The sequence below is a fragment of the Vulpes vulpes genome, chromosome 12 (assembly GCF_048418805.1).
Source record: "Vulpes vulpes isolate BD-2025 chromosome 12, VulVul3, whole genome shotgun sequence".
NCBI lineage: Eukaryota > Metazoa > Chordata > Mammalia > Carnivora > Canidae > Vulpes > Vulpes vulpes.
The window spans coordinates 66,914,104-66,986,192 of NC_132791.1; positions in this window are offsets into that span (position 1 = coordinate 66,914,104).

Sequence of the window (72,089 nt, forward strand, 5' to 3'; positions counted from 1 at the left end):
TTGCCTTTGGCCCAGGGCGTGATCCTGGAGACCCAGGATCAAATCCCACATCAGGCTCCCGGTGCATGGAGCCTGTTTCTCCCTCTGCCTATGTCTCTGCCTCTCTCTCTGTCTCTCTGTGACTATCATAAATAAATAAAAATTAAAAAAAATTAAAAAAAAAAAGAAAAAGGAGAAGTTATTTGCAAGTAACATATCCAATAAGGGATTAACATTAAAAAATATAAATAATTGATACAACTGAAAACCAAAAAACAAAACAAAAGATTTCAAAGATATTAATATTATTCTCATCACATTTTGAACATATTCCTGTGTTACACACCTGAATTCTTGTCAATTTTTGACTATTAAAAACAAGTCTCAAAAATATTTATCATGTCTTTTATAAGATCATATCTTAGCAATGTTAAAGAATATGAATTCTATATTTTTAAAATTTTGAATATTAACAAAGCATTTCCCTTTGAAAAAGTGCTCTCTTCCTATTGTAGGAGAATGTTTTCCACAAGTTTGTCAATGCTTGTTATTATTAATCCTCTTCTAAATTGTGCCATTTTTAAAAAGATTTTATTTATCTATTCATGAGAGACAGACAGAGAGAGAGAGAGAGAGAGAGGCAGAGACATAGGCAAGCAGGCTCCTCACAGGGAGTCTGATGTGGGATCAATCCCAGATTTCAGGATCACACCCTGAGTAGAAGGCAGATGCTCAACTGCTGAGCCGCCCAGGAATCCCTAAATTGTGCCATTTTAATGAGCAAAATAAAACTTCCCTTCGAAGTTTGCCTTCTTGAACTTTAAGGACACTGATATGCTTGAGTGTTTTTTTACTTCTTGAATTACCTGATCCCATTCTTTCACTTTTTCTAATAAGCGAAATATATGTCTTCCCACATTCTTGAAGGTCTTTATGTATTTCTGATACAAATATTTTTATACAATATATGGAGTGAACTTATTGTTTGCTTATTTTCCATTCCACTCCTTATTTACAAACTTTCTAAAGGTGACTTTTGTTCTGATGAAGCATATTCAGTGCATGTGTTAGGGTCAGATTTTATGTGGACAGACCCTAGCTCTGTCCCTTACCACCTAGGTGACCATGTGCAAACTACTTAACTCTGAGTCTTAGTTTTATCCCTTTTCTAAAATGGGTATAGTAGTATTGGCTACCTCAAATTTAATGAGGACAAATAATTAGCTATTATATTGATTTTGTTTTTATCATTCTGAAGGCTTTTTATTTTTATTTATCTCTTGATTATAAGGCCTATCCCACAACAAACTGAAGGAAAAATACGGATTATTGTTGATTTTTATTTACTTTTTTTTTTATCTATAGGGACCCACATAATATCTGCACATTGAAAATAATTAAAGCCCAGACACAGGTTTTTGAAAATAAGAAGAAATCATCTGTGTGCCTGTTTCCACAAACCACAGTCACAGACCACAGTATCTGCCTTTCCCTTGATAAGATAGATCACTACTGGGTCCATGTCAAAATCTATGTACAAGTTTTGAGATTGGATCTTTAGATAAATAATCTATAGATCATTTCATGCACTGACAGGTGGTCCATGGAAGTTTGTCAGCTACTTAAAATCCAAACTATTTCTATTTACTGTGGCACAAAACAGGAATCTAAAAGCCATATGCTGAGGAAAAGAATGGTTGACCACTAAGATGTTCAACACACAGCAAAGTTGATTTGTTTTTTTGTTTTGTTTTGTTTTGTTTTTTAATGGAGGGGCATCTAGTCAGTTAAGTGTCGGACTTTTGATTTTGGCTCTGGTTGGGATCTCAGGGTCATGAGATCAAGTGCTGAGATGTGCTGTATGGTCAGTACAGACTGCTTAAGACTCTCTCTTTCCCTCTGCCCCTCCCTGCTGCACTCACACTTACATACTCTCTCTCTAAAATAAAAATATATTTTTTTTAAAAAAAGCAAAGGAGAGGAAAAGAATCAAAGTAAAAGGACACCAAAAGCAAACAAAAACCTTGTCCCTTTCAATTCAATTTTTTGGAAAGAGTTACTGAACACCTCTTCTATAGTCCCTATAACAATTTTTATCAAACATGTTCTGAGGTTTTCCATCCAAGTCACACTTTTACAGATGTGCTAGACATTGTCAATGGTGCCCTTGACCTAAACAGAATTATCCAGATGTGATAGTGGCCAGAGTATAGTAAAGTGAATGTTTGCCTTGATTTGGACATTAAATTTTTGTAATTGCTGGCCAGATTGTATGAACTCCAAGAAGTTGCGTATTTATCTCTGCCTCATGCTAAGCCTGCAATCACTTTAACTCTACAGCTATAGCCTAAGAAGTAAAATTCAGATAACTTCAGGTATTCCTTACATATACTTATTAAGCCATTTTTTAGATTAATTTTACACATATCAACTTTACAATGTATCTCTGAGTTTTTATTATAACCTATCAAGTTAATTCAGCTCAGGGTAATAATCCTGCATTTCCCATAACTGCTAAATGAGTAAAGCATTTTACTTCTGATGTGTCATTTACTATCTTTAATATAGTGACCTCCATATTTATTTACGTGTTAGAGCTTATATAAGGCTAGGTGATTTAACAGTAACCATGTAGAGAATAAATAGTGATGCTAGTGACAGAACTCGGGTCAATCTCATTCAAATCCTTCCTCTTTCAAAATACTGTACCGGTTCAGAATGTAGTGGAATACTATCTTATCCTCCCAACATTATTCTTTTTTCAGACCATTATAGGAATTATTTATAAACTAGTTGAGCACAGCAGTGCCAAGGTCAGAGCTCTGAAGCATGCCACCAGAGAACTCTTCTTTTTCATGCTGGCAATGACCTATTAGTCAATACTTTGATAAGAGTAATTTCACCAGCCACAAGCTGACCTAAATTTTGCCAAAGCCCAACCCATATATCATCATCATGTTTATAAGAATACCATGAGGGACTTTGTCAAAAAGCTTGCTGGAACAGGAAACAGTATGTCTACCTGCAGCATTTCCAAAATTGTGTTATAGTTGAGAATGTGGGTCACCACTATGTAAGAGAATGTACTTGGTTTTTGTCCTTTAAGGCTGGTCAAAGCCCTTACAATGCCAGCATCCATTGTGACTCCGAAAGATAGCATGTTTGCTGTAATGTCCTTTGCCAGAGAATCTTCCCATTTGTGAAAGCATGTACTAGATCTATTATAAGAAAAATATCCTATGAAATATACTTTGCTAAAAAACTGGCTCACCTATCAGTTTCAGTTTGAAGTCTCTGATCCAATGTAAATTGCAGCTAGTTCGGCCTAACTTCATTTATCACTGATGACCTGAGATAAATATAAACATAGGCAAACACACACACAGATGAGTCTCTCCCTCTCTCTAATGCAGACACAGACACATACACACATTCATCCCATTTATGAATTCCAGGATTCTAGTAGACATTGGCATCAAATTCACTATATTTGTTTCCTTCTGGTTGTCCCACATGTAGATTGCTTTTCTGTGCCCATTCTCATTCTTTTGTGTTGACTACACAGGAAAAGTGGCAAGCATCCTCTACAGCCTCAACGTGAAGTACTGTTGCATAGACAGCACATAATAATCTCTCCAAAGAATCTGCAATCTCTTGAATCAGCCAAGCTACTCAGTAGTGCATCTCTTGCTTACTTGGCTCCAAACCATTCTCACTACTTCAGCAAAATAACTTTGAGAAATTATCTTCTGTGCCTCTTACTTTCTAAAGGTTTTCTCCAGTGTTTTATGTGCGTGTATGACTTATTATTTCTGCCTTCAGATTCATTTTGGTTTTTGTCTTCAATTTTTCTCATAGCCTTCCTTGTAGCTATGTGCTTTCAAGGGATCAGTGTTGTCCATGAAATACTAGTCATGGAATAAAAAAACAGAAGGGTCTCTGAGCTACTCATCTCTTACCTGGGAGAAAGGGGAGGGAGAGAACATCAGTTCACAGCATTGGAAAGAAAGAGTGTAGGACATTTCTTATTCCTCATCTCAGGACCTCTCAGACCATCTTTTATCCTATTGCTACAGTAGGTGCACTCACCAATTTGTATCCTGCCAACACCTCATCACTGAAGCATCCTATACATCTTGCTTCCTTCTCTGAGCTTCTCTGAGTCCCCGCATGACACACCTATGGGAATTCTCATGGCTGTTCCTTATGTTCAGCCTAGAAGAGACAGGAAGTTATGCACAGCTGACCTTTGACTTATGGTGCATGAAAGCTAATGAGTAAATGTTCTTCCTTATGATCCTTAAGCAGGCAATTATGAGGCTCATTCTACATATTAGAAGGTCCCAATAAGATCTAGCTCCAGGCACTCATAGTGGTAGTGACTGTATATCTTCTTAAAATTATGTTTTCCTTCTCTGTTTCACTCTTTTCAGGCTCCTACTTCCACTTCCCAGGGTTGCTTCATCAATTAACAACCTGGAGGCAAGCCCTTGTCTTTAGCTCTGTTGTGGGGAAGCCAGGCCAGGAAGGGAAGCATTATGGCCTTCAGGCTTGAATGTGGCATTCATTTTTAGCTCTTTTTTTCAAGGAGGAAGTTTTCTTGCCAAGATAGGATTAAAATTCATCCTCAAATGCCCCAATATCCAGTGACCTTCCTGTTCTCATACAGAAGATACAGTTGTCAAATAGTACACAAATACACATATAGAGGACACTGTGTCCTCAAAAGAAAAAGATAAAAGTGCAGGATCACAGCTATTATTCAGGTTAGGGTGGGATGTAGCTTGGAATAGCAAATCATTAGGTAGAAATCAATTGATATGGGATGCTGGGTGCCTCAGTTGGCTAAGTGTCTGCCTTCAGCTCAGGTCATGATCCCAGGGTCCTAGGATAAAGGCCCACATTGGGTTCCCTGCTCAGCTGGGAGCCTGCTTCTCCCTCTTCCTCTGTTGCTCCTTTTGCTTGTGCCCTCTCTCTGTGTCAGGTAAATAAATAAAACCTCCAAAAAAAAAAAAAAAAAGGAAGAAGAGAAAAAGAAATCAATTGATAAACCCTAGGCTACAATATCACCTTCATCATTTTTATCAAGGCCTTAAATCCAGAGGTACCTGTGCCAGGGTATTCTGAGGATACAGACCACTGTGGCACCTTTCTAGGGTATGCAGGCTGAGACATATTAATTACCTTAGCCACATGGGCCAGTGGGATGATGAAGTGGTTGCAAATACTTCTTCTACATGTATTACATATAAATGCATAAGATTATCATTTAGAGCTATTTGCAGAAAATCCAGTTAATTTCTCTGTCTCCTTAAAATCTAAAATTTGAATCCCCATACACTAATCACAACCGAGAGTTCATAATATGGGTCCATACAACAGATCTATCTTAATTAGGCTATTTTTGTTTTGAAGTAATAGAAGCATCAGCTTAGGCCGAATTAAGGAGCAATAAAACATTTTATCTCCCATAAAAAACAAAGCAAAAACCAAAAATGTGAGTACAGGAGGTTGCAAGATTAATTGATCCAGTTGCTCAGTGATTTTAACAAGGACTTAGGTTCTTTCTGTCTCCACGCTGTCAGCTATAACCTCACACTGCTTCCCATTGGAAGGGAAGCTCCAAAGCGCCATAGTTTGGTGGTGGCAAGTGAATATATGACATAATATATATGGCAAGTGAATTCTTGGCGCTTTTCTTAGGGAGGGTGGATTCTTTACATTGAAACATGGATTTCTCATTACCAAGGATTTGGTCACATGCCCCAATTAAACTGATTGCTGGCAATGGAAATGAAATCACTGTGGCTAACTTAGACTAATGGTCCAAGCTGGCATCAATGTTGACAAGTCAACTACAGTGTCCAGAACACACACCTCACTTGATATGTTAGAATCAAAGGCTCTCACTTTCAGAGTAAACAAAGCCAGATAAAGAGCCCCCTTAACCAAATGAAGCTTCTTTTACTGCACAGCCAGCAACACAAAATTATTTTTATGCCACAGGAAAACCTGGTTCAGAAAGATTTCCAGCACAATTTCTCAGATCAAAGTCTTTTCTGCAAGACCCAGATCATTATCTGAACACTGAGCATAATGAGGTCACTATAAACAACACTTCTTTTTGTGTTTATTGGCTTCCATGTCACAAAGTTACACACTATAAAAGTTCTTTGAAGTTCAAAAGAGGACAAATCAATAGCTGATGTAACGAATCTGTCTCATACCTTTTAAATTACACCCTTATGTAATTTATATGTCCCATGTGTTTGATTAGCAATTGCAAAATTTCTGTCCAGAAGTCCAGCCGTTGGCTTGAGGTCAAGCCCAACATCAATGAACACTTATTAATGTGCCAGGTGCAACTCATAATGTGATGAAGTTCTGACATTTTACTGGGGGCTTCTCTCCGGCTTGAATCTTCTGTCATTTTGACAATTGAATCTCATTTGCAAGGCAAGGATAAAAAAGACAAATCTGCATCTTGACATCTTCTGACATCTCTCTGGAGGTGATGAATCCCTGTTTTGGTTAAGGCTCAAAATAATTGAGCAATGGAAAGTAAATGAGAGAACAGTTTTCACAGTAGCTTCAGTCTTAACCGTCTGTCAAAGCATCTTGTCAGGTTACAAAACAATGATTTAAATCCCAAATGCAACTCATCTTGCACCCATGTGAGGTAGTTACACATGCGTGCTCAAGACACATGCATGTGTAGAACAGAAATATTCTCCCAGGTTCTGGAACATGCCAGGTTTTGTGCCCATATTGGTAAACAATATGAAAGAAATATCCATTTTCAAATGTCCAAATCACTACAGCATAGTAAATATAAACTTATTACATTTAGATTATTATTTGAAACTAATTTATTTGATTGCCATTCTAGAAAAGAACAAACAAACAAACAAACAAAACATTGACCTAAAGATTAGTTCCTGAGTTCCAACCCTGCTGCAGATCATCCAAGAAGACAGGGCATTTGTCTTCAAGGGTTTCAATTTTTTTTTCAGTTACAATATGTTAAGGATTTATTGTGCATCTATGCCTATGGAATGATCATTTTTCACTTTAATTCACAACTAAGTATGTCAAGAACAAAAAGTCCATTGATCTCCCCTGATTGGTATGATAAATAATAAATAACAATTTTATTTTTGACAAAATTCCCTAGAATATATATGCTCTACTTATATTTCCCCAATGAAAATAAAAGTGTACAATTGATAAAGACTAGTTTGAAAGGAACAACTACTCTAAAGGCTGCCTGTCAATGGCTTCAGTCCTTCACTTAAATTTTATTGACTACTTACTTCTAAATACTGGAACAACAGTAATAAACAAGACAGAAAGTGTATTGGCTCCAGTAGAACCTAACTCTGGTGGCTAAATTCATTCACATGAGTCCTTTGAATGGGGATCGTGATCAGGTGTTGGCTCTCACTCAGAGCAATGAACGCATTCTCCAGAATGAATACAGATAAAGTCCCACTCTAACATTTATAGTGGGAAGGTGCATTTGACCACCACATTTCAGTTCTTAAAAACTCTCTCCCCCATTGTCTCCCTCTGTGAAATATACTCAGCTCTGCATCCTTAAAAACTGGTTCAGTCAATTGCAGCATTTTGCAAAGCTCTACTTAAAGTGATATATCATTACTCAACATTACAGATTTAAATAAACTGTGTCACCAATTGTCTTTTCTTCCTTTATTTAATCAATGAGGAGAGGGCAAACATCCTTCTGAGGCATAAAAGCAGCAAAGGCTGATGGATGGTAAGGAAATGGGTTTCATAGAATGTCATCTCTGCTAATTTTCACTGAAAAGTTTTTATTTAACTAAGAATCTCACATCCTCCTCACTGAAAGAGGACTTTAAATGTATATACTATTATTATTTGCACTATCTAACAGTGACAGATCCAGTGGCAGTGCAATAAGCACTTGTGATACTTATTCAATGAATATTTATTGAGCAATTACTATGTATAGGCACTTTCCTAGGTACTTAGGATATGGTGATGAGCAAAACAAAACTCTTTGCTCTGGAAAAGCTTATGTTCATTTAACATCCTTCTCAAGCTCTTAAAATAGGTGCTATTACTAATCTCATTTCTTAAGAGATAGTATAATGGGATTTAAAGGTTAATTAATTTGCCTGATGTCATATAACCATTAAGATCAAACACAGGCTGTGAATTCAGGCCCATATGAGCCTAGAGTCTGAATCCCTAATTACTTTAAATACAAAACCCAATGTATAGTATCTTCTAGTTGACCACAAAATGGTAGCAATTTCCTTCATCTTAAAGACTATGAAATATCAAGACTAAAAAATTTGGAGCAAATTATGATAAAGAGACTTAGCCCCAGCAAATTAGCGACTTCCTTCCTGAATCCCCATTTCAAAAGTTTACAGCCACATGAACAAACATTAGGTGGTGTGAAATAAACAGTAAGTGGAGAAGGCTACAGAGTCAGGAAGATTTCCCATCTGCTCTTTTCTTGCTGCTTATTACATGCATGATGTTGGATAATTACATAATGCCTCCAAGTTTGGGTGTCCTGTAAAATGGCGTAGGCAATACTACCTACCAGAACAAGCTATTATGCAGCTCAGCAAATGAGGCTGCATGTCCAGAGCTCACTACAGTGCCTGACACACAGTCCACGGACCAAAGAAATTGGACTTGAGTCTTCTTTCTTTAAGATTTTATTTATTCTTGAGAGACAGAGAATGAGAGAGAGAGAGAGGCAGAGACACACGCAGAGGGAGGAGCAGGCTTCATGCAGGGAGCCCGACGTGGGACTCGATCCCGTGTCTCCAGGATCACGCCCTGGGCGGAAGGCAGGCGCTAAACCACTGAGGCACCCAGGCTGCCCGGCCTTGAGTCTTCTTACTCCTATGTCTGTGAGCAATGCATAATGTAGAATAACTGCCCATGTTGCGGATATGAGATACCTGCTACATTTAGGGAGGCTAAAATCAGGGGTTTTCATAACTCTTATTTTTTTTCACAGCTTTAGAATTTTCTCAAGCATATACCCTTGAGAGAAGAGAGTTGAAGTCTTCATCTTAAAGACACCTAATTAGTTGCCTCATGCTTAATTTATAGGCACATTAAAAGCATGCATGTGTGTTATAGGCTAGGTACCAAAATTTGCAGAAAATTACCTTAAACTAAAAACACTTTTAATATCAAACTGATTATGTTTCTGATAAATAATGCACTGAAGAAAATTTCAAGTAATATCTATTGCTTTAAAAAAAAAACCTGATGATCCTGTTTTTTAGCTTTAGCTTTAAAAGGATAATTCCCTGTGTTTGTATGATTTATATATGTGTGTGTGCATATTGTGTGTGTATATATAAATATAAATGCACGCACACATATTATATATATAGTTTCCAGATACATATGCTAATCTTAGAGTGTGGATAATTTAAGTTAGGGCATAAAAGGGGTGCTCAGCTGGCTCAGTCAGAAAAGTAATTCTTGATCTCAGGATCATGAGTTCAAGCCCCACATGAGGTGTAGAGTTCCTTAAATAAACTGAAAAACAAAACTGTAAAGGAAAGCCATAACAGACAAAATTGATACGTTTGACTTCATAGAAAATTGAAATCACATACCAAAAATATGCAAAAGACTGGCTTTAAAACATATTACAAACCAGAAGAATAGTAAACATGTGTGATATACAAAATTATTTCTATTCTGTATAAATAGGTCCCAAATCACTGAGGAAAAATTTCAAATTCCTAGGGAAAAGAATGGGCAGAAGATGTAAAAGACATTTCAAGTGCAGGAAAAATAAAGCCACAAATGGCACTGAAGTACTTGAGAAATGTTCAAATTTAGTCATAATTGAAAAACTGCAAACCAAAACAAAAAGGCTATGTTTTTACCACTATGAACAGCATATATCAAAAAAGCAAATTAATACCCAGCATTGGCAAAGTATGGGGAAACAGGCATTCATTGTTCATAGGAATATAAATTTGTGCATCCTCTCTGGAAAGAAATTCAATAAAATATTAAGCAAACATATACCACAGTACTAAAATACAAGAATTTTATTACTTAGTATTTCTGCTTCTGGATTTTATTTTATAGGCATGCACAGTTTATACAAAAAGATAATTGACTGAAAATTTTATCATTACTTATGGAAGCCCAAAACTAAAATATATGTATGTGATTGTCAAGATTGAATTGAGAAAGCAGATTATATTAGAGACATACAATGGTATAAGAGGTAGATTTATACAGGTTATGATGGAATTATCTCCAAAATACTTTAAGAGGAAAAAAGCCCACAAGACTGAAAAACTTGCTTATCATAGTAAGCTCCCATTTGGGTAAAAATTAAGATGTATCTGATGGCAGACAAAGAGAAAGGAGATTTATTTTTTCAAGTCTGTGTTGTGCATTCATTGTTTTTTTTTTAATTTTTAAGTTCTTAAAACGTATATAAATAGGTACCATTTAAAGAAAAAGAATTCAAAAAAAGAAGAAAATGAAAAAGACAATTCTAAAAAAGAACAGAAATGGTTGGAGAAGGCAAAGGAAAACAAAAATGTAAGAGATACGGAGGAGCAATTTAAGAAGTTCACAGATAGTTATTTATTTTGCATTCCAAATAAAGTTCTAGAAAGATGAACATGAATAAGAAAATAATCACATAATAAATTAAAAATTACCCAAAGCTAAGATAATTTTCACAATGAAAAAAACAATTGAATGACCAAAACTGCACCGCCTAGAATTTGGCATTTCAGAAAACTTAGATTAAAAGAATGGCCTAAAATATTCCAGAGAATGAGCAGGAAAAATGCTTACCCACCAAAAACTAAAAAGGACTTTAGTATTGATCATCCTGCCATTATGGTTTCTAAATATTAAGGATGGAACCCATGAAAGCTCTAGATGGAATTGTATCCACAGGCTAATAATTCTATATCCAGCTAAAATATCATTAAGTCTGTGGGCAAAGTAGTGAAGGACTTTGTCAGACATGAAAGACTCAGCAATAATTCATTTAATGATGTACTTTGGTAGAAAACGATAATAAGATGAGACGCAACCCAAAAAAGAATGGTATTAGTACTGGAAACCAAGTAACTAAAGCCATGAATAATGACTATCTAACTACCAAGATGGGATGCAAGTCATAGATTTCCAAGAAGTATTTCTTTAATAAAATTGATTAGACTGAACAAAAATTATGTTGAAATATTTTGGTGATTGTAGAGTAACAGTTTACTCCTGTTAGAGCTTATTTACTCTTTAAATAAGCTCCTAAATTTATTTAATTCCTAAGATTATCCCTGTAGAATGTTCTGTCTCTAAAATTACTACTTCCTGTAGAATGTTCTGTCTCTAAAATTACTACTTCCTATTCTTAATATTACATGGCTGTGTTTCACCATTTTGAAGTACATTTTAAATTATTTTATTTAATACTGGCAGCGGAGTATTTATTCAATTTACTAAGCACTTAGCTTGTTCCATATATAAGATTAGAACAGTTAAAAGGAAGTTTCATTTTTAAGTGACTTCATGCAGAGCTTACCAAAAAAAAAAAAAACTAACAGTAAAATCTCCATGAGGTAGTATAAATAGCAACAGAAACAAGGAGCTGTGCATTCAATGGCATGTGTCTTGAAAAACCTCATTAATTCCAGAAAACATTTCCCAAGTCTTTATTAATTGGAAAGTGCTTGAAGGCTAGGTGTTTGAAGAAACATGCCACAGTACTGTGTGAATTCAGTTTGCATTAAGAAAAAAACAAAACAAAACAAAACAGAAGTTTTCTTTACAGAGATTTAAAAAGGTATAATCACTGGCAGGCAGTCATAGTCAGCCCAAATGACATACAGAAGCAGATAAAACATCATTTTGTAATCAGCTTCATGACTTCAACTCCAGTGATGTTTACGGAAAGAAAATGTATATAACTACCAGATTATACTCAATGTCTATAACTACCAGATTATATCACCCTGCCATCCAGAAGTTTTAATGTAAGGAAAACAGTTTTAAACTCCTTTCTCTGGACCTATCATTTAATTCTGGCATCTTTCTTCCCACCACCAGAGATCTACACATTTTATTAAACTGAAGTTTAAGGTAAATTGAAAATAAAATTGATTCCTGACATCATGTAAGAGCTATGGATACATATATTAGTTGAGACTAATCACCGAATATTTTACAAACTAATGGGCAGCCACATAAATTGCTTAAAACATAAAAATTTCTTGCCCAGAAAAAAAAATCCAGGTTATTCTTTAGCTATTGATGAGCACTACCACCTGCTACATCGGAGAGTCAGGAAATTGTGTGAAAACACTCGGCTTTGAGAGTGACATCTGTTTAGATGCATTACAGCTCTGCCTATATAGATGGGTATAAAAAGATAGTGGATGGCCCAAATGTAAATCTGATGGAGCATTATAGGGTTTCAAAGGTGTGGTTTTACTTATCTTTTTCATTATCAAATCCCTGGAATAAAGTTTAAATAAGTAACAGAAACAACAGAGCACAGATGAATAAATATTTCTACAGCTGTGATTTATGTCAACATTTTTAAAAAAGCCTTTGGTATAAACGTAATAGTGGATGGGTGATGGTGTTGCAGTCAAAGCTCAGAAAACCCATCTATGTTCAAAACTTGCTTTCTAAAAAAAACAAAAAACAAAACAAAACAAAAAAAAAAAAAACTTTCTTTCTTTCTCACTCTACCCCTCATGGGAAGACTGCTGCTTACTGATTTATCAATACAGCAAACATTTACTGGGATGGATTAGAGAATAGGATTTACCAGGAGCAGAGGCAACTATACTGGGGCAGATACCTCTTCTCTCTTTGTATATATTTTCTTCCATGAGTCTTAAGGAGCAAGACAGTGCAGCCCTCTGAACCAAGGAGCCTCATGAGAGGCCTATGCTCCTCCCTATTCCCTTTCTCTGGCTTCCTGAGATTGACAAGACAAGGTGGGTCAGAGGCCTTTGTCTCAACCTGAGGGGATCAGGCTATCGGTGATCTTCTAGACAGAGAGGAAAACTCTCTTCTTTGTACCTCACTCAAGTAATCTAGGCTGGACATCCTTCACCACCAAAGCCTGCAGACCATAGGAATGTAAAAAGGGTGCTTCAACTAATATGACTAATAATCCAAGCAAATTTGTTTTCTACATATTCCTACCTGCTGCCCAAGGGATTACACTGTGGTTTTAGGTCAAAATTCTTGCTAGTAGTAAGTGTTACAGATCGAGCAGTCCCCACTCACAGTTTGATATCTCTGCTTCTATAATTCAATAAGTATTGGGGCAGCTTTGGAACTTAGAGTGAGTTTTTCTTTTGGTTTTTCCCTGCATCACATTCTCCTTATGAGAATTTTAGAGAATTAAGCCTAAGAAATATAACCATTTAAATACTGTGTCTCTCGGGGCACCTGGGTGGATCAGTCAGTTAAGCATCTGCCTTTTGTTCAGGTCATGATCCCTAGGTCCTGGGACAGAGCCCTGATTCGTTAGAGTCCCTGCTCAGTGGGGAGTCTGCTTCTCCCTCTCCCACTGCCCTGCTCATGCTCTCTCTTATGCACACATCTTCTTTCTCTCTCTCTAAAAAACAAAAACAAAAACTGTGTCTCTCAACATCACATTTTCCTAGAGCTGGATTACTTTGAAAACAAAATTGGTTTCTTCTATTTATAGTATAAAAAGGTCCATAATGTCACACTCAAAATCAAGGGAAATTAATATGCATGTGGACATAAAAATAGAACTTGCTGGAATTTATATGAAACATACAAACAATTGACTTTTGTAGGATACTAGAGGTAGAGAATGGATTCGGATGGGAAAGCAAATGTCTGAGAGCTCTTTGCCAACATCTATTGAAGTGGACACACATACACACCATTTTGTACAAAAGAAAGCCTCATTCTGAGCCGCTGGCCAGACAAAAGAAATAAGAGATGCAATGACAACTAATATGGCTAAAAAAATACTGATTCATTTGTGGGAAAAATCACCTACAAAAAGGAATTTTAAGGATTTTAGTCTTACTCAAAAGCTTACTTTGGGGGCAACTGGCTGGCTCAGTGGGTAGAGTGTGTGACTTCTGGCCTCAGTGTTTTGAGTTCAAGCTCCACATGGGACATGGAGCCTACTTAAAAAATTAAATCTAAAAAATAAAGTGTATTTTCTCTCAAAGAATGAGCTTTAAATCATGTCATTATTACTCATAAAAATCCACAATTGACCTTTCTCATACTGTATTTACTTAGAAATAGCCCCTTTTTAGCCAATTATCTTCTTTAAAAGACCTCTAAGTAGTTTCTAAATAGCATCCAAATTCCCCTGGGTATTAATTTATTCCTAATATAAGGTACACTTTATGGCTTTGGGAATTATGAGGCACTTTCATGGAATGCCTTACTGTAAGAGTTACAGCTGGGAGTTAAGTCTTTGAAATCCCTCTCACGATTGGTCCCCTGATAAGCTCCACCTTGTCACAAAATCCTGCTCTCACAAAAAGACCTGCCGATTCCCTATTAATCTAGCATCTCTCCTCCCACAGACCCAGCCCCAGAATGTCAAAGTACACAAGAAAGAGCACTGGTCAGTTTCAGGTAATCCTTAGTGATTCCCTTTATGTTAAAACAAGGAGAAATGACAATGTGATATGCTCTGGAACCTGGAAATGTTGAATAATAAAAATCATCTTTCATTTTTGCTTCTTCTCGGCTTTCATACATCATAGCCAATGAGACTCACATTGATGTCTGGAGCCGAATCACCTCTAATTAATATCTCATTACTAAAAGACTTGGGATAAACTGGATGAAGGTGAATTATGTCTGGGATGCATTAATATCTGAAATGCACTAAACTATCTTTTATTTTCCAACTGGCTTTTTCTCTCTTTCATTCTCCTTCCCCTGATTGTATAATTGGACAAAGCTCTTTGTGGCAGAGGTACTACTGCACCATGGAAAACATGTATTATGGATAAGAACTGTCATTCTGCCCTCCATTCCCATTTACAGCTGTTCACAAGACATGCAACTTCACCTTGTGAACGGTTCTATTTCTCTGTGCTTGAAGACACAGGCAGACACACTGCAAGCTTGTAAATCCTGCCCAGCTTCACTTAAAGCAAGCTTTCTGCTAATACTAAGGAAATTTAAAAAATCATTACTACATAGTACCATTATTTAATTGAACAAAAGATTCTGCATACAAGAAAAAGCAATTTCCAAGGTATTTAAGTTACTGATTTTTGATATTGCCTTTCACAGCTTTGAAATCATGTTCTTTAAAAAACAGGAAGGAAAAATTTCCATTTAGCAGAGCGATCAACCATATGATTTAACTTATAAGTGGAATCTAAAACAAAACAAAACAAATGAATTAATCAAATAAAAAAGCAGAAAAATATCCCTGTAAATACAGAGAACAAACTGGTGGTTGCCAAAGGGAAGGGGTGAGAACATGGGCAAAATAGGTAAAGGCAATGAAGAGGTACAAACTTCCAGTTATAAAATAAATTAGTCATGGGACTGGAGCATACAGCATTGGAAATATAGCCAATAGTATTGTAACAGCATTGCACAGTGACAGGATGTAGCTACACTGTGGTGAGCACAGAATAACACAGAGGGATGTCAAATCACTATGTTCTACACTTGAAAGTAATGTAACATTGTGTATCATCTGTCCTTCAATAATAAACAAAAAATACATCTTCAGGGAGAAACTGGTGAACTCATGCTCACAGGGGTAGGTTTCAGTTGTTGACAGATTAATTTTTTAAAAAATCATCCAACTATAGCAAAAGGAGGAGGAGGAGGAGAAGGAGAAGGAGATGATGATGATGAAGAAGAAGAAGGAGAAGAAGAAAAAGAAGAAGAAGAGTATAAAGCAAGAAGGGACAAGAGAAGGAGAAGAGAGATCACATAGGGTTGAAAAATTAACTGCTGGGGATCCCTGGGTGGCTCAGCAGTTTAGTGCCTGCCTTCAGCCCGGGGCATGATCCTGGAGTCCTGGGATCGAGTCCCACATCAGTCCCTGTATGGAGCCTGCTTCTCCCTCTGCCTATGTCTCTGCCTCTCTCTCTCTCTATGTCTCTCATGAATAAATAAATAAAATCTTTTAAAAAAAAGAAAAATTAACTGCTAAGGGGTCTCACTTAAAGGTCTACCTTAAATAATGTCATTAAAAATCTAGTTTCTGTTCAATCTTAAATACACTTACATCACTGTTTAAAAGGCAATATCTGCATATTTACACAAAGGCCTCAACACCAGTGTTCATGCAGCTTTATTCACATTAGCCCAAAGCTAGAGTCAACCAAAGTATCTCTCAGCTGGTAAATGGGTAATGAGAATGTGGCATATGTATGCCATGCATACTACTTGAGAGTTGAAGGCAATGAACTATGCCATCACTACAACACAGATGAATCTGAAACCACTCTGCTCGGTGAATAAAATTGGACACAAAAGACTTCAAACTCTCCTTCCATTTATGCTTCCTTCAGGAAAAGGAAAACCAGAATGGTAGGAAAGAAAACTAGAAGGTCAGAGGCCAGGGTTAAGAAAAGTGGTCAATTGTCAAGGGTCAGAAAGCAACTCTTCGTGGTGATGGTAGTTTCATGACTTCATCAAGAAGAACTCACCAAGCTGTACATTTAAATTGGTCCATTTTGTTGTATTAAACTACATATCTATACTGCTGATTTTAAAGATTCAATAATTGAGATGCCTGGGTGGCTCAGTGGTTGAGCACCTCCCTTTGGCCCAGGGCGTGATCCTGGAGTCCTGAGATCGAGTCCGACATTGGGCTCCTGCAGGGAGTCTGCTTCTCCCTCTGTCTGCGTCTCTGCCTCTCTCTGTGTCTCTCATGAATAAATAAAATCTTAAAAAAATAAAAATAAATAAAAAATAAAGATTCAGTAATTATCTATCAATGGGATAAGAGACTAAACTAGATAGCACTGGATAGGAGGTTTAAAAAATGAAAGGGAATAGAGGGGAAGGGAGAAGAAATGAGTAGGAAATATCAGAAAGGGAGACAGAACATGGAAGACTCCTAACTCTGGGAAACGAACTAGGGGTGGTGGAAGGGGAGGAGGGCTGGGGGTGGGGGTGAATGGGTGATGGGCACTGAGGGGGGCACTTGACGGGATGAGCACTGGGTGTTATTCTGTATGTTGGCAAATTTAACACCAATAAAAAATAAATTTATTATTTAAAAAAAATGAGTAACAAACATGAGCATGTCAGCTCCCAACTACAACTTGGGCCAAAATCAAGGGAACAAATTCACATGTCAGTTCCACCACACGTAGGCTGTGCAAAAAGGAGAGCATGTCCTATGTCATGTTTAGAATTTTCGTAAAGCTTCAATGAGTTAAATGTGTAATGTAGAAGAACTGGTACATAGCAAGGACGCAAAAAGTCACTGTCATCACCAAGGGAAATTATTTAAGCAATCATTTGCAGTGTTAATATTCCTTCTCCACTAGGCTCCCTAGGATTTTATGTTAGTCCCAACCTCTGCTTCTTAGCCAAGGTTCCTCATTTATCCAAATGACCCTCCTTTCTAAGTGTGTGCCATTCTTTGTTCATTTATTTATTAGACAGATACTTATTGCTTGCTTTCCATGTGCCAGGCACTTTGCTGAGTGCCAGAGATAAACTGTTAATCACATCACATGTGGTCTTCAACCCTCATGGGAAGGCAGACATGAAACAAACATGTAAGGAAATATTTAAGTTCCAACAATGAAAAGTGCTACCAAGCAAATAACCACGGCATTGAACTAGATAGTACAGAGGGAGCGGATTTAGACTAGCGCCATATCGATGTCTTCCCTAAGAAAGGAATACCTGAGGTCAGATCTAAAACATCGAGGTGAGAAAAAGCATTCTTTGTAGACACAATCCTGGCGCATGGGGTGCCTGGGTGCTCAGTGGTTGAGCATCTGCCTTCGGCTCAGGTCGTGATCCCAGAGCCTGGGATCAAGTCCTGCATCAGGCTCCCTGCATGGAGCTTTTCCCTCTGCCTGTGTCCCTGCTTCTCTCTCCATGTCTCCCCTGAATAAATAAAATCTTAAAAAAGAAAGACCTGGAGCAAAAATAAATAAATAAATATATAAATAAAAAAGACTGATGAACCTGAGGAACTAGATAACAAAACAATGAGTGTGCCTCATTGGTCAAGAAAAGACAAAAACAGAAGGAGATGAGCTAGATGGCAGAGCTAGGTAGGTGGCAGACAGCTGGTGGGCCACATTAATGTCACCCTTAAAGCAGAGTTCTCCTTCACAAAATAGTAGCTAGTGTCTATTAAAGTGGTTTCTGTGTACCCAACAATATTCCAAATACTTCCCATGAGTTATTTCTCTTAATCCTTACAATATCTCTATCCAGGTGGGTATTTATTATCCTGCCCATTTTAGAACACAATCAACTGAACTTCAGTCATTTGCTCAAGATCACAGATAAGATCAAAACAGCCAGAAAGGAATGTCCAGCTTCAGAACCCACCCACTTAACCATTGTGCTATGTGGCTTTTTGTTATGTTCTACTTCTTCTCAGTTTATGACTAAAGCATGTTGTCACAGGATCTATTTTATGAATTGAGACGTTCACCCCATCTGCTGTGGGAAGAATGCATTATAGATGAATAAGAATGAATGCAGGGAGAACAGTTGGAAAGTAACTGTAGAGCCAAGACCAGCTTCATGGCGCCCAAACTGTGCAGGTGCGCCAGACCCCACACTTAGAAGTACGTTGCTCTTGATTTAATTCTGTAATGACGGTCTTGAAAATCGAAATTTATGGGATCCCTGGGTGGCTCAGCAGTTTAGCACCTGCCTTCAGCCCAGGGAGTGATTCTGGAGTCCCAGGATCGAGTTCCACGTCGGCTCCTGCATGGGGCCTGCTTCTCCCTCTGCCTGTATCTGTGCCTCTCTCTCTCTCTCTCTGTGTCTCTCATGAATAAATAAAAGTATAATCTTAAAAAATAAGAAAATCTAAATTTATGAATAAGGGGCTCTGCATTTTCATTTTGCACTAACCCTTGCAAATGACATAGCCAGCTCTAGCAGTATTCTAGTCTGAGAGATTCAAATGGCTTGGATTTTTCAATTAATTTACTCACATTTAATGACTAGGGTGCTGCATTGCCCATACCAATATCCTTCCTTGGGGGCTGCAGAGAATTGCCATTTATTAAGCATTGAGCTAGGCAAGATCCTAGGGCTTTATGTCTATGATTTAATTAATCTGCACAACCACTTTATACAGCAGATTCTATTATCAGCATTTTGTTAAATGAGAAAAGTACGGCTCAGAGAGGTTAAGTAATATGACATAGCTGGGAGATGACAGAGCTAAGGCTCTAATTTCAAACCCATTCTGCTAAACCAAATCTTTTCTCTAGGTTCTTAGTTTGTATTGCCCACACTACAATTCTACTGCCGTGCTCTGCCCACTGGTTGGAGCACCTCACTTCCACTTGCAGCTCTGATGCCAACCCTTTATCCTGACCAGTTAGTGGAGATTGCCTTTCCAGAAAAAAATCCAGTGTAATGCCCATCCTGTACAAGGGCTAGGACTAACTCTTTCCCAGGCCTAATAATCTGGAAACTAATACACATCTCTTACTAAGATTTTTTTTCCAACTATGGTAAAGTTCCACAAAAAGTCCCCTCAAGTTTCCAAATCCTTTTTTCAAATCTTGAAACATGTGCGCTCACTGGATCCAAAGGGTGATGCTATGGTAAGGCTGTTGACAAGCGCACAGCTTTTTTATTTGTTCATGTTATCCTGTTTTCTTAAAAAGTCTGTGAATGTTGCAACCCTGCTTCATTGAATCATAGACTGTCTAATCTCCAGGGATGGGAGAATTTACCCAGAGGCAGAATGATGCTTAATTTCCACTCCAATTCCCCTGAATATCAGATAAAAGTTCATACAGTTTAGCTGTGCTATCCCAGTAGCAAGCGCAGCAGGGGCACAAGAAAACAAATTCAGCCTTGATGGGAATTCTGCAAGTTTTACTATGTAATGTAAACATTTCTGCCAAACATAAAAATAAAATATATCTTATTCACTGTTGCAGTTTTAGAATTCAGTCACCTCTTAAAAAGAAGCAAAAACTGTTACAATCGTATTTCTAAAAGTACATTTTCATTATCATAAAGTAACTAATTAATGTGTTTTCTGAGAATATTTGGTTAACCATACAAAATCGAAATCAGTATTGTAACTCTAATTACATGGAATAATATTGGATATGTGTTTCAATTACTAATGAGAATTTGGTTCTCAAAATCTCCATTTCTACTCTATTACATGCCTCAAAGAAGAAAACACAATTCGATTACACTATTTTGAATACCAGGGAAGAATAAGACAAAAAAAAATCTATCTTTTGCTAAGAGTAACTTAAAGATGCATCATTTCCCTCTTGCAAGATATTTATTTCTTAGGTCAGATATCCACTTAACTGCACAACTATCCATCCTATTCAAGGGTGGAAGTCTCCTTTTAACATAGTACTGATTTGTTCATTACAAGCAAAAAGCAGGTGGCTGTGGGGACACTGTACCTAATAGCATTCAAATTGAGCGTTCACCCTTCTGCACTGCTCAGAATGGAATTCAACTTGACAATTTTTCATTTCCATAAAGTTGACAGTTTGAGCCTATAGTAAAGTTTTCTGAAACTTTGATTTCCATCACAAATATAAATGCCACCTGGAAAACCTCCGAATTGCATTAGGTGGAAATAGGGTTTTCTCTGCAGGTTATGGTTTATTTAGCAATTAACACAGAGTAGAAACTTTCCTTGTGATTACATTAGTCACTGATTGTATTTTTCTTTTCAGACTACAGTAGCCATTCCCTGGGAGAATGGAATGAGTCATGAAGATTCTTACATTCATGCCCTAAGTGATATTAGGGGCTGACTCTTCAACAACAGAAAAAAATAATAAATTGTACTTCTTGAGAGAAATAGGAATCATGATGGGGTCTGGAAATTGTGGATGGTAAAATAGAAAATGTATTGGAAAATACCAGAGCTGGTAATCCACATTATGTGCTCCATACATGACATGTCATCTAAAGATGTGAACTTTAGGTCGTTGATTCAAACTCCATAGTCTTTTAATGGATCAGTCACAAATCCCTAATTAAAAATCTATTTACAGTTTCTTGATTTGCCTTTTTTCCCCTTTGCTCATTTGTTTTATTGTTTAATTTTCATATATGAGTGAAATCATATGGTATCTGTCTTTCTCTGATTGACTTACTTCCCTTAGCATCATACTCTATAGTTCCATCCATGTTGTTGCAAAATGGCAATATTTCATAATTTTTCATGGCTGAATATTATTCCATTGAATGTATATATATATATATATATATATATATATATATATATATATCACATCTTCTTTATCCATTCATCAATTGATGGACAACATTTGGGCTGCTTCCATAATTTGGCTATTGTAAAGAATGCTGCTGTAAAGATAGCATGTATCCTTTTGAATTAGGGTTCTAATATTCTCTGGGTAAATACCTAGTAGTGTGATTGTTAGATGGTGGTAGTTCTTTTTTTAATTTTTTGAGGAACCACCATACTGTGTTCTACAGGCTCTAATTATGGAAAACAGATCATTATCAGAGGAGGGGGATGAGGGGATGGGAGAAATAGGTGATGAGGATTAAGGAGCACACTTGTTGTGATGAGCATGGGGTGATGTATGGAAGTGTTGAATCACTGCCTTGTACACCTGAAATTAATATTATACTATATGTTACCTAACTGGAATTAAAAAAAGTTTTTTTAAAATGTTAAATAAATAAAAATCTGTGTACAGCTTATAACTAGGGTGCCCCATATACTTTATCCTTAAATAGAGATACTTTTAAAAGTAAAAAGAGTGGTTAATAATTACACCAAGACATTAGGAATAAAACAGTAACATCATGGACAAACCAGGAATATATGCTTGAATTATAGATTACTTTTGCCCTCAGTGCATACCCAATTTAAGGCAGACCACTCAAGAACAAGTAAATAGAGTAGACATGCAAACAGGATATTGTAAAGTTTAAATCAAATAATTTAAAACTGCATGTAAGCAACACATATCTTTTACTGTTAGAAGCAGAACTATGAGCCACAGCTCTAGCTATGGAGCAGAAAAAAGGTACTACTAAGTATGTAATCTTTAGCTGGAATGAACAAAATCCAGAAAAACAGGGTAGGATGGAAAGGGATCTAGAAACCATGACATAGGAGAGACATTTGAAAGGCCTAATGAGGTTTAGCCAGAAAAGAGAGTGTTTTAGAAGTGGGTCATTAAAACTATTTGTAGACTATCATGAACAAGAAGGTCATGTTTATCCCCTATACTTCCACAGGTCAAAGCCAGGATTAAAGCTTGAAAGAAAGAGGAAAATAGATCTTTAACTCAATTAAAAAAAGAAAAGATCCTTTTTGAACAAAAGAGAGTGCCCAATGACAGAAAAGGTTATCACATAAGTTAGTGAATTCCTCAACACTAGTAGTACACAAATAGAATACGGACAATCATTTATCATTTTCCTAGAACATGCAATATACACCAGGCAGTGTGATAAACAGCTAACAAGCAGAATCCTATCTAAAAATCATGACAGTCTTATATGGTGGTCACTATTACAATCATCTCTGCTTTATAAAGGAGCAAACCAAAACATGTCCAAAGACATAAACCTAGTATATAAGATACAGAGTTTAATTAAAATGATTTCTAAATGTTCTTCTGTAGTCAAGGTAATTTTCAAAGCCTGGTTTCAATTGTCTTAAACAACATTCAAGTATTTCAGATAAGGACAAGTCCAAAGACAGCATGATAACAGACATGCTGCTTGAGTTTTCTCTCATTATCTTGACTCTGACCTCTCTCTGTGCTGACTTCATCTGCAGGATGCTTCCAAGATACTATAGTAATTCCACCCATCATATCCAGAAATAAGAGCATACAAAAGCAGAGAAGAGATCTTGCATGTCTCCTTCTGAAGTGTGAAAAATATTTTCCCGGAAGATTGTAGCTGATTTCCCCCTCACACCTTATTGGCCAGAACTCTCCTATGATTGTCTCTAACAGATCACTGTCAAGGGAACAAAACTATCATAATCAAATTCCAACAATTAGGATTTATCCTTGATTCAAATAGGGAAAACATGGGCACAAAGAAAATATTTCTGTTAATAGGGAGAAAGTTGTCCAAAGGATATTAGTAGACCCTAAAGTCTTTCTATTTAAATTGTCCTTCAGAGATCATCAGTATCTATGACACCTGGGAACTTGGCTAGATACACAGAATTCCAGGCTCCACCCCAACCCCAATGAATAAAAATCTGTGCTTAGTCATGTGATGTTTAAAGTTTGAAAAGGTCCTCCCTTGCAGGGACTGCCTTAGGCAGCCCTAGATGGTGTAATCTTATCAAAACATCATATAAAGTAGTAAAATTACAATGAAAGAATGAATTTGGGTTCTGGGTGTGAATTGTGAAGTAAAAACTAATTCAGCACAGAACTCAGGCCGGTCATATGGATCCTGAGTGTTCCTTTCATGTTGCCGGATGGTGGTCCCCATCATACCAGTTACCAAGAGTCTTCATGAATAATGTGTATGTGTGTGCGTGTGTGTGTGTGTGTGTGTGTGTATAAACATATATATACATAAAATATACATAAAAATATATACATATAATATATATACATATATACATGCATATTATATACATATAATTTATATACATATACATAAAAATATAATATATATATATTTAAAGCTTCTGTGGTTGTGCAACACCAGAGTATTATTTTTAAAGAGTTATGCAATCACAAATATGTTTGGTAAAATCCACAGCTTTTATCATCTGGAGATTGATCTGCTTTACAGATAATTGGGCTTTGAGGGGAAGGTGGGAGAAAGCAGTGATTTGTAAATTTGTATGCGAGGTTGACTCATTGGAATATTACCATAATTTTGAGACAGCTAATATGCCAAAGACAACATGGCTCTGTGGAGCCTTTTATGGGATGACACAGTAATTAATTGGTTGCATCATGGCCAAAGGTTATTATCTGAGCAGCTGCTTCTTTACAAAGCCTGCATGATCTGTAGCCAAAGGGTTATCATGAAAGGAAAAAATACTTTTTTTTTTAAACTTGTGATAGTATTAGCCCTGTTCTACTAGAAATTAAGTTCATGCCCTGCATGCCTTTCCTGTGCAGGCCTTCTACAACCTTTGCCTAGCAATGGGAACAGCAGTTCAACCAGGTGGTTGAAATGTGAATACCAAGGGCAATAATCTACTTGGTGTTCACCTCTCACCCTGATTACTAGATCTACGTATCCTTCCTTCTGGGGATGCAGAGCACTATAAGAGCCTGTGATTTAATAAATATACCGTATCTTCAAAGATACAGATCCCCATTATTTTAAAATCTTTTCTCTGAGCCAACACTTTAGCTCTAACATTACTAGGAGGCCATTTTAGCATTCTACATAACTGGTTGCTTCTTCCATGCTTATGGCCCACTTTCAATCTCCTTGTTAAGTAGGTCTCTTAGTTGAAGGCTACAGTTTGTTATTCCATGCCTGGAGGGATTAAACATTACAAGCTATCAGATAATGTTGGCCATACTTGAAATAGGCATCTTTTTCTATAAAGATGAACTGCAGGCCATCCTAGGATGGAATGGGCTCAATGTGGTCAATTCTACTAAGAATCCGGTTGGTCTCCTCAAGGAACGGTGCCATATTGGAAGCTCAGTGGATTTTTGTTTGATTTTTTTATATTACTAGACAACTTAAGAAAGTAGTAACAGGAACAGTCTTTATAAGGAGGAGAAAATGCTATGAGATGCAGAGCCTCTGTCTGGGCCACTACAGCCATGTTACTCGTGTTCCCATCATGTCAGTTCCGGGTTAACCAATGGCATACATTAACTGATGCCAACTGGTTGATTCATTTGGTGTGCTGAACAAATGAGTGTTTTCTTGCAATTGATATGGAATGATGCAAAATTCTTCACATTCTATGCCCCCATCTATATGTCCATCCATACTCTACACCTGCTTGTCATTCATCTTCCAATTCTTTATCTGGAAGATAAAGCAAGGTGGCCACTGTCAAGAATAATAAATATTCTCACCCTGAGCCACTTCTCCTTCTACACAAGGTGTATAACCAGCTGCACTGCTCATAATACTATGCCTAGGAATATTTTTTGTCCCCCCCACTGTCTTTTAAGATCACTTTTTCATGTGGCTGTAATGCAGATAAGATCCTTTTTTGGCTGGTACCCAGAAACTTAGCTGACCCACCTATAAACCAACTTCAGATTTTTCTCTCCTTTTCCAATTGATCCATATAAGATTTCCTACATGGCTTTAGGTGAAAGCTAGGTGAGAAGCAGTGTTAGTAGGTGGTGTGCAGTCTGCTCATGACCTCTGATCTAGCTGAGGCTTAGACCTAGAGGTATAATTTCCATCTTACAATGTACCAATTAATATCAGACCCATTCAGATTTGTAGCTTAGTGGGCCCAACATAATCTAGATCAAAAAAAGGTATAAATGTATAGTCACTTTGTGACCATTATTACACATTCCATCTCCACCAGGGCCCAGTAGAGCTGAGAGCTATTCCTCAATGTGCACGGAATTATTTGCTTTGAATGGCAAGGTCCTATTCCAGAATTCCAGGGCCTGCATTTTAAGTGTCCCATGGAGGCTTGCCACCAAGGGCCCAAATGTAACTTTCTTCTCCACTTACACTTTTAAAACCATATAGTGCCTGGTGGATCACATAGGCTAGGTAGCAGGACTGCTTACACCACAGGCTGTGATTATTGCAGTTCTCTCTCCTGTTTCAGGCACCACACAAGACTGGTAGACTTCTGCCTCACCTGCTTTATGGGTCTCTAGAATCCAAAGATGCATGTCAGGCTTTATAAGGTTTTGCTTTCATGTAAGAGATTCAAGATGCAGCAATTTGTCCTTTACTTTGGAGAGCATGTCTAAGTACTCTCTTGAACACTGAACTTCTATCAATTTTATTAATGTGGCCATTCTTTCAGTGTTTATAAAACTGATGTTTCATCCCCTGGAGGATGTGGGCCTTAACAATCAGACTATCTTGGGACAGAGAGCAAGAGACTCAAGATAGCTTCCAAGGTAACATTGTCAGTGAATGCTGGTAATGTTTCACAGGAATACAAACTGTTACTGATCCTTTTCTAATGTAAAAGATTTAATTTCACATGTACCAAATCTATGGTGACAGAGCATGTATCAAAGATATTATTAATCTTCTCAACAAATAAGATCTATACTTTGAAAACTATAAGACATTGATGAAAGAAACTGAAGATTACACAAACAAATGGAAAGATACCCCATGTTCAGGGTTTGAAAGAACATTGTTAAAATGTCTGGACTACTCAAAGTAATCTACAGATTCAATGTACTCCCTATCAAAATACCAATAGTATTTTTCACAGAAGGTATCACAGTCCCAGGTTTCAAGCTATACTACAAAGCTAGGGTAATCAGAATATAATACTGGCACAAAAACAGACATTATACCTCAATGGAGCAGAGTAGAAAGCCCAGAAATAAACCCATTCCTATGTAGTTTATTTTAATCTATGAGTAATCTCTAGATTATTCATTTAATCTATGACAAAGAAGGAAAACATGTACAATGGGGAAAACACAGACTCTTCAATAAATGATGTTGGGAAAACTAGACACCTACATGAGAAAGAAAGAAAGAAAGAAAGAAAGAAAGAAAGAAAGAAAGAAGAAAGAAAGAGAGAGAGAGAGAAAGAAAGAAAGAAAGAAAGAAAGAAAGAAAGAAAGAAAGGAGGGAAGGAAGGAAGGAAGAAAGAAAGAAAGAAAGAAAGAAAGAAAGAAAGAAAGAAAGAAGAAAGAAAGAAACCAGACTGCTTAAACCATACACAAAAAATATACTCAAAGAGATTAAAGTAATGAAGGTAAGACTTGAAACTATAAAACTCCTAAAAGAAAACAGGAAGTAACTCTTAAACATAGGCCTTAGCAATATTCTTCTAGATCTGTCTTCTGAGGTAACCTAAGCATTCATCCACAGATGAGTGGATTAAGAAGATATGGTATATATATATATATATATATATATATATATATATATATATATTCAATGAAATACTACTCAGCCATAAAAAGGGATAAAATCTTCCCATTTGCAACAACATGGATGTTGCAATACCTAGAAGGTATTGGGATAAATGAAATAGGTCATAGAAAGACAAATACCCTATGATTTCACTTACTTCTGGAATCTAAAGAACAAAACAAACAAATACAAACAGACTCATAAATACAGAGAATAAACTGATAGTTTCCAGAGAAGAAAGATGTGGCAGATGAGAGAAATTAAGTGAAGAGGATTAAGAGGTACAAAACTCCAATTACAAAATAAATAAGCCACAGGGATGAAAAGTACAGCATACGTAACACAGTAAAGAATACTGTCCTAACTTTATAGGATGACAGATGGTGTCTACCCTAATCATGGTGAGCATTTCCTAATGCATGTAACTGTTGAATCATGATGTTATACACCTGAAACAAATATATTATTTTGTATCAACTAATTCAAAAAAAAAAAAAAAAGAAGAAGAAGACGAAGAAGAAGAAGAAGAAGAAGAAGAAGAAGAAGAAGAAGAAGAAGACCAGATTCTATTCAGCAGTTGTTTCAAGATCTATTACCTGAGTAACTCTGTGGTCATCTACAATTATTCTACAGAGTACATCAGATTTTAAAGCTATCAGATTACCTAATTAAACAGAGATGTGATACGGACCACTGCCCTATAGTGTTTAAGTCTTCAGTTATGGCATTAATCTCTGCTATCCCCTCTTGGATTCCATGCTGTTTTCTATTTACTACATCATCCAAGGGAGACAAGTTTGGGAGGTTTCTATTTGGCCATCTTCATAACAGCTGCTCTTGTAGAGACTAGAGACAGAACTGTTGATCTGTCAAATACATCAATTTTAATTATGCACTTAGGGATTACAGACATGGCCACTGAAAGCATCTGTACACCCAGGGTGCTCACAGGGAGTCAGATCTCCATGGCTTACCTGGCCACTCTAAACCTCTGCTCTAACAGGAGAGCTGTGATGATGGGTGGGTCTGGAGGTATCAATGCCTACTTAGAATCTGTGTTCAACAGCCCTAGAAATGTCTGGGTTGAGGCCCCTTGTCCCCTCAAGTGGATTCACATGAGTCTTTGTCTGTAGACCTCTTAGAAAAAATTGGGGGACATCATTAGATGTTGCCCCAGCAACCTTACTTGCTGTAATGTTGGCAAAGTTCTTCCTTCTTAGAGTTCTCAGGATAATAACTGTGTCTGATCTACTAACTTAAGCAATGGACTATGAGTTACTCTTGAGGTAATCACTCTATCTTTTGCTCCTACCTTTATACCTCTTTTTAAAATTATATTTGCTAAGCAGAACCTCAGACGCTGTGCTCTTTGAGATAACTATTATCTATTAACCATTTCACAGCTCCTGACTGGTTAACTTCCCTCGACTGCCCCTCATAATCTTACAGCCATTATATTAACTGTGGACTTATGGCTTCAAGAAATTAACCACAATTATCTGGCCATTTTTACTTCACGGCCATATCAATATACGAACAATAATAGGCTTAATTCGCGACCACCTCTTTTACCATCACCCTTGGCAAACAGAGCAGTCGTCCATGCCCATCAAACTTCTTAGTGATGGCAGTACCCTTCACACAACACATTACCAGCAGCCTCAGCAAATCCTGCATTCTTTGGCCCCTGTAATAGAAGGAACATCGTGCTCTGATCTATCCTCTGGCCTTACACAGTATACCCATTCCAGCCAACACACTTTTTTCTGCTTCTTTTTTCCATCCTTTTCCAGGGCAACTCAAGTATTGCCACTTCGTGGACAGTGAGCCATTATTTACTCCAGGCTTCTAAGACCTCAACTATTATTCAGTTTGTCCCCCTCCCCTGGGATTCCTAGAGGGACATTACAAGCTGAGTCCTAGAAGAGTGGCCCAAAATTAAAAGCTCTTGTTCATCCAGAATTACATTCCTGCCCCCTTGACCAAGCATGTTCAAAATATAATCCCAGGAGTATTCTCCTGGCTGTAACAGGTATGTGCAAACTACCCCTTGGATTTTTTTTTTTAGGTATATGAAGTCTCTTTCCTTTCCTGTAAAGCTCAGCAGCTCCCCAACCAAGTTCTGTGAGGATTTAACCCTAATTATCAGCCTCAGAACCAAGTAAGAAGGTGGAGGAAGCTCCTGAGGGGGGTGTTTATTGTTTTATGGGGAAGAGATTGCTGTAAATGTGATTTTTCAAAGGTGTCATCATACCTACCACAGCATTCCTCTCCCTGTGACATTTTCCCAGGTCATGACTGAGAAGTCCTTATTCACTGAGCTACACCATCTACCCATGCCCAATTGAACAAGCAGGTTATCATCTTCTTCATCTGCCACTTGGTAGATGAGCATGTACTACATCCTCCTCCGACAACCAGTTTTCTTAAGCCACATGGTATCACTCTGTTCAACTATGGGAAAGAAAATAGCCAGGAAGATGGGGAGAGCCATCAGATCATCATATGTGACTAAGTCAAAGACAGAGGAGGGAGATTTGAGTGAAAGAGGCCTCACCTGGTGAGCAGTCTAAGCAAAGTTTGGTAAGACTATTCAGCAGTCCTCAAACCAGAATCAGCTGCCAATAGGCTCCCTTGTAACTCATGAATGGGTCTGTTTTTGCAGCGCTGCCACACTCATTCCATGTCTGGGATCATCCCAGGGGAAACTATGTGCTTGATCAGAATGTGGAGGTGGATTTCAGTTTAGTGTCTGAGTTCAGGCCAGTTTCAAGGATGTGCAGACAGACGGTGCTGTCAGACATGGAAATGCACTTGTGTAAACGTTCGGCTGCTGTACTGAAATTCTTAAATATATCTCTGGACTTGTGTTTTGTAAGGACAATGGAGTGTGCTCAATAAGAGACGGAGCATGTGCAACATGCATGCCAGCCATTCCTTGCTGCCTCTTCACACATGGAGCTCATGACACTGCATAAGCACAGGATCCTGGCATGGCCATGATGCATAGGCATGACAAGCCAAACTCAAGACCAGTCCAAGGTAAGTTTGTCTTGTCTACAACTCAGTAAGTAAGGCTACTAACAGAGGCCAAGAGATCATAAACCAGAACTTACCTCAAACCAGAGAAAGGGGAGTACACTCCAAGAAATATGAATGATCATAGAACCACATCATAACTTATATTACTATTCTGTATTACATAATCCCTTATGCTAAAAATGACCTACAGAGAAAAAGGAAGACCCATAGTTTCTTTTCCTTTCCATCTTTCCTTACCCTTCAGATCAAGCTGGAGGTAGAAAACATCAGTAAAATGTGTGTGTATCAAAAAGTGAAATAAAAACATTTGAGTTACTTTGTCAAGTTTTCCTCTTTCTGGTAAGACAAAATACATATGCATGCACAATCTACGAAACAGAATTGTGTAATTCAGGGATCCTACACATAAGTTAAATGCTCATATATTTGCATTTAAAACTGGCATTACACAACATAAAGAAGAATGCTAAAATTCAAGCAAGTCATTTAAAATTTTAAATATTTCTTTACATAGAACAACATTAAATATCAAAATAAAAACCACCATGAAAAGATGAGAAAGATAGCAGAAGAAAGAAAACAAATTCATATTTTAGTATCTTTCTTGATACCTTTTTCTTGCCTTTGGAACAATGGATCTCACATTTTTAGTTTGAAACAGGCCTTGCAAATAATATAACCAGACTGCATTGTAGTAGTGGCCACATGGGTTTTGGTGTACAGAAAACCTAGAATACAAACCTAAGACATCTGAATCACAAATAATTGTTTTGCTCACCAACTCACATTCCTCTGAGTATATAATGCCCTCTTCTCTCTCTTTTTTTTTCCCTGTCAAAACATGTTTAAAAACTCCTAGGGGGATATTCGTCACTAATGTTCTATATCCCAAACCAATGTAAGTGACACGTGATGATTACACATGTCAATCATACTTGGAAAGGGTGCCTGCTTTATCCCTGTATCGGAGTGTGGCTCACTTGTTCAAGGATTTGTTGTATATTTTTCCTTAAAGTAGATACTAATACTTTAGGTTTTGTAGTCAGACTGGCTAGGATGCAATTTAACTACATAGTGTGACCCAAAGCACTATTTAAGCTCTAACAGGCTCATTTTCTTCATCTGAAAAATGGTGCTAATTCAAAGCAATTTGTTGGGTCAAAGAGATGCTCATCATGGTGGCAAACACACACACCTGTCAGTCAGAGTTATCTATTATTACCAAGCCACGCTAGGGCAATTTGAAATTCTTCAGAAACCAAGATCTATTTCATGAAATTTACCCTTATGGTGAAAGACCATACCAGGGCAACTAAGCTAATGATGCATTTGATCTCTCAGACCATTACCTGCCCAACTCAGCCTTTGCTTAACACATTTTTTTTAATAGTTTGCTCCCTATAGGTAAATTCATCAAAGCTATTTTCTCTTTCTGGTTTACCAAAGTTTAAATTAGAAGATGACTTCATTGCCGATCTTTGAGTTACTAAATCTGAACAAAATAAAACAAAACACAGGCCATGTTGCTTCACCGTCCTGGTCTTTGCCATGATCCTGATTTTAAACAAATTATCCAGTGGTCTTCTAGAAATGCACCCATCACTCTTTACCAGTGCTGAGGTTTCACCACAGTCAAAGATCTTTAGAGTAAGGAGAAAGTTACATAGGCTGGTACCTTCAATGGTTCTTCCTCAATTCTATGTTATCCCTAACTATAAAGTGAGTTGAGCCAGAATTCTGCTAAAAAAAACAACAACAAGAACAACAACAGAACAAAACCGTGATCTTGGGCAACTTAGTCAAGACCCAAGGACATTGCTGAAGGTTCTAGCCTGACACAGGATAAATGCAGTATAAATATAATTTTAATGAATGAATGGATGAATAAATTTTAAAAGTAAAGAAAGAAAAGACTCCTAAAAGAAAACACAAGCAATAAATACTTTGATGTTGGCCAAAGAAACATGTTTCTAGATCTGTCTTCCAAGGCAAGGGGGGAAAAAAAGCAAAATTACATTATTTAGACTACACCAAAATAAAAAGCTTTTGCACAGAGAAGGAAACCATTAACAAATGAAAAGGCATCCAACTGAATGGATTGAGATATTTAACAAATGATATAGCCTAGGAGGGGTTAATGTCCAATATATGTAAAAAAACGTCTAGAACTCAATACCAAAAATAAATAATCCAATTAGAAATGGGCAGAGGACCTGAACAAACATTTTTACAAAGCAGACATACAGATGGCCAAAAGACACATAAAAAGATGCTCAACATCAGAAATGAAAACCAAAACATAAAGCATCATCTCTTTGGCTAAAAACAAAACAAGAAATAATAAGTGTGGGTGAAGACGTAGATAAAAACAAAACTCTCATGCACTGTTGGTGGGAATACAAATTTGTGCAGCCATTGTGGAAAACAGTATGAGGGATCCCTGGGTGGCCCAGCGGTTTGGTGCCTGCCTTTGGCCCAGGGCGTGATCCTGGAGACCCGGGATCGAATCCCACATTGGGCTCCCGGTGCATGGAGCCTGCTTCTCTCTCTGCCTGTGTCTCTGCCTCTCTCTCTCTCTCTCTCTCTCTCTCTCTCTCTCTGTGTGTGACTATAATAAATAAATAAAAATTTTAAAAAAAGGAAAACAGTATGAAAGTTCCTCAAAAAGTTAAAAATAGAAATACCAATATGATCCAGGAATTCTATTCCTGGAATGAAAATACTAATTTGAAATGATATGTGTACCCCATATTTATTGCAGTATTATTTACAATGGCCAAGATATGGAAGCAACCCAGAAGATGTGTATATTCACAATGGAATATTACTTCTCTATTTGCAAAACATGAATGGACCCGAATGTATAATGCTGAGAAATAAGTCAGTCGGAGAGAGGCAAATACCATATGACTTCACTGATATACAAATCTTTAAGAAACAAAGCCAACAAAGCCAGGATCCTGAAATTTAGAGAACTGGTGGTTGCCAGAGAGGGCATGGGTGGATGGTTGAAATACAGGAGATTAAGAGGGTAGTTATCATAATGAAGACTGCATGATGTAGTGAACTGTTGATCAATTATATGCCTGAAACTAATACAATACTGTGTATTAATTATATTCAATAAGAAATTTTTAAAAAGAAAAAGGAAAGGATTAATAAATGTGGTAGAAACTACTCCATCTCCTGTATATTCAAACCTCTGTAATAACTGATTTATTCTCTTTTGACTTACCTTTTCCATGTTTCACTCCCCAAATCATGGGCATATACACATGGAAGGACTACTGGAATGTTTGGAACATTCTATCTAGACTATATTCTTCTTACTGAAACTTTTCAAAAACACAGAGGGATAAGGAAAGACAGTTTTCTAGTTTAACTAGTTGTGCTCTTAATGTAAAAATTGTGAATTACAGTTCTTTAATGAAGTAAGGTGAGTGTCTCAGAAATTATTGAACAATGTCTTCCAATGAAAACCACCACAAGAGATTTCCTATTAGCCAATTCCCACACTCCAACCAATTCTACTGAGGGGGAAGACATAAGTGCACATACATCAGAGCAAAGAGTACAGAATACATAAGGCAACTTTAAGTAAGAGTACAGCAAGGTAAGGAGCACTTAGCAAAAATCTGAAATGCCACCTCATGAGTTCACAGTAGTGATGGTCAGACTGGTCATGAGAAATAGTCAGTAGGCAATTTAGAACAAAAAATAACATCTCTTTTTTTATATATCAAAGTGTATAATCATTTTTTAGCATATCATTTTTCTTGAGTGCTAAAACGCTTTAAAAATTGGAGGAAGTAATCAACCAATTAGTTAAATTTTCCTCTTTTGTTGTGACTTTTGAAGATAGGTAAATTGTCTTAAAAGTGATGGATGACAAATCTTAAAAGACCAAATATGGCGATTTGAGCTGATCAAATAAATGTAATAGCAGGGAGAATACATTCAAACACAGGAGCTTCTTTTTAAATTTTCTTCCTTCAAGAGAGCAATAAATAAAGCTGTAATATCACACATTGTTCCTGGGTCTTAATTAATTAATAGAAGTTATTTTTTTTCATTGAGAAGGCTCAATTCTTCCACTTTCCCATAATCTTGTTAATTATCTAGGCTACTTTGAGATGTGTGGGTGTGTGGGTGTGTTTTCCTTTTCATTTGGTCACATAGCTAGACTTATCCAGCTTTTAGAGAAATTATAGTCCTCATAAAACATCTTGTCTTTACTGATTCCTTATTATTTTAATTTGGGTCAGTGGGCCATGGGCAATTAATTAGTTTTGCAATTGACTCAAGATTTCTAAAATTTCATTTGACATTTTATGTCCCTTGAAGTGAAACTAAAATCACATACAAAGCAAAAAAAACAAAGACATGACACACTTAATTATAAGCTTAAAAAAACAGCAATCCAGAAAAAAATAAAAAGCCCAAATATGGTTTCTGCCTGTATCAGCTATGCAAATGTATACTCTGACAGTTTTAACTGGGTCACAAGTAATGTAAATGAAAAAAGAAAAAAAAAGAAAAAGTCAAAGCTTAGACTGGGACTCCAAACATTACCTAAAATACTAATTCCAGAATATAAATAATTTCATCTTAAAAAAAAATCACCATTTTTTCCCAAGTTAAACAAACCTGAACCAAATAAAAATTTATATTCAATACCAACAAAACAATTTGTTCTCGGTTATACACTTTGAATATTTACATCTTGGAGGAGGTTTTTCTGTTTGGCATAACATGAGTATTATCATTTCTGGGCTTCTAAACTCCTTAGATAATGATAAATTAATTTAAAAATCTTTTCTGAACACTAAGCACAAGCATTTGGTACAGATGACAAGATACACTGAAAGAATAATACATGAACCCTCTATTTTCTGCTTTCCAGAATCTGAATCTGAAATGTAGCAATCTAAAAAACAACACTATTTTTTTTGTCCTTTGTTTGTTTTTAACAAATTAATAAAGCAAGATTTCCTACAATATGTGAAAAAGTATAGGTAAATTCTGAAAAGACATATTCCTGTCCCTGCAGGGCTCTGTTAGGGGCTGTACTGTGTTTCTCCAAAATTTACATGTTGAGGTCCTAACCCTTAGTACATCACAAAGTGACCATATGTGGAGAGAGGGTTTTTAAAGAGATAATCAAACTGAAATGAGTTCATCAGAGTGGGTCTTTATCCAATAGGGCTACCGTCTTTGTAAGCACAAGAGATTAGGACACATGTGCCTGGGGCAAATACAATGTTGAAGACACAGGAAGGAAAAAACAACCATCAACAATTGAAGGAGAGAAGCTTCAGAAGAAATCAACCATCTAGTGGAGCCTCCCATCCCAAGGCCTTAGCTCTTTCCCTACCTTGTAATTCTGTGCTGTGGCACTATCGCCAATACTGGGTAAGTCTGTTAAGAGCAGACTAGAGCAAGTTTCTTGTTAAATGTGAATGTGGCTTCCTGAGGGGTATTCAGGAAGATCAACATTTCCCATGGGACAGAATAATGCACTCCTTTTGACCCTGATTATTTTCCTCATATTTAATTTTAAAGCCTCTGAGATAACCTGGTATTTTTGAAGTACAATTTCCCTGAGTAGATGGTTCTAACTCAGAACCTGAATCCTTATAGTAACCTTGAGTATCATTACATTCAGAACTTAGAATGCTATTTGGCTTAGGAGGTTTACATTTTTTTTAAAGATTTTATTATTTATCTGTTTATTTTAGAGAGAGAGAACATGAGTGGAAGGAGGAGCAGAGGGAAAGGGACATGTAGACTCCGAGCTATGTGGAGTCCCATGTGGGGCTCAATCCCACTACCCAGAGATCATGACCCTAGCTAAATCCAAGCATTGGCCACTCAACTGACTTAACCACCCAGGCACTCCAGGGAGTCTTACATTTCATCTGTGTTTCCTGCTTGGTAATTAAGAGAAGATTACAGTTTTTTAAAACTTTGTCATGATACATTTTCAATTATGGCAAAAATTGTTCTGCAGCTCATCAAAAATGATTCAATAGGGGCACCTAGGTGGTACAGTCCATTAAGCATCCAACTTTTGGTTTTGGCTCAGGTCATGATCTCAGGATCATAAGATCAAGCCCTGCATCAGGCTCTGCACTCAGCTGGGAATCTGCTTGAGATTCTCTTTCCCTGTCCTCCTGCTTCTCCTGCTACTGCTTTCTCTCTCTCTAAAATAAATGAATCTTTTTTTAAAAAAATGTATCAATGGAGGAGTGTCCAAGCACTTGAGCAATAATGGACATTGAGTGTCCAGCATGGAAGGGGATATTGGAAAAGAAACATCAACAGGTGCCAGAATATTTTTTAACATACCACAAGACCTGTAGACAGTGAGTTTATATATTCTATCAATATAGTTCTGTGATACTTAATAGAGGCAGGGAAGAAATGAGCTTTAAAAATGCCTTTGCTTGGCTAACAGAAAACCTGGAACCATTTGCCTTGTGTCCACAAGACAGTGCGGTCAGTAGGGCACAGGCAAGACCTGCCACTTGAGAACTAAAAGCAACAAATGGAAAGGCTGAAATTGACAAGGCTGTAACTCACAAGTGTCCAAACCTGCACTCAGATGCTCTTGGGCAGCTCCCGCTGGGGCTCTAGCTGGGATGTCAATTGAATTTCAGTTGCCTGAAAGGAGCTCTTGGTCTACTGGGAGCAACTATTCTCTGCTGAAACATGGACAAAGAGTTTTAGGTAATAATCAGACACTAAAAGTAACCATCTGGATAAAAATACAATTGTTCTCTCTTCCTTATAACTGGCTTTAGACACAGGAACATACATATGGAACTAAACTAAAATGGCATCTTTAGCCTTCATTTCTTATTAATTAGATATCACCTACCCTGCATGGGAGCCTCACTTATTATTCCAGTCAGTGATGAGAATCTTACAAAGACAGCACGCTCACTCTGTGAGAATGTGAGCCCTCTGACCCTTGCCACCCAGGAGAAAGGGAAGTACATATGTAAGAGGCCATGATTACAAAATGAATTATTAAGGAGAGAAGTCAATCCCAAACAACCATCACATTCAAAACAACTTCTATGGCTGTGGCCAGAAGTGGTCCAACAAAATGTCATATGTATGGGAATTCTTAAAAACAAAAGGGTGATGGTGAAATCATCGTTCAGTTAGTCTATCAGATAGTATTTATGATAACCCACCATTTCCACATTTCTACATTATATGTGTCCTGGGAAAATATAACAAAAGCAGAAGAGATGATCTTGGAGTTTAAATCTGAATGAAAAACAAACTAAATTATAAACACAGATTTCCATCCCTATGCATTATAGGAATTCTGCAACAGAGGGAAATAGGTGTGGGAGTGTTAACCTGGACAGGTCTGGAGCAAATAAATTTTAACCAAACATCTCATAATAAAACAAGATCTAAGTCAGAGGAAAGAAAGCAAACTGGCATCCAGAAGAATTTGCATGGAGAAGAAATAGCCTAATGTCATTGATAACCAGTGAATTCTCTCAAAGCAAGGCTCCCTCCAGTGCATGAAAAGAAATAAACACAAGGAGCTGGTCATTGTTCAGGTTGCTCTTTAGTACATAATGGAATGTTTGGGATCAATAAGGAAGGCAACTGAAGTCCACCCATGATTTTCTAATGTCAAGTAACCCGGTGAAAATAAAGCCTATGGAAGTTCTTTTTTTTTTTTTTTTTTTTCAGAATGAACTGTATACATATTGGTATAATATTCCACTTAGCTCACACCTTTTGAATTGTTTTTGTGATAATCTGTACACTGAACCAAGTAAATCATCATTTCTAAATCTTGTTCGGTTAGCACAGTTGAGCCCAAATTATCACAATCTTGAATCAGGATATAGCCACATATTCTTATAATAGTCTGCGTAAGACATGCATTCTGCATACTTTGTTTTTTCCTGGTCTCCAATGTTTGACCCATAATGAGCCAAATATACAGAACATCCTCAGTAATTAGTTGTCATAATAAAACTGTCAACAGTGATACCCAGCTGGTGAATATCCACTTTGGTGAATTATTTGTGGACAAAAATACTATCGACTTACTACAAACACTAAAACTGATTAAACCCTCCCCCCCCTCCAAATGGATCAGACAGTCATACATGCGAATACTTTGCAGCAAGCTAGAGATTGCATTTGGCAGTATCTCTGAATTCAAAATGAATTTAAAATGAAGAAGCATTTGACATCCTTAATGAAATTTTATGTTGCAGCTACCGGTACTTAAACTACAGAAAATTTGTACAGAATTTCATTTTAAGAGAAAAGGAAATGAAGGCAAATGAGGGAAGGAGGGAAGTAGTAACTGAAACTCACAGGAGTTCAAAGAAGATCTCCAAAACAGACAAAATGAGTTTGTTACTGTCCCCACCAACCCAAGAACTATCCCTTGTCAATAACAGTTATGGTTATGGTGAATTTTCTCCCTCATGACCACTTAGTGCACTGGCAAAGGAAAGCCAACAGAATGCCTTAAGCTAAGTTCTGTGAATGAAAGGATGGTTTTTTGTACAACAAAAGATAACAGAGAAAGAAAGATAACCAATATTTGCATCTTATTGAAGGTTACATCCAGTTTGAAATTGACACATAAAACTCTACAATGAAGATTTCATGATAAATAATCATGCAAAGAAAAGTAAATGAGCTAGTGATATACATATAGAAGAAAAAAATCTAGGAAAACCGTTTTTGAAAGAGTTTTACAGAATGTACAATCATTATTTTCTAATTCTATCCTTTTATCCAGGCCCCTGTGTTCCAAATATAAATGATCTCAACTTACTCTGAATAACTGTAGTGATTATAGTAGCCTCTCAGTAATTGCTGTTAGGAGACAGTGATTACATGATACTCTAATGAATTCATTAATTTTAATATCTAAAAATATTTGTGTTTCACATGGCAGTACTAAGAAGTGTTGCAAGAAGATATCAGCCTACATTCAGAAGTAATACCCTCAGAAATGTTGTACAATTTTCAATTTCTATATTCAGGATTTTGTTCAATCCCAAATGCAAGTTCAGATTTCAAAGTCCAGTCTTAGATATAGGTAAGTAACTTCCAGGTTTTCTAACAAAGTGTCCAAGATTAAGGACACTTACTATGACCAGTTTTACAAAGCCAACGGATGCATGAAGAAAAAATGTTTCTGAAATAGACTTTGCTTCTGTTGCGTTATGCATGCATTAACTATTTCACCAGAAACATCTGCCTTGAAAAAGTTAGCAGGAATAAAAAAAATAAACACTTTCAAGAAGTAAGGTTGGCAGCTCTAAGTGCCATTTATTATCCAGAAATATTTCAGATATGGTTTGATGAGAGTTAATTATTTGATCCTATTTAGTACAAAGGGAATGGAAGAAAAAGCATCTAATTGATGCATTAGTAGTCATCCCCACCTCCAAAAGTTGCAGGAGGCACTTTTAACAGCCATCATTTTCTTTATAGGGGATTTGCTCTGAACAAAATGGAATCGTCACTGTTTGTTCTATCTTACATTTATTTAGCAAAGGCATTATCATCCATCCCAAGCTCACACCTTTACAGAGTAAGAGATGTAGAAAGCAATGACGTTTTGAATAAGCAGCTCCTACTTTATTAAGTGCTTTTGGTTTTGCCTTAAGACCTTCTCAACTTGAGTAGGTTCTTTATCTGAGGTGCACAAATGGCCCTTCTACTTTCATTATCATACACTGTTCATCCATAATGATGGTGAAATCAATGGGTTCTTTTTTTTTTCCTTTCCTGAATAATCTTCCTTTGGGGTTTGATCCTAATAATTAGTTTTGGGGAAAAATGAATGAAAAGAATCATAGTACTACTTTCTGTGATTCTGTGGAGTAAAAATATGTCAACTTTTCTACCATAAACATCTACCTCTAAAATTTTATGCAACCAACATAAAAATGATCCCTGGGCTGGAATTTAATGTTTCATCTTGCATTTCTTTCCCTTTTTTCTGCCCTTCCTTTTATGCCTTGGGAAAAAAAATGGGAATGTTTTCTCAAAAATTCCTTTTTTCATTGCTAAGAATGGCAAATGGAAAAAGACAGTCTGTTAAATGAGAAAGAAACTTCTATCAAGGTTAATTGTATTTTTAATAACGTGCAAGAAGCTGCTTGCCCTGAAGGGGTTTTTTTTCTCTAATAGTAATAACAAACAAATGAAATGATGTATATAAAATCTGGCCCTGAAAATAGGACTGCACCCTAATGAAAGTGCTCTGATGCTCCGGGTTCTAGAATGTTCTAAAGTAAAATTTAAGAGTGGAAAGCAAAATAAGAATTCCTTTTTTACATATCACTTACTCCTCCTAATTTTCCTATCCAGAGCTTGCCAAAATTAGCACAGGGTTTCTAGGAAAAAAGTCTCTGTGGTACAGTTCAAACTCTGATCCAGCCAGAAATTAAGGAAGGTGAATAACCTTTCTGAATCTCAGACTCCTCTTCTAAAAAAGCAGTCACCTGGAAGGACCTTGTAAAGACTCTTGTCCTAAATATTAGGATATTTAAATATTAACCTAATAAAAAATAGGAAAATAGGGCACCTGAATGCTTCGGTCAGTTAAGCATCCACCTTTGGCTCAGGTCATGAACCCCAGGTCCTGGGATTGAGTCTGCATTGGGCTCCTTACTCATCAGGGAGCCTGCTTCTCCCTCTCCTCTGCCCCTCCCCACTGCTTGTGCACTGGAGAACTCTCTCTTTCAAATAATAAAATCTTTAGAAAAATAAATAAATTTTACTGCATACATATATCCAGGCATGCTCAATCCTAAGTATTTCTACAAATTACCAAAATAATATTGGCCAACCCCATTCAATGATCCTGTATTAATTTATTCATTCATTCGAGTAATACTGAGTACCCAATATGTATCAGATTACAACACAGCCACAAAAATAAACTAATCCTCATCCTTCCCTGAACTTATAGCTTCACAGAGAAGGTAGATAGTAATAGTTACCACAAAATTGACAGGGAATAGTATTTCCTTGGGGATACACATTGACAATATAATTTTCAAGGAATCTAGTATCTTCCAGTAACAGAATAATAATGGTGAATACTCCCCTATTTTGATAAACTTTTGTGGGAAATTAGGGAAATCCATAGAACAAATAATAGCCCCTACATTTTCCTCCCCACATATACCTAATCTCCCTGACAACTACATGAAAAATATTCAAAATCTCGGTGAAATCTCTTTATTCATGTTTTAGTCAACTCTTAATTTATTCAGCTACACATTAAAAAGAGAGGTTCAACAGTGTGCCCTCTAAAGAAAACAAAATGACATTTGATTAAAAAAGTAAAACCCCAAATTCCAGAATCTTTAATGTTAACCCTTCACCTTAACTCTTAACCTTAATTCTTAACCTTTTTTCCAGAAAGCTTTTCTCATTCAGAGGATTTGTTTTGCTTTTGTTATTTTTTTTTTTTTACCAAGAGTAGTGTTATAATTAGCAAACACAACACACTGAGTTGTCCAATTGTTTTTTTATCCAAACATTTCCTATTTTATCCAAATACAAATTCTACTTGTATCCAATATAAATTTCCCTTTATGCCTCACTCATCCCTGTTGTCTAGATTGTCTCTAAAGATTTATGGCCTCAAACAATTTCAAATCAAAGACCCCTCAAAAAATGTACAGAAAGGACATCATTTATTATACTCTCAAGGGAGCAAAAACTGTGTAACAATCAACTAAGCTTTGCCGCTCAAGATATCTACTTTTGTGTTACACCTAAAAAAAAAAGAGTCCAGTTACATCCAGGCCCATGTGTTTTTACTGTTGTCATTGTTGGTTTTCTTTTTTCTCCATGATCTGTGGAATGTTGTGATGGAGAGTACAGTAAGGTAATGTCAGTAGAAAGAATTGCTAAGAGCCAAAATATTAACTGAAGCAGTCCTTAGTTGTTCAAAATAAGCTGCAAAATAAGTGCCCAGGAAAGGACCCAAAGGTAAATGCACTTGGTCTTGTGTTTTGATTACATGAGTGACTTGCTAGTCAAATCTCTTTCAATTTGGATAAAGGCTCACCTTTAAAAGGCAATTGCAGGAATGCATATATGCTTTAGCATTGTTTTGCACTCTTCCTTGATCCCACAAGCTTTCTGGCACATGAAAGCAAAGGAGAGAAACAAGATGATAGACAACAGATTGTTTCTCTAAAAGCTGCAGTAGCAGGAGGAAAACAAAACAAAACAAAAAAATCTTCCAAGTAAAACGTTAGGGTAAACCTGGGTTCCTTTTAGTCATGTTCTGTGTTTGCTTTTATGTTTACATGTTCACAAATAAATGATCCCAATTTTCAGCCAAGTTTTAAATCTCAAGTTTTCCACTTACTGAGAAAAGAAAAATACATAAAAGTGCAGGAGAATGACGTATCCAACTTTTGATGTGACAAAATGTTACTCTGGAAATGGAGCTGAATTACTGGTGCATTCTCAACTAGGATTACACAAAATATTGAATGGAAAGAGTCCAATTCTTGCCAATATAAAGATGACCTCTGAAATGTATTGTTTTCTCTGCCTACAAAATAGAATTTGTTCCACATTACAAAGAATAAAATAACAAAACACAAATCTTTTATATGCAAATTACTTACCTTTTTAGAACAATATTGAACAATTATCAGTAATTTCAACTCAACCATAATTACCTATCTCCAAAAGGCCCAGCACTGAACTGATCTTTAGAATACAAAGATAAAATGGAGTACCTCAAGGAGTTCTTGGTTTAGTAGGAGAGAGAAACGGATTACCAAACTACCACATTCATGAACAACATACAAATACAAATGTGCATTTTATAATGATCTATTTTAAGGAAGACTTTTTGTTCCTTTGGAAGACACATCCATGAACAACCCTGATGGTGATAATTTCTAAATCTGACTTTCCCTGTGTCCCGGAACAGTGGTGGCTAGGAATTGGCCTCACAAAGCAGAGCTTTTTTTTTTATTATTATTATTTTATTTTTTATTTTTTTTTAGTTGACTGTGGTGGTTAGATTAGGCCGATGGAAGAACCTTGATAGGGAGGCAGCCCCTGGGGAGGCAAGAAGGGCAAAGTATGCAGAATTTTTGAGGCTTCTTCTTGCATGAGTGACCATATACAATTTAAACTGACTTAACATAAATAAATAAATAAATAAATAAATAAATAAATAAATAAACTGACTTAACCAGTTCAGTTAAGTCAGTTAACTGACTGCAAACTTGGAATTTACTGGCTTGCATAAGTGAACACTGCAGGCAAGATGGCACTCATGAGGTTCTCATACACCTAGTTCTCACTTTCCTCCAGGCTCTACACTCCTTTGTGTTGGCTTCTTTTACAGGCAAGTTTAAGTTAGCAGCAACAACGGGCTACTACATCTCTGAATTTATAACCTATTAGTTTAATAATCTAAGCCAAAAGAGAAACTTCTTTCTCTAAATCATCACAATTAAAAATTGATAAGTCAACGCTCTATCTCTGTCAGCTTCCTGCCCCAAAACTAATCTGTGTGTATCCATTAGGAATTATATTCAACTGCTATAATGATAATGATTTAAAGAAGTCTAAGGCTTATTCCTCCCTCACATTAAAGACCAAAGACATGTAGTCTAGCACCAGTATGCCAACTCTCTGTGGATTAGAGAAACAGACTCAAAACTGTCACTGAATTATCTGAACAGAAATCCCGACATACTCTTCAGAGAAATCATTCTTAGAAATATTGGCAAGATTGCTGAATATAAAAGCAATATATAGTCATCAGTCACATTCCTATACAGAACCACATGGAGTGATGAAATCTTACATAAAATATAAAATCTTATTAGATTAAATTTATCATTTTCTCTTGCAAGAAAAGTATAAGGCACTAGACTAAACATAAGTGATTTGACTAGTATTAAAAGAAAAATTACAAAATTTTACCTTAATAAGTTTAAACATTAGGAAGATGTATATGCTCATGGATAAAAAGATTAAATAGCATAAAACTGTCAGTACGTCTTGAATTAACCTAAAGTTAGATGGAGTTCCAATAAAAATCCCCAATGGGGATTTTTTTTTCAAGAAACATGAGAAAAAAAAAACTTATATAAGAAAGCAAAGAGTCTGGAATTTTTTTCAAGGAACTTGTCAAGAAAACTTAAACGGACAAGCTCAAAGGCAAGAGAGCAGGTGAGACACAAACTATGGATCCTATAGACATCAGAAGATCATGAAACTAAAGCGATTAAGAAACATGGTTACTGGCATAGAGATAGGGAAGTTGAGCAATGAAACAGAAAAGACCTACAGGTAAATATATATTTACAATGAAAGTCGTGGGCAAAAGAGACTAACAATAAATTATACTAGGAAAATTGGTTATTCAATTTATTCAATTTAAAAAATATTGCATCCTTATTTTACACAATAAAAACCGAAAATTAATTTTAAAAAAATAACAAGTCTGACTATATGGTTAAAAAAACTTCACCAGTTTTAGAATGTCTTTATGGCATTAATATTGGAAAATATCTCTAAAAGTGACTTAAAGATCATAGATCCAGAGAAAAATATTGATAAATTGGATGCTATTCTAAATTTTAATTCTTTTGTGCATCAAAAAGCATTGCAACAATGTTAAGTCTCAGTCAGTCATTGGAAGATTATTTGCAAGATGAGTTAAATGCCAAGGAATTATGACCTACAAAATATAAAAACCTCCTCAAAATATGTAAGAAAAAGACAATTCACCCAACAGAAAAACTGACAACAGGTATATATGGTCAATCCACAGAATCAGAATATATATGTATCACCAGTTATCAAAGAAACGTATATTCAAAGCATTTTAAAATGCCATCTTGTACCCAAGAAATTGTGAAATCCATTTAAAAACACACATAAGGAAACAAACGATGAGAGACTCCTAACTCTGGGAAAAAAGGGTTGCAGAAGGGGAGGTCGCTGGGGGCATGGGGTAACTGGGTGACAGGCACTGAGGAAGGCACTTTATGGGATGAGCATTGGGTGTTATACTCTATGTTGGCAAATTGAATTTAAATTTTTAAAAATGTAAAAAAAAAAAAAAGCCCACACACATAAATGAGGAAACTTAAAAATACCAGTAGAGTGCAAATTGCTAAGGTCAATTTGGAGGATTATCTAGCAAAATAATGAAAAGTGGAAGATGATTTAGGAATTTAATCCTATATACCTATTCTAGATAAATCCCCACACATGACACATGCAAGTTTTGTACAAGCATGTGCAGAGCAAAAGTTGTAATATCAAAGAAAGAAAAGGAGAAATAAATCCTTATGGATAGATAAATTTATACATATTATGGTATATTCACATATCATACCACAGTGTAAATAAACTCAATCTATATATTTCCACATTAAATATTTGCTATTTAGTTAAAAAGCAAGGACAAGAGGTAGATATGACACATGTAGAATTTTTTTAAAGATTTATTTATTTTAAAGAGAGAGAGAGAGCAGGTGCTGGAGGGGCAGAGGGAGAGGGAGAGAGAATCCCAAGCAGACTCCGTGCCAACTGCAGAGGCCGATAGCAGGCTTGATCTTACATCTCTGAGATCACGACTTCTCAGCTAAAACTAAGAGTCAAATTCTTAACTGACCGAGTCACCCAGGTGCTCCCATACACAATTTTATACTAGACTCTGTTTATTAAAAATATACATTAATTTGGCAAAAGTACAAGGCTAAGGAAATGGCAAACACTGAATGAGAATAGCATTTATGTCTAGGTGGAAGGAGTAGAGTGGAATTAGGAAAAAAATACTTAGGTCACTTCAGCCCATATTTGTAATATCTTTATATTATTTCTTCTGAGTGGTTATTAATATATATCCAATTATTTATTGCAAATACAGTTTTACTTTTGATACATTGTAATAGATTTAAAAAGATACCATGAGCCAGTTACTGCTTTTCTTAAAAAATTTCGATAGGAATGGGGTATGTAAGTAGAAAACAGCAAACAAAGAGGTAGTAATCTAAATCAGAGGTTTTCAAACTCTCAGGCCAAATCTATCCCACCACCTGTTTTATTTTTTAAATAAAGTCTTATCAGAACACAATCATACATATCTGTTTGTACATTGTCTATAGCTGCTTTGATGCTACAAGCAGAGAAGAGTATTTGTAAAAGAGATCATATGACCACCAAAGCCTAACAGGGCCTTTTACAGGGAAAGTGTGGTCCTTTACAAGGGAAGGTTTGCCAATGCTTTAAATGGTTGACATATACTTTGCTTGGCATATATGTTTTAGTTTTCTATATACATACTATTAACTAGGCAGTTTAAATATATCATATTAATGATCAATATTTCAGAGAATAGTAATATTAAGCCCATGTACAGATGAAGAAACTGAGATTTAGAGAATTCAATAGCTCAATCTTTCTGAATAATAAAAGACAAAAAAAAATTTCTCTTTCTCAAAGCCACATACTCATTTAAACCCTTTAGAAAAAGCCAGAAACGGATTCCTGAGCTCTTGATCTTCAGACTCCAGGTAGAGGACGTTGGGTCAATTGTTGGAAGAGGGTCAAAAGATGCAAATTAATGTTATAAAGAACCCTCAATTTTGTCCCAAATAATTAGGGGTATTAATTTCCCTAAGAAATTACACAAACACATCCACACACAATGCATCCTTTTGTTATTTCTTATACCAAAACACGCTGTTAACTTAAAAAGCCAATTACATGGCACTACAGAACACACCTACTCTGCTGAAGATCTGTTTTTCACAAAAGTCACTGATTAAATGCATGAAAATCACTGACGTAAATTGAGCTTTTTACAGTGAAATACAAGAGATTTTTAAAAATCTGCCCCTGAAAGACTATAAATGGCTTAAGGATTGAAAATGTGTATACACTCAATATACATGTCCAGGAAATGAATTAATCATACTTAATCAGATCTGCTCAAGCAGTACTTTGAAAAGTGCTATGCCTAATACAAAGTGTCTTACCCTAAGAGAAAGTGGAAAGCTAGACTAACAAAATCAAGGTGCTCAAGAAAACATACCAACCACTCAGACTATCCAAAGAGCCAGAGAATAAGAAGGTACAAAGGGAAATACAAGAATGATGCAGTCTAGCACTGAGCCTGATGTAACTCTGAGCCTTGAGCGCTGAAAGCATTTGGTTAGGTATACTAAGTTGGAGAGGACCAGAAATGGCAAAGGGAAGAAATCTACAACATATTCAAGAGACAAGATTCAAAGTGCTAACACTGCTCAGGTTGAAGTCGATTTTTCTATGCTTTCAGATTTGTGTTACATTTTCATTTGTCCTGAGTATTTCCAGACACCAATCCTCATCACATGCTAAGAAGATAGAAGACAAATCATCAGTGTCCAAGTGAGTCAGATGCTTGAGACCACCTAAACTCTTGTTGCTGTATACTAAGAGGGATGGGATTTGGGAGAACCACAGATAAAAAAAAAACCCTGAGAGTCTTTGTGTCCTGCAATGTAGACCTTTCTCATGCAAAGCTTCTCTTCACTGACACTGTTAAAGAATATGGAAGCAGGGTCAGTTATCCCTGACATCACTGTCTTTGACACATGGATTCAGGAGAAACACCAAATGATCAAGCATTAAAATTCCTGCTACATGGTTAATAATCTAGTCTCTATTGTGAATGTACAAGAAGACACATATCTAAATTTCATCTCCAAAACAATCCTTTTCGATGGGTCTTTAGTGAAGAATGGGTGGGGAAACAAAATCTAGTTTGGGCAAAATGATTCCTAAAGATGTTGGCTTTGGACCCTCTAGGATGTTCTAAGTCACACCCAGAACTTAGTCAATGAGTACAGTGTGATTTATGCTTCCAGGCCATTAGGATATTGAGCTATTGCAATGTGTTACACAATTTCTTTGGTTTTCAAAAAAAAAAAAAAAAAAAAACTCACAGCAATCACTAGCTATATAACCTTTAAAGAGCCACCTTACTTGATTGAGCATTGTTTTCTTCATCTGGAAAATGAAGGGACTATAGATGATCTACAAATGCAATCTTCTGTGTCAATGCATTGACGGAGCTTCTTAATAATGAAAATATAGCTCATTACAATTACAATAAAGAATAAAACTTCCATAATGTAAAAATCATCTGAGGCTCATCCGTGAGGGAATCTACTGGCTTGTCATTTAATTGCAACGGCACACAAAGTACATATATTTCAAAGCTTAATTCTGAAGGGCTATGGGGCAATGTTCTGCTAATGTGTGAACTTAAAGGCATCAAAATCCTTTAAGAGATTGTTTTAGAGAAACACGAGATTTAAGTAAAATGTAGAAATAACATTACTTGAAGTGGAAAAGGATGGAGATGAGGGGAAAAATACCTTCAGTGGAATTCATTTAACTGTGGGCAAAATCTGCATTGAGAGGATGAGAAGAGGACACAGTATGGGCCATGACAAAGAATTAATTCTCTTGAAAGGTGAAAGAGTTGGCCAAGTACATTTGCATGGACTCTTTCCAAGAGAAAAGGAGTGAAATCAAATTCCAACAAGGATAAGCATTAAATATATATTATATAAAACTACATTTATTCATAAAACCACCATGCTTTGTATTATTAATTTTGAAGTATAGTTTATCTGGACAACGATTATAAATTTAATAGTTAAATTTGCTTTTAAATGTTTTAACTGTATTCTAACAATCTCTAAGAATTGCTTAATTTAAGTTTCAGAAAAAGCAACAACATTTTGTGGGTGGAGAAGTCATCCAATCTTTATGAATTTCCACCCTTGTGAACCAAGAACATAATGCTAAAGATGCCTCATTCTAGGATGTGCAATGAGATTGTAGTTCAAGACCTGCTGAGCTAGCCAGAGAACTGTCTTGCTAACATATACCCTTTAGAATTAAAAGAGTGCACTCCACCAAAAAATAGAAATTTCTTCCCAGCCATAAATGAAACTCTTTCCAAAAGCACTTGCACAAGGAAGTCTTTGAAACCAAAAAACAAAATGAAATTTCTATTAGCCATGTGACCTTACTCAAATTCTACAATTCTTCCTGAATTTCCAATGCATCATTGTCAGATGAATGCTGTTTTGTGCTCCAGATTCACTTTCCACCCTTGTTGCCTGTCCTCCTGGGATGCTGAGGCCTAGAATACATTCACAGGGAGCCACTGCTTTCAGACTTTGGATACTGCAAAAAAGAAGCTGGTGCATGAAGAGGAGAGATGCATGAAGACAGCGATGTCAGGATCTCTAAATCCCTGTCTGTACCCACTCATCAAAGTGGGCTGCACTTACCCAAAATGCTATTCTTGACTCAGTTCTCTCCATATTCTGGTAGCTGCTTGCTTTCCTCATACCCTGAGGTCTAGGGGTGGTCAACGGTTTCTCTGCTCTCTCCAGATCCCAATTCCTGCTCTAAATGTGGTTCCCCATCCCTTCCCCCATAACTGTACAAATGCCTCCTTTGTGAATAAACCTCTTGAAGTTTCCCATCATGTGAATGCAATGGTTTCCTGCTGCTGCACCTCATTTGAAATGTAGATAGTACCAGTAACCATTTCATAAGGTTGTTACAAGGATTGCATAGCAAAGTACTTGTGGGTAGTCTTCAGGTCATGTTCTACGTTCTCTAAAAATCAACTATGAGATGGGAGGACACTGACGTGGTAATGCTTTCTTTAGGGAGAGGTAATCTCAATCAGCAAAGGTGAGGCAGGGGTGGGGGCAGGGGGAAGGGTCTAGAAAGGATGGGAAGTGATTGAGAGGTGATGTGTCACCTCACTGGCCACTTCACGACAAGCTGGAAAAACACACAGGCAATATTTGGCGGGTCACCCCAGGCACAAAAAAAAAATTCTACTCACATGCTGTTTGGAAAAGCTGTATCTTGAGCAATCTGGCAGAGACAAGGAAAGGATGCATTTTCTGGGTGACCCTCTCTTGTTTTCCCTTCATCAAATTTGGTTCCAAATAGCAGTAACTCCCCAGGATTTCAGTTCATGCCATGAGGCATGCCTTTTGCTTCCTGGGAAGCCAAATTTCAAGCCCTCTGGTGAGGGTTTCATCCACACCCAAAAAGAGCAAATAAAGAGTTATCATATCATTTTAGGCAATAGTTACCATGAAAAAAATCTATATATATGTTTATGAAAATGGAAGAAAGATGAGGCATTGAAAATCTGAGAAGGTGCCTAAGCTCTGTCTGGTTCTCGGATAAGGCCAGCATTATCATCATTATTATCACTCTCCATACTTTAGACACTTGTCCTTGCTTTCCTGTCATACTACCTTCTCAAATGGTCCCATGTCACAATCCTTCCTTGAGAGGTGAACCCAGAGAAGACAGCACACCATCTGATCCCACACAAGTAATGGCTAAGCACAGAGAGAATCTGGGAGGAGGCCTGGGCTGGGGCATCTAAGCAGAACTCTTGCTTCTGGCGATTTTGAACTGCAACAGGGGAAGAGTGATATAAAAAGATCATGAGTGATATCTAGAAAATATCAGTGACTACTTGAATAGAAACTCAGAAAGCTAGGAAAGTGAGATAGTGCTTTGAGGAATAGTAGGGATGCTGGTGCTCACTCTAAGTTATCACCTACTGTGATAAAGAAGCAGAGAGATCACAGGTATCCATACAGAGCAGCTTCGCAAATCATGAAAAATGAAGCAAATAAGCAGAGGCAAGAGGCCATCAACTTCACAAGGAAATGGAGAAGGTCAACAGTCTTGATTCCTGCTCTCCTGTGTCACCCAACTGCATTCTGTTCTCTATGCTTGGATTTTTGTAAAATCCTATGGTATCCCATGCAATAATCAATTTTTTTTAAGATTTTTTTTTTTAGTGACAGACTCTACTCAAAACAAACCTAAACAAAAATAACCTATTAACTCAGAGGCCTAGAATGTCTATAGAATGTTTGTCTTCAGTTAGGGCTTGATCCAGGAATTTAGCGATATCATCAGAAAATGGATCTCATTTTCTTTTTCCCCTTGGCTCTCTTCTCTCCTGCTAAACCTCATTCCCTGCTATATTTCTCTCTCTCTCTTTTTTAAATATTTTATTTATTCATGAGAGATACATAGAGAGAAAGAGGGGCAGAGACACAGGCAGAGGGAGAAGCAGGCTCCATGCAAGGAGCCTAATGCGGGACTGGACCCCTGGACTCCAGGATCATGCCCTGGGCTTCAGGCAGGTGCTAAATCACTGAGCCACCAAGCGATCCCCTCCTGCTATATTTCTCTGCAATGTGGAAGCAGTGATAACCTTTAATGATCCTCAACAATGCTGATCACTTGAGTACCAACCTTAAATTTCAACATCCATGTCAATCCCTCAAAAAAAAAAAAAAAAAAAAAAAAAAAAAAAAAAAACCTGATTGGCTTGTTTTGAACCATCTTGTCAGTTTTGATTAAATTAAAGATTCTAGAGGTCTAGAGTACTCTGGACAGCCTAGCATAATTGCCAAGTATTTTAGTACTGAAGGTGAAGCTATGTCATTATCAGCTCCATCATACAAGGAACAAGAAAGCTATATATGGAAAAGATGCTGAGCAGCCCAAGATGGTAACAGATATTCACTACATTCCTCTATTCTGTTTTCAGAAATCAAATAATCCCAGACTGAGGGATCTATCCTTTCTATAGTCCCTGACATACTTGGTCCTTAGAGACAGACACAAGTAAGTGAAACACAGAACCTTTCTGAACATCTTGTAATTTTCAAGTCCACTGCTGGATAAGGAACATGTTGAAACATAGACAATTTAATTACAAAGTTGTAAGTATGATAATAAAGTATGTATAAGGTATAGAAACATTAGGCAGGACATTTAGGCTTCCTCTGACTCCTGTAGTTAAACTTACTTTCAAATATATGCCATAAATATCAACTTAGAGGATAGGCTTTTCTAGATTGCATTTTGAGGAGAATCGAAAGTAACACAGATGATCCTGTGATCAGATATGTGATGGGCATTAATTACCCAGATAGATGGTGGATGTTGACAAGAGAGAGATATTTGGAAGAAAAGTAAGGGCAGGTTTTGGGGGGACTCCCTAGGTTCTTGCTAGTGGGCCAACTACCACTAAGATTGGTCCTGATTTTCATTAACCAGCATCCCCTTAAGAACCCCAAATAGAGGTTAAGTAAATGTGGGAGAGTTCGTGGTCTATTTCCATTACCTTGATTCTGGTCTCTCATGGTAGGAGATGTTTTCATTGGGTGTGCTCTCCCAGGCCCTCTGGATGTTTCTGGAACACAGAAAGAGAAATAGATGTTTTTTTTCCTTGTAGTTTCAAGTCTTCTCCTTTCCCTGCTGCTTCTGGCTCTTTCAGTCTTCGGCTTCCAAAATCAACTCGGCCAAATGATACTTAAATTCTTTTAAAATTTATGTGATCTATTTTAGAATTTTATCTATCCTGTCTATTACAGATGTCTACTGAAATTGCTTAATAAGCCTGATGTTGGAGACCAATAACAACTCTTGCTACATATATAAGCTTACCATAATATGGCTAATTTTCATAATAGATTATTTTATGAGCATTTAGCAGGCACATGGCAGACATCTATAAAGCCTCGTTTCCTCCTGTTCTTGAGCATTACTTAACAGAGAGTGTGTATATCAATATGCAAGCATGCTTGGGTAGGCATTTTTTACATAACTTTAATTTTGAAATAATTGTGCTTATTTTTTGGAAAACAAAGTGTTTTCTTATTTTCTTTTGACAAATTTGTTTTGTTCTCAGGGGGAAAAATGCACAGAGAAGAAAGCAATCTCATCACCTGTTCATATTTTAGAGAACAAAGATGTCACTTCATGCATATCTATCATGTTATATCACAATTTAATAATGAGTCGTTTTAATAATAGGATTGTTTTATGCCTTAGCAGACAAGAATTAAATTCTATACTAGGATTTAATTTAAGCCAGTACTTACATTTCATATCCAAATAACCCTTGAAAGGACCACTAACTTTGCATTCTATTTCATTCTTACCTTTATTTGAAAAATGGTGTTTAATTTCTCCACAGAAGCACCATGGTACATTGAAACGTCTATGCCTAATAACAAAAGCCACTGAGTAGGAATACAAAAATTGTCAGATAAACGTCAGTTTATGACTCTATAAACATTCGACCTGTCCGGAAAGTATGCACTGATGGAGTCAGTTCTGACAGATAAAGAGGATTCACTGAATATCCATTCCTGAGAAACATCCTTCATTAATATTTACATTCCTCTTGACAGTGCAATTGCTGCAACCATAGGTCGGGAAAACATAGGCTGCATTTGGCAAATATACAGTTATAGTTTTCCATTTGTCTAAAAATCCAAATACTTAGGGCAAGAATATGGGCCTCACTATGGGCTTCCTGGACTTCGGACCTCAAGTGTACTAATTCAAGGGGGAAAAAAATCCATGACGCTTATTTTAAGGCATGGCTGCACTCACAGCCAGTTAACTCATTATAGAAAAGGAAACAAAGGCTGGTTTTAATGCCCCTCCCCCCTTTTTTCCTCTTCTTCATTTTTTATTCTGCTGTAAGCAGTCACTAAAAATATATCTGGTCAATAAGGGGCAGGTAAAATTGGAAGGGTTGCTATAGGAACACACGAACTGATGCAGAGAAATAACCACTCTAATTTATACTGTGTTTTCATGTTGTATTTCCATTGTAGTTAAACTCAACTTCAAAAGACATTCCTTAAGAAAGAGGCTATTTGAAATGCAGAAGACTTTCTGAGAGAATTTTATGGACTAACTTTAAAAATAATAAATTCTATATCTGAGTAGAGCTACAAGCAGAAACCTGGTATTTCTTTTCTTCGTTCCATTCTCTTTTCAGTGCATTTTAACTAAAATCATTTTTACGCAGCCTAAGACCAGGGAATGCATTTTAATGGTGATGAAAGCATGAGTAATGAGGAGTGCTGCCTGAAGCAGCCCCCTCCAACTGCTCTCCCCCATTTTGACAGGCAGCATCTAATATTCCAACTCTGAGACCCTCCTCATTCCCGATTCTGTTGAATTATCCCACTCAGAAACTATGCTCTCCTCAAGTCTTGTTTTTTTCCAAAGGTGACAGCCTCTACTGCCTTGTTTCTGACCTCCATTTGGTAAGTCCAGCATAATCACTGGAGGCATTTCAGACTGACAACCAAAATAATTTCACATTCCCCAGACCCGTGACGGAAAGGACAGGGTCATTGCCACCACAGCCACATAAAAATCTTCCAGAGGGAGGGATAGAGAAGGAGCTTACTGCATGACACAAAGCCTTATATCAGAGGAAGTGAAACCAAAGCCTTGCTCATAGCTATATATTTTCGTATGTCCAACTCATAAGCCCAATGAATTTTCTCCCTCCCCTCCAAAGTTGTGGGTGTAGTCAGCGAGCAATTTATTTCCAAAATGAGGGTGCATAAGCAGTTTCTAGGCCAGTGATCAAAAAGTCCCATGGATCAAAACTGCTCAGGAAATAAGATCATTCACAGCATCACCTTAATGGCATGGCTAGATGCTGGTTGCCCCTCCTTCCCTAGTAAGTCAGAGACAAAGGTCAAATGTTCACTCTTTCTTTGTTAAAAAAAATGTTTCATGGTTGACAGGGGAGGAACTGTGGTTCATCTGACAGTCTTATCACTTCATTTGGTTTAGTTCAGAAAAGTGGTTTTTAGCTGGAGTGTCTAGTTGAAGCATAGGGTTTGAGAAGAAAAGGAGCAAGATGGAAAACAAACAACCCAAAGATAAAAGCCACACCAAATAAATTTTTGAAGTCCATAAAATGATGTATGTCAGAGGGGCCAGCAATTAATATCTCTGCAAATTATGAAATGATTAAGCACAAATTATTTGTGTGGGGTCAAACACTCCAAATGTTTAGTACCAATTTATCCTGTCCTAACATTATTGACATAAACAATGTCTTTGCAAGAGCTTTTAATCATGAACATATTTACATGTGCCTGGGAGTGGGCAGAAAATAAATATAAAAGCAATTTCTCTGCCACATATTCCTGACCAAATAGCCCAGCAGTAACACTCAAGACTGTGTTTGTCAAATAACTAGTGCACGCTCTACTGAAACACCTAGTATGTATGAAAACGTTGCCTACTTTTTTGGGTGGAATTGTACATATAGTTCTGGAATGCATTTTAAAAGCTTTTCCCAAGACTGAAGCAAAGAATTATCAAAAAACCTTGGGCTGATAAATGTCTTCTGAAAATACCAACATCTCAATTACAAACACGTCCATCTAAAACTCCACAAGAAAACCCATCAATGGGGCACCTGGGTGGCTCAGCAGTTGAGTGTCTGCCTTTGGCTCAAGTCATGATCCCAGGGTCCTGGGATTGAGTCCCTCATCCGGCTCCCCACAGGGAACCTGCTTCTCCCTCTGCCTATGTCTCTGCCTCTCTCTGTGTGTCTCTCATGAATAAATAAATAAAATCTTTAAAAAAAGAGAGAGACAGAACCCATTATCATACAACAGAATGTACCATTCCAGAAAATATTTCTCATATTTCTAAGATGCTATTTTAAGCTGAACCATCTTTTTGTTTCAAATCGATGTCAAGGACAGTTGGGATAGATGGGGAAATTTGAACCTTCCAAGACCAATGGGACCAGTTTATAAATGATAACTTTCAACTCCAAATCTGTTAGCTCCAAAACAATAATGATTGTTTAGCCTAGAAGATGAATTTAAATTATCCTACAAAATATAGTTTGTGGAGTTAACTAATCACATTAGAGACTGTGTTTTCCAACACAACCCATCGTGTCTTTTTTAACTATGCTCAATCCAACTAATCACAAAAGAAACACATTTGTATTTGTCTTCAGAGAAGTACTAGCATTTTGAAACTCCATCACCACTGCCCACACAGAAAAAGAACAAATTTTGGAATTACTGAGTTGACTTACATACATGTGTGATTATGGACTATTTACAATTTCTGGGTGGAAGCATTCAATTCTGTCATCATATGTGGATGTGTCATCAGTAGCATTCCTGTTGAGGTCAGAGAACATGTTCAGTTCCTTGGGCATAGACCTATCTTTACTGTTGCCCCTGATAAAGGAAAGACAATCTGTCTGGGTTTTCAGGCAGCCTGTAAATAACTACCTGTTCTCTCACCTGCCTATATTCAGAACCAAAGCAGAGTCATAAGAGTCCAAGAGATGCAAATTTTCCAATCACCTCTCTGCTTAATGACACTGATATTGGTGTCTGTGGCTTAGCTAAGCAAATGGGATTCATCTTTGAATTGCACAGACTCACCCACCACAGTCCCCAGCTGTTAGAAGCCACCACAGGCTCCAGAGCAGGAGTAGGGCCTTCACATTTAGAACCTACAATACAAGACTCCGAGAGGAATGTACACATCCTGAAGTATGCTCCCAAAAAAGAAGTGAGACAGAACAGATGAAGATCAACCTCCCCCTCTCCATCCAAACTCCAGTGGGACAAATTATTTCTTCAGAGAGGGACATCAGTAGCTCAAAAAGCAAGCTACAATACTCTCCCTAGGCCCCTTCCAGAAGGAAGCATAGAGCCAAGGAAAAAGTGAGTTCCCCTTCCACCCCAATGCACGCCCTTTCCTCTCCTAGCACGCTACAGAAAAAAGTGTTCTAAATGGAAACTCAACAGTCTGAAATAAGTAATTTGCTTTGGTAATTTCTTAATTTAATATGAAGAAGTAATTTAAATATTGGAAAAATTTAGCTTATTAACTTATATTATTAAGTCATATTTCCACTAGCATGGATCCTTTGATATTAGCCTTACCTTTATGGTGATGGGAAAACTGCTGTAGGAGTTTAAAATTTTCATATTCTCAATATTTTTTTTTCTCTCAGCTTAAAAGCAATACACACACACACACATACACACATACATACACACACTGTTGGGTTGCTCAGTCCACCATATATTTATTACTGTTTTTTTTTTTAAAGAAAAAAACTTCCCAAATATCTCACTCCAATACAGTAGAGTAAAATTTGCTTTGTTTACTATGAGTATATCTTGCCCATCATGCATTATCTCTTTATGTACAAAGGCCCTGGAGTCTTCTTTAGATTGTACCAGTACTTTTGAGCCCAACATTTTATTTGATAAAAATCAAAGGTTAGATGAGTTGTATTTACTGCGCTTCCCAGAATAAAAATGTTTAAAATGCTTAAAAATAAAAACCTTAAATGTCCTTATTGTCTTTGACTTCCAAATGCTTGGGATTAGTGGAAAACTGTGGATATAAAGAAAACATGATATCAAGAAGACTGTCGTTTATGAGTTTCAACTGTTCTCACATCAACACAGAATAACCAGACTACAACAGCTCTGGATTATCATACTCCCTGAGATGTGCTACAACCAAAGTTATTTTCCATTAATAAGAAGAGTGATAAGTTGAACAGAACAAGTAATTCACTCTTCCCTTGTATCATGTGCAGTTGGAAAATAATCACTGGATACTTCATGCCCAGTACTGGGGACACAGATAAATAACCCAAGGACTTAAAGGTGCTTATGCATTAGCAAAGAGGGTCAGCTTGTACAGCTATCTCCAATTTTTTCTCTTAAGGGAGACAAGCATACTGTGTTGTTCTTCATTAAATGTAAAAATGGTGGTTTCTGAGAGAAAAAAGATCCTATGGGGTATCATGGAAAATGAATGTGAAACAAACAGCATGTCAACTCTGTCTTGAAGGAAGAGTAAGATTTAGATCAACAGGGAGGGGTGGAGGAATAATCCAGGTGGGAGTACAGAAGAGAATTCTGGAAGCCCAAGAATGAGACAGAGATGAAACGGGTGCCCTATCCTGGCTTCCCCAGAAATTGAAGCCTCAGACTGAGTCCATGTGATATTATTTTAAGAGGAAATGCTACGCTAGGAAATAGGAGTAAAGGATTAAGAGGAACAAAGCTGAAAGGGAGGAAGAGCCAATATGAGGATGCATTTTTTTAACTGCCAGATAAAATCAATTACTCCATCCTTGGGAATACTCCCCCAAGGCCCAACTTCATTTCAAGACCAAGTGTCAATCGGTGAATCAAGGTGGGGAAAGTAGGAACATTTTCATACTGGTGTCCAACTTCCACTGGTCAAGAGCCCTTTTTTTTGTGACATTATCTCCTCCATACTTGCAGGTTGGGCTTGTCTGGGTATGGACACCCAAGAGGCTCCCAGGGAAGCAGCAACAGCAAAGCCCCAGGGCAATTATCTTCAATATTAACTTAAGTTTTAGGAAGCTTGCTCTAATCAGATGAGCAAGTGAATGGGAGATGGGATTGAGAAAAGGGGACTAGAAACAGCAATGTATTTGTCATACTTTTGAAACTGATTCAGCAGAGACGTCACATGGACAAGGACCATGGCTGTGACAAGGAGACTAGTAAAGTGCTGGGCCAGGAGTAAGGGGACTGGGTTCTGGTCCATATGCCATTCATGATTCACTTTCTGAGCTCCAACTCATAAAATCACTTCTCTTGGTCTCTACTTTCTTGCTTATAACATAAAGTTATTGAACCAGCCCTGTTTACCTCACTGACTTAAAAGACAATGTGTTGGGAATAGTTTTGTAAGACTTGAGAGGTCACTGTGATAAGCAGAAGGTATCAACAAGGAGAGTAGCACTGTCTTTTACTATTGCTCCATCTAGATGTATAGACATCAAAGACCCAAGACCAGAAAGAACCCCGGGGCCCATACCCTCACCTTCATGTAAATATCCTCTGCTTACTGAAATAAAATCAATACGGTTGAGGCAATTACCCCCATGATTAGAAATTCTGACCATTAAAACAACCCACAGTGGAACAAATTTCTGTGTTCTCAGCTAAGCTTACCAGATTGTGTACAATAAATAAATTCTCTAAATTCTAAGCTCTCAGTCATAATTTACTTTGTAAGCACAAAACATCTTGATCTATAACTGGAGAAATTTAACAACTATTGCTTTTCTACAGGAGCAAAATGAATTTTTTTTAATGAGGTAATTATTTAGATAATAAAATCCTTATAACCCCATTAGACTCATTCATCTTAATTTTATGCAAAATAAAGGGCCCTTTACCTACATGATCAAGATAATTACTTCAATGTGTACTTCACAAGCAAACATAGATCTCTTTTGTCTCCATTAGCTACCTCAAATCACTAGGGCCATTGTGTCATAGCTCTGTCATTAAACTGCCCCTAGTACCCGCTCCTCCAATCTCACCTGCAGCCCACCTCACCTCCAGGCTCCGGAAATGGCACAGTCTATGACTGGAATTTCAAGCAATCAGTAATAACAATAACATTTTCTCTGGTTTTAGCATCTGGTGGATATAACTCAATATAGATTAAAAAATTAGATTAAATTAAAAAATAAAATGGCACAAAACACTCAGTGAGTAGGGGACTATAATAACTGAACCATTCTGAGTTACTGTTGGTCTTTGAACCAAGTGACTTCTGTTCTTCTTGAGGTTCCACTAAATGGCTGTGACCTTCAGCAAGTAACAAAGCTGGTCTGAGCCCCAGTTTCAGCAAGTGTTAATGAATACATGTAACAGAATGTTCTCAAAGGTATTTTCTAACTCTGATAGTCAGTGGTTATTAAAACAGCAATATGAAATGGTTTTCCCCATGAACACGATCTGTTATAATTAAGGTTTAACTAGTCAAACTAGGTATTATCACACATCATAGGAACAGCAGGCAGTATGACTAAAGCCATCCATGCTCAACTGGACCAAACTCACAGAAGTTGATTGCTTAATTTGTATACACCCGAGTCCAGTACTCTCAAGTGCAGAGACAACATTTATGATGAAAACAGGGATCCCTGGGTGGCGCAGCGGTTTAGCGCCTGCCTTTGGCCCAGGGCACGATCCTGGAGACCCAGGATCGAACCCCACGTCGGGCTCCTGGTGCATGGAGCCTGCTTCTCCCTCTGCCTGTGTCTCTGCCTCTCTCTCTCTCTCTCTCTCTCTGTGACTATCATAAATAAATTTTTTTAAAAAAATTTATGATGAAAACAGAGCAGCTGATATTACAAAGGTCAAATGTGGTAAGTACATACCTTGTCCCCATTTCCCTATGCAAAATATTTCCTGATATATGCAAGAAATACAGAGCTTTGGTTTGTTTCCTGTAATTACTTCCATATCATGCAAGTCTTTACCTTCTCGTGCTGAGTAGTCAAAACCAAGTATAGGATCCTCTTATTTAGATGAGTCTCCATATCAAGTGCTCACCTGGGTCTATTCTTCTGCCAAAGTTCTCCAATTCTCCTTACCCTATTTTCTATCCCACCCCTTTTTCTTATCTTACCAACCTTCTCTAGATTCTTTATTGTTCTAGGTAGAAGCCTCTTGATTTAATCATTAGTGACTACTCATCTTTAAACCAACAAGCAAAACCTCCAACGACGTATTTTGCCTTGCTTCAGGAATATAGGGCATCTCATGAAGAAACACATAGGCTGGAAAAATGAAATATATTCTCAGTTTGGAAGAGGACTGAGGCAATGAACAACTAAGGGTAATAAATGTGAAGTGCCAGGAAATAAGTAAACAACATTTATGCCATAAAAACCTATGCACATAGTAAAAGTAGATCTCTAATTTGTTATTCTCCTTCTATCTGTCGGCAGGAAGAGGAAAATATGACTAGATCTGTAATTTACCGTGTTCATAAGATAAAGATATATTCAATTGCTCTGAAGAAGCACAGAGAAATACCTCTTCCAGGCTCTTATAAGGATACTCTGTCATGTGCTGAACCAGCAACTTAATCCTTCTAGTAAATAAGTCGCAGAGCTCCATAGCTTTGTTTCTGATGACATCCTTCAATAGAAGTTGATGACAAGCCAAAGGGGCAATGTAAGAAAATCAATAGTACAGGATGTTGATAAAGATGTTGTAATTGGGTTGAATCCAATGATGGATTTTACATTATTGGGAATATTCTATCTCTCAACTGAATTTTTCGTAGCTAGTGTATGGCAGTACAGTTAAGGTAATCTGAGCCAAGGGGTACCCGAATTGCAGGGTGATAGTTAAGGGACCAGCCAAATGCTTTATCAGCTTGCCAGGCTGGGGATAGAACTGCTATTCTTTTATGAAAACTGAGTTGATAAACAAGACCAATTGCCTACACAGAAGGCCAAACCACACATTCTCTGAGGTGACTGAGGGGCGACCCCACCCTCAGGCAAACAGTGTCCTTAGGAAGAGCAATTCTCACAACACACAAACAGGGCAGGTGAGAGCCCTAAATGCTATGCCTCCAAACACAACTGTTATTCAAGCCTCTGAAAATTCTAAAGCAACTAAAACCAAACAATCCACTTTGGTCATTAAATAATAAATCAAGTATCTACAAAGCATCCATTTGAAGTCTAGAGCTTCTTGGGCTATAATTCCCTAATATGCCCTAGAAAGATAAAATTGTTGAAAGCTGGTTCACAGGCATCAAGTGGATGAGATAACCTGTCACAGAGCAGCTTTATTATTTACACACAAGTTAGAAACCGGAGGTTTGTTGAAACAAACCTGACAGCTTAGTGTTGGAAGATGTGATATGTGATCCCTTTTACTATTAAGACCATTTCCAGTCTGGTATAAAGTACCTTGCCATCTGTATATAAGAAAATGTTTGGCTTCCAATGTTTTAGAGAATCTGTATGGGGTGGGGGGGTGGGGCATCATCTTTTTCATAAGTATTCAGTTGTTTATCTTGGCATCCAGAAAAACCCTATGCTTTTTAATTCCCTTTCACCTTTATATTCTCCCAGTTTGGCATTTAATCAATTGTCAACAAATACTGACTGAATGATAAATTTGGGTCCAAATAAGATATTCATAAATTACCCCACTGAAAATAATTATTATAGACCAGAAGCTGCCTTTCTCTATTAATGATACATTTAAAAAAAATCCCTTGATAAAAATGCATACCCTTTGATTCACACTGAGAAACTGTGATTGGTGGGGCACCTGGGTGTCTCAGTGGTGGAGCATCTGCCTTTGGCTCAGGTCATGATCCTGATCCTGGGATTGAGTCCTGCATCAGGCTCCCCACAGAGAGCCTGTTTTTTTTCTTTCTGCCTATGTCTCTGCCTCTCTCTGTGTGTTTCTCATGAATAAATAAATAAAATCTTAAAAAAAGAAACTGATTGGTTCAGTTTGTGGTGGGATTCTGATGGCTGACTTTTAGCAATCATCCCAAATTTTTTGGATTCAAGTGATTCAGGAATTCAGGTCTGAAAAACACTGCAGTAGATGCCAATTTGAGTTCTCAGGGACCATCATCAGTCCAAGGTCTTAGCTCCTATTTTTTTATTCACGATCAAAGGACTATGGAGGTCAGTAAGAGTTGCAAACAATCACATAAATGCTAACACTTACTCAAGTTGGTCAAGTATAAAACGGAGGTCAATAATGGAATACCTGTGTCAAAAATCTAGACTTCTTTTGTAAATACTTGCCTGAAAAATTCAAGCCTTTACGTTATTAAGCAAAGTGTTTTAGAAGGAACAGATGCTAAGCTCCTAAGTCTATAATTTTGGACAAATAAAGGGTGTACTCATTTAAAAAGGAAGCTTAGCTACATTCAGGATTTATAAGCACATATTATGAAAACCCAGCAGAAAGGCTGCCTGGGATCCACAAATTTCAGGGCATTAGCAGACCTTTCAGCCAAATTCAAATGTCTCGCATAGATTTATTATTCCCAAGATTTTATTGTGTTTTGTTTTGCTTCTTAATTTAATTCTTAAATAGCCTCTGGGGTTAACTAATGGTTCTAATATAAACACTGTTAGGGCAGAAACTGGAATGCCTTTAAACTTTAGGGGCCAGATACAAAGATCTGGCAATGCTATTAGCTATAGGTGGTTATTTATAAGTCAGGAATGGGTGTCTCTGGAAAAGCAACTCTGATGCTGTGGGTTTTCTGGTGGAGCAAATATATGAAGGTACACTTTTTGCCTGGTGACATCATTTACTCATTCAAATAATTACTGAGCTTCTATTAAATGTCACAAAGTCTCAGGCAGCCTGGGTGGCTCAGCAGTTTAGCGCCGCCTTCAGCCCTAGGCATGATCCTGGAGACCCAGGATCAAGTCCCACATCGGGCTCCCTGTATGGAGCTTGCTTCTCTCTCTGCCTCTCTCTCTCTCTCTGTGTTTCTGTGTCTCTCATAAATAAATAAAATCTTTAAAAAATAAAAATAAAAAGATAAATGTCACAAAGTCTGATGGGTGCTTAGAATGCAAAGGTAAATTAATTCAAGTCTACTATCAAAAGCTCACATTCTGTGACTCACTTGCAATAACAACAATAGAGGCACACATATGGAATCATGAGAAAGGAAAAAAGAAGTCCAAGTATCTCTGCAAGAGAGGATGTCTGAATTAAGTCTCTCTCTCTCTCTCTCTTTTTTTTTTTAAGAGAGAGTACAGAAGCATGGGGGAGGGGCAAAGGGAAAATAGAATCCCAAGCAGACTCTGTGCTGAGCATGGAGCCTGGCATGGGGCTCGATCTCATGATTACAAGATCATGACCTGAGCCAAAACCAAGAGTCAGTGGATCAACCCACTGAGCCACCAGGTGCCCCCAATCTTAAAGGGAGAATCAGAGTTAGACGGGTGGGGGAGGGAGAGGCAGCTTCAGACAGGAAACCAATGAATCAAGTGAGGAACAGCAAGGAAGAGTCATGGATTACTCCAGAATCAGCATTATGAGATTGGGACATAACATGAGAGGAAATGAGTGATAAGACTTGAGGATGGCAAGTCATGGAGGGGTCTCGAATCATGGAGTGTTTTTCCTTATAAACCTCTGAAGTGTCAGAACCAGTCAATGGAATTCTCAGCAGAACAGGGAATCATTGCACGGACAATGTACTGGGAACCAAGCCTATTTTAATCCTCAAAGAATGACTTATGAGTATTCATTTCATTTAAGGAATGTTGGCCCCAAATGAGGGAGATAATTAGGCCAAAAGGTTGTATTACTCAAGTGTCTGATTCCATCAGAAAACATGGATCCTTAGTGGAATATGACGGGATCATCAAGAGTGATGCTCACTCTTGGCAATTTTTATTCCTGGTCCCTTCTCTTCAGATAAATGAAGATGGAGCTACAATAAATGGTGACCAGACCCCTTTTTCTTCAGACTTCCTACATCAGGAGGGGAAAAAAATCAGTAACCTATGATTAGAGTATCTTTATTTGAAAGATGATGGGGCCAAGCCTAGGAAAAAAAAAAAAAAAGGAATCACTTTTCACGATCATTGGAAGGATTTGAGTAGTTTGTATTGTTCTAGCAACAATACTAGGATTATGGGATTTTCCAGCCTCCTTCATTCCTGTGTCTTGGAAATTGTGTCCTTTGACAGCCTTCTATGCTACCACTCCATGAATTTTCCTGCTTTTTGCAACATTTCTAGTCAAATGAGAATAACTAAAACCATCTTATATTGAAGAATATCTTTCCACAGAACCATCTGTTTTTAAAGGAAATTGGGTGGAAACAACCCACAATTAGAGAAGCAATAGGTAGGCATGAAAGGGCATTTGTCCTCCAGATTTATGTTTCACTCATGAATGACCTCATCATAGAAAGGAAAGAAATTAGCATAATTTATATCAATAATTTGCTTCTGTGATGTGTGAAGAAAATAATGCCCCACAATAAATTAAAGATGCCTTTATGACTACATTTTCTCAGCTTACTTTCCCTTATTTACATTTAGAAATGCAAAGTCATATTAATAGAGTTATGAAAACAGCCCATGAGTTGCAACCCTCCTCGTTTATAGTCTATGAGGAATGGTACTATTTAATCTGACTCAGTAGAAATGCTGTGCTCAGTCTAACTTCTTAATAGTAATGCTGTACTGATGGTTGAAGGCCCACTTCTAATTCTTTAGTTTCCAAGGCTTGAGCTCACCTAAACAGAGTTGCTATCTTGTGTGTAAACTGGTCAATCACTTTGCCCAACAGATTCATTTGATTTGTTTTCTAAAGTGACCTTTTGACTTGTAATCATCCACATTCTCTTCATGCTTTATTTCATCTCACTTTACTAGAGAGCATTTTAGAATGTTTGTCATGAAAAGAGCTACATAAATATTAATGTATTGATAGTGTTATGGCTTTTCAAACCTATATTTCATTTCATGGGTTTTAGGAGCTACAAAATTTACTGGCTGCACAGAAAATATAGATATAATGGACTTACTGAAATGCCCCAAATGTGATAAAATATATGAATTATTAATCCCATGAAAGTCACTGTGATCCTGCTTAAATGCCAAATTTTCTGAACAGATCTTGAATTTTTTTCAACTAACAGAGATAAAATTTGAGATATCAGATAAATACAATAAGCACTCCAATTTTGGAAGTTTCAAGTCAGTTTGGAGATAACTATAATGAGGTAAACAAAAGCATAAACTAAGATCCATGGAGAGTGACAAAAACATGGTAACTTAAGGCTACATGGCCCTATCTCCTCTCCTCTACCTGTTTATTCTGACTCTAAACTCTACATGGGCCATGAGGTTAAAAGTCAACAGATTAACAATTGCCTTGTACGCTTTAAGGCATCTCCTAAACAAACACTTCAGATAAAAAGTCCAATCACCTTTAAGGAGCATTCAACACAACCCCAAAGAAATGAAAATAGCTCACCTGCTGATACTCTTCACCTGTTAAAACACAGAGGGAAATTTAAGGATTGAGAGACTCTGTACTGTATAAGCACTCTATTTCAATACAGAATTTTCTATATTTGACTATGACAATCTGTATAGAACTGACAATTCACACAGCACATGAAGCTAGCGAGAGGGCGAAATCCGTAAGGCAGGCAAGAGTTCCACTGGCTATTTCTCCTTCTGGAAGTGTTTGCCAAGAATTGACAATAGGGATCGCGTGACACAAGGCACTTTAAGGGAAACAGCACAAGAATACAGGGATTTTAAGTGTTGGGGACACAAAGCAAGTATGAAAATATCTAGAGAAGTGGAAAAGGTTAATATTCTCCAAGGTAGCAGTATGAGCTGCATGAGCAGCTCGAACATCCCCTTATTACCACAATAAGTCAGCACTGATCTAGAAGTAGGAACCTAACGGCTTGTTAGGTTGATACTTGTTTCAACCACCCAGAATCTGATGAGCCACAGTGCACACCCCGGACAGAGCCAGTACCTGGCTTCCCTAGTGCTTGTGGCCAATAGGAAAGAGGCACATGACTTGAGCAGGAGCTTGCAATGCACAGAGGGAAAGAGTAGAAAAAGCAAGCAAGGAGTGGAAAATTCAGCAGGTAGTGACAGCAAGCAACTCTAAGCTCTGAGGTGCTGTGCCAAGCTCTGGTGGTATTGGCGGTTCAAGCCATGGCATCCCTGTTCAGTCCCAGCAGCAGGGTTGCCACCGAAAAAGATTGTGTGGCATGATTTTGCTTTGGTTTTGCTAACAGTCCTCCACTAGTCTTCTGTTTAACTGACTATCTAAATCCTGTTTCCGATGAAGGGAACAATGATCAGTAGCTTTGGCTTCACTCCAGAACCCTGAATGATACGACTAGCCAGCCAGCCCAGATTGACAACAGAAAATGTTTTGGTGATAAATACTTAAATAGAGGACCAAAACTTAGAAGATGATATCACTGTCCACTTAGCGCTCTTTGGCATCAACTGCAAAAATGCTAGAAAAAATACAAGTCATTAGAATATAATCATATTCATATATAAAAATCAACCACATGAGGGCTAATAGCAACACCTCATTTATAAGTGCACTCACACACTCAAAAAAAAAAAAAAATACAACGAACTCCAATAAAGATAGCGACATGTAAATATATATAGACAAAACTTTAAAATATATTAAATGAAGGACGCCTGGGTGACTCAGTCAGTTAAGCATCTAACTCTTGGTTCTGGCTCAGGTCATGATCTCAGGGTCAACCATCAGATAGATCCTAGCATCAGGCTCCATGCTTAGTGCAGAGTCAGCTTGGGATTCTCATTCTCTCCCTCACCCTCTGCTCTTTGTCTTTCTCTCAGTCTCTCTTTCTCTCTCTCTTAAATGAATGAATGAATGAATAAAATCTTTAAAAATACATATATACTAAATGATGACAGAAAATTATATTTAAATAAATGGCAACATAATGTGTTCTTTGCTAGGACACTGAAAAAGCTGTGGTTCACTCCAAACTAATATGCAAATGAAATGTGATGATAATTAAATAACATAGGGCAAAATGTTATCAAGTTCCCAGGCGAATAACGGGACATTTCTAAAACAGCTCTGAGAAAAGGCAGCTGATGAAAAGGGAATAATCCTACCAGATATTAAAATATCTACAAATATTAAAATATTGGATATATTAACATTTAAACCCATATGATTTCAAAATATTAAAACACTCTGGAGCTCTAGAAATAAAAAGTGGCTGAATGCACATAATAGAGACCAAGATAAATTCTAATGAATATGGGACTTGGGTCAACTCTAAGGATGGCATTACAAACCACTGGGTAAACATGGGATTGAGATGCTAATTTCTCTTCGGTACATGGATAACAGGCTGCCATAAGGTACTGTGTAAAATGGCATCTTTCCTTCCATTCTCAAACCAGCAGTTCTGTATTCGTTTTCTAGGGCCGTCATAACCAGTATCGCAGACTGGGTGGTTTAAACAAGTGATTTTCTCACACTTCTGACCGTGATGTTGTTTCCACACCGTGGCTATTGTGGCTAATGCTTTGATGAACACCGGAATGCAGAAATCTCTTGAAGATACTGATTTCATTTCCTTTGGAGAATTTCTGGAGCACAGGGTAGTTCTAGTCCTAATTTTTTGATAAACTGCCATGCTGTTTTCCATAATGACTGTGTCAATGTACATTGCCACCCACAGTGTCTAAGAGTTTCCTTCCCTCCACCTCCTCCACCACATTTCCTAAATCTCATCTTAGCAACAAAGATAAGCAAGTGGGACTTTATCAAACTAGAGACCTTTTGGCACAACAAAGCAAACAGTCCATTAATTGAAAACCCAATCAGTAGAATGGGGTTTGCAGACCACCTATTTGATAAAGGGTTAATGTTTAAAATAAAGAAAGAATTCATCCATTTTAATGCAAAAAAATGCAAATAATCCAGTTAAAAATAGGCAAAGGAGCTGAAAAGATATTTTTTTTTCCCAAGAAGACATATAAATAGCCAACAGGTATGTAAAAAGGTGCTCAATATCACTCATCATCAGGAAAATGCAAATCAAAACCACATGAGCTATCACCCCACACCTGTGAGGATATATATTACAAAAATGACAGAGATAACTAATTTCCTGTTCTTATAAGGATATTAGTTATATTGAATTAGAGGCTGCCCTAATGACTTCATTTTACCTTGATTACTTCTTTTAAAGGCCCTATATCTCCATATATTCTGAAGCCTGGGGGTGAGAACTTCAACATATGAATTTTGGAAGGACACAATAACAAGTTATCGACATGGGGTACCCAGACCAGAGGCAACCTCAAACCTCTTTTTTTTTATAAATTCTTTTTTTAAGATTTTAAAGATTTTATTTATTTATTCATAGAGACACAGAGAGAGAGAGAGGCAGAGACACAGGCAGAGGGAGAAGCAGGCTCCATGCAGAGAGCCCAAGGTGGGACTTAATCCCGGGACTCCAGGATCACACCCTGAGCCAAAGGCTGATGCTTAATCACTGAGCCACCCAGGCATCCCATGACTTCAAATCTCTATTCAGCATTACAAATTCTGGGGTTGGAGCCTGACTCTGTAGTTTCACAAATCCTCCAGGTGATTCTAAAGTATGATACAATTTGAAGAAAACTGTGTCAAACCACAATAACTGTCAAAGGGTTCAAAAATTGAAATGAGAGAACCAAAGAGTTTGTACTGAGTTAAATAGCATCCCCCCAAAATCCATGTCCACCCAGAACTTCAGAATGCAACTTTGTATGGAAATAGGTCTTTGTAGAGATTATCCTCGATTAGGGTGGGTCCTAGCCAGTGACTGGAGTTTTTAAAGAAGAAATAATGACACAGATACATCCATAGGAAGAATGGCATTTAAGGATGGAGGCAGAGATTGGAGTGGTAATTCTAAAGCAAAGAACATCAAAGATTGTCTGGAAAGCCCCAGAAGCTCCAACAAATAACTAAGGATCCTTTAGAAAGAGCAAAGCCTTTCAGATGTCTAAACTCCAGAACTGAGAGAATAAATTTCTGTTGATTTAAGCTTTCTAATTTGTGTTATTCTGTTATGGAAGCCCTAGGAAATTAATATAGAGTTCTATTAAAAACTGAGCATATTATTTTCAAATAAATTTTTTTTCTAAACAGAATGGTTGTATTTATCGCCTTGATTCTAGTGATGGTTTCAGAGGTATATGCCTATCTCCAAACCCATTGAATTATATACGTTAAACGTGTCCAGTTCTTTGCTGCATCAATTGGTTTATCACTTATACTTAATATAGCCAAGCTTTTTGAATCTACAAAATAAATATCTTCCACATGGTTAAAGAAAAGAATAAAGAGATTAATGATAAACTGGAAAAAAAATGTTTGCAATGCTTTATAAGAAAGGCTGTTTCTTTAGTTGACACAAAGCCCATAAAAATGAGTAGGAGAAAGATAGATATAACACAAAAGAGAAAAGAAAGGTGAAAATTTGAGACAAGTTATAGGGAAACAGGGAATCTTTTGCATTCTGGGCAGAAAAAAAATGCACACTTTTGGTAAAGCAATTAGACACTATCTATTAGATTTTTGTATGCACACAGCATATCATGCCCAATTACATACATAATTATTTCAAGATACATGTGAAAGTATACTTACAGGATTTTGTGCTGAGGAAAAAAAACCTACAAACCACCTAAACATATATATGATTTATATAAATACTATAAACCATCTATATGTTACTAATCCTTTACAAAATATATGTATTGGGATCCTGGGGTGGCGCAGCGGTTTGGCGCCTGCCTTTGGCCCAGGGCGTGATCCTGGAGACCCAGGATCGCATCCCACGTCGGGCTCCCGGTGCACGGAGCCTGCTTCTCCCTCCGCCTGTGCCTCTGCCTCTCTCTCTCTCTCTCTCTCTCTCTCTCTCTGTGTGTGTGACTATCATAAATAAATAAAAATTAAACAAAAAAATATCTGAATTAAGGAAAAAATAAACATTTAAAAGATTGAGATACATTTCTATGTATTAATATGGAAAACTTATTTTAACTTTTTTCAAGGTCTTATCCTGAAGTAATTTCTACACCTAACATAGGGCTTGACCTCATGACCCTATGATCAAGTCACATGCTCTACCCAGAGAGCCAGGCAGCTGGCCCAATATGGAAAATCTCAGATATTTTAATATACATTAACACTCAAGAGCAGAAAAATTAAGCCTGTTTAATTCTTTCATAAATTCACAAATAAAATTTTTTACTGGAAGTAATTACAAGGAATAATTAGTACTGGGTAACTCTGATACAGGGTCTGTGGGGTGTAAGAAAAAAGTACTCTCTCTTCACATATTGTTCTTCTGTATGGTTTATCTATTCTAAGCATGGATACTTAAGAGATACACCTATAAACATGCATGAATAATAGGTCAATTTATATTACTTGGATGGGGACATAATGGGTTTTTTAAATGTTTTTTTTATTGTAGTTTTCTGTCCTAAAACCACTCACTCACACTTTAAACTTTCAAAAAGGCAGGAGACAATTAACTTTACATTTAAATGCTTCCCACACTATTTTTAAAAAATGGTCAAGTTTTTCCTACTGCGCTTCTTTGCTCTCATCAGCATATGCAAGTATTATTCTAACACAGAAGCCTTTGATTTTGGGGAGGGGGTGCTGGGTGGCTCATTTCATTCAGTGCGCTTGCCTTCTGCTCAGGTCATGATCCCAGGGTCCTGGGATAGAGCCCTGCATTGGGCTCCCTACTCAGCTGGGAGCCTGCTTCTCCCTCTCCCTCTGCCTGACACTCCACCCGCTTGTCCTTGTTCTCTCTCTCTCTCTCTCTCTCTCTCATTTCTCTCTCTCTCTCAAATAAATAAAATCCTTTTTTTTTAAAGGCCTTTGATTTTTAAGTCATCCTTAGACCTTCCTTCTTAAATTCTGGCATCACCAACTAATCATTTGTTCTCTGGTGGGTCTTTCCACTCCATCACTCGTTGAGATGACAGCAGTTAAATTGGAGACATAGGACTCCCACATAAAACTCTGTTTTAAAAAGTGACTTTATAAATCAAGGGACAAGAACCCTACATGACATAAAGAAATAGTGTAGTCCCAGTCACAATGCTCGTCACTTGTCTCAGAATTTAAAAAGATCCATTCTGGGGCAGCCTGGGTGGGTAGCTCAGCGGTTTAGCCACTGAGCTAAGTGGCTAAACCCAGGGTGTGATCCTGGAGACCTGCAATCGAGTCCTGCATCGGGCTCCCTGCATGGAGCCTGCTTCTCCCTCTGCCTGTGTCTCTGCCTCTCTCTTTCTCTGTGTCTCTCATGAATAAATAAATAAAATCTTAAAAAAAATAAAAAAGATCCATTTTGTAATGCTGCATTCGGCGGCCTATGACAGCAAACAAATATGGGAAATTTGGAATCTTGGCCTTTCAGATGTGGTCTTTATCATCATTCACTCTTACACCTCTGAGAGGCAAGGTGAGAAGAAACATAGG